Source organism: Actinia tenebrosa, unplaced genomic scaffold (genome assembly GCF_029948245.1).
Source record: "Actinia tenebrosa isolate PJP-AT-01 unplaced genomic scaffold, QUT_ActTen_1.0 PGA_scaffold5__44_contigs__length_20552954, whole genome shotgun sequence".
NCBI lineage: Eukaryota > Metazoa > Cnidaria > Anthozoa > Actiniaria > Actiniidae > Actinia > Actinia tenebrosa.
Window position 1 is genome coordinate 1,500,022 of NW_028292582.1, and position 60,948 is coordinate 1,560,969.

The following is a 60,948-nucleotide window of genomic DNA, read 5'->3' on the forward strand; positions in this document are numbered from 1 at the left end:
TCTTTCTCGGTTTTTGGGTATGTAGTGATATTTGATCAGTTTTTAGCTTGTTGGCATTTCATAAACTACAAACTGGTTTCCCCTAACTTTATATGAATTTTATTAGGCAAACAGATGATAAAGAAGTTATAGTAAGTATAATATGAATTAGTGTAGTTTTTAGTTTTTTACATTCATGGTACAATCATTCTAACCAGTTGGTCAATGATTTTGTACAATTTGGAGATGTCCTGTTGAATATATGGCGTCATGACATGACCATAAAGTTACTTGTAATACCCTTGGTTTGCAACCCATATACATGAAAAGAACTCTACAATTAATTTTTTCGCACCCTATGTTTCACAAGGGAACTTTCTTTTTTTTTCTTCTTTTTGTTTTCTTTTTTTTTTCTTTTTTTTTTTTTTTTTTTCATTAAAGATTAAAGTAGCTTTTATTAAAAATTGAGATTTTCAATAAATTCAAATTCAAGGTTGTGATAAGTACTGAAAATACTCCAAAGATGGAACAAATAAATGCATCAAGAAACCATCAGCGAGTACACGGAAATTATTCCAAAAAGAAAATGATACACACGTCTCACTTGATAACACACAAAAGTAAGCTAATAGATATCATTTTTTAAGTTGTTATTGAACAGCAGTGTTGTTTTATCAAGTTTAGGTAGTGCTAAAACTGTACTGAGCTTACACCACAATGTCACCCGTGCTTCCCCAGTAGTGAGGGACTTGTCAGGGATTAGCAGAGGAGAGGATCATTTCACTTTATTTTATTTCATGGGATTTTAGGTTATGCAAACTCAAGGGGAGGGTCAGAGAATTCTTCCTTCCATGGCTAGGGGGTTACATCATTTGCAATGCATCCACCCTGTCTCCCTTGCTAACAAGTCTCTGTTAATCAATGTTTTGTATAACGTCAAGTATATTCATTGGGAAGTGAATATAATTAAATTTGCTGATATTCAGTGTATGTTTTTGTTTGCAACTTCATAGGGACGAATCCTTCAAACTTACACCAGAACTTTGGAGCAATATGCCCAACTGCCATATGACATTGACGCTATGAAAATCTACAGGGTGCAGTATGACAAAGATAAGAAAATGGCTTCTACCCAAGATGTAAGGCAATGGTCGCATTACACAACATCAAGACGTTATGGTTTTTCTGGAAAACGCTTTTTGAGGGTCCTATCGTTGTGTAAATGAAGACTGTGGATACAAGCGCCAGTTTAATGAGGTGAATAGAGTTCAGTTTGATAAAAAGAGGAAATGAAATGAAATGTAGCACTTGTGGAGCAGTGGCTGAGTATATTCCATGTAAAACCAAGAAGATCTGGGAGTTTCCTGAAGGAGAAGTTAAGGTTACTGTATTCCATTACGGTTTCCATACTTGTGTTCCTGTTAAGCGTCACATAATGAAAACAATGTTTGATGAAACAGAGTATAAGCTGAAAAGTTTAAAGCCAGGAAGGATGTTCAACGACAACATCATTAAAGCTGTAGAAAAGGAGCATCTCTCGAAGATATAGAATAACTTGCAGACAGCTTGATAGATAAAAAAGTACTTTACAGAATAAAAGATGCAGCAGCAAAACAGGTTGAACCAGTTGGCCATAGTTATGATGCAGTAATGCAGTACAAGTCTAAGGTTGATAAAGTACTCGATGATCCATTCCTGATCTACAAAGTAGATTGTGAAAAGAAAATAGTTTTTAAAACCAGTAAAGAACAACTTTCATTGGCCTTGCAGATGGATAGAGAAGGAGATGGTCATCTGAAAGAAGAACCATGTCATGTTGATGGTCAGCACAATCGTGTAACCGGATATATAACAATATCCCTTGTAATGTGTGATCCAAATATAAGGGAAATGACCAAAATTGCCACCATGGAGTGCCCAACTGAGAGTAAGTCAAGCATCAGCATGTTTTGGACCTTCCTCAATGATGCACGGCAATACGTTGGCGACAATACTTATTCAAACCGCATCTCTACGTTTTCGATGAAAGTGGAGGATTTTGGTCCTCTTTAGAAAAAACACTTGGAGCAGATGAAGTCAACAGAGCCGTTAGTTGCGAGATCCATTGGGGCTTTACAGTCAACCGTAATGCAAAAAAATTGATGGGAGAAGATGTTCAAGAGGAGTATCGCTTTCTTTGCAATTCAGTTTCGAAGGCATCGACAATAAACATGTATGAAAAAGTAAAAGTCAAACTAGAAAATTTCATTGACAGACACCCGTTCTTAAAAAACTGGTGGGAATGGTGGAGCAACCGTAGATCTCATGTTTTCCGTGCATTTAAACCAGGCTTCAATGTACCAAAAACAAATATGGCAGAAGTTCATCATTCATGGTGGCATCATATTGGAGCTGAAAACCTAACTCTCATCCAAGCATGTAGGGAGGATGTTGCAGAAAGCATCAAAATCAAGAGAAGACTTGAGGGATATCGAAGTGGTTCATACAGAGGAGGACATGGGCCATCTACACAAGACCTACAAAGAAGAAGACATCATGAGATGAACATCTTTCTGTAAAGAGCTTGATGATTATGTAGTAAACGGCGAAGAACTCGAACCACGTAAACAAGAACGCTATGTTGATGAAAAGTCATCCCACCGTCATGATCCTTACACCAAAAGCAGTTCAAGAATAAGTGCATCTGTTACTTCTATTTCAGATAAACCATCAACGTCAAAGAAAGGGGAAGTTACACGAAGGCAGGATAAATCCAACCAAGAGAAGCGGGCAGCTCCACGAAGGAATTCTAGGAGCAATAAATTTCAATGTTTCCTACAAATTGCGAAATCTTGCATCTTGCAAGTTCATTCTCTGTCTCAGATATTAAAATACTTGATGATCAATGTCAAGAGGTACGTATCTTGCACACCACAGGTAACACTTACAATGTGACAATAACCGATATACCTAACTGTGATGATTGTAAGTATTGCACCTCGAGATATCTGTGGCCATGTTGTATGCGTAATGTTTTACGTATATAAAGTGCCAGAAAGTAGTGATGTGCTTCATCAGCGTGCACTTCTAAAATCTGAGCTAGAGGACATCTTTAGAAATTGCTCAGTTGATGCTACTGCATCTGCATCTGTGTCTGAATCTACGTCTACATCGTCTACAAAGTGCAAAGAACAGTCATGGAGTATCGGCCAAGTACATTCTAGAGGAATACCGCAAAGTTGTTCCAATCCAAAGTGCCCAAGAACATTCGAACGGGATGAAATCTCGGTACAGGTTACTGGACAGTGGACCCCACCGCACAAGAATGACAAGGCTAAAGAGTTTACAGTTAACAGGAAGTATCACTTCTGCTTGAAATGGGCTTGCATAAATGCAAAACTTAGTGATCTGTAAACACCATCTGAAATTACATTACAAAAGGAGGTTGCAGGAGTCCTCACAAGTAAAGACTATCAAACCATTTTCTGAGAGCAACTGCCAGTGAAGTGGTTGTCTTACAGTGATTGATTTGTGGGTGCATGCATAATGTTTGTTTAGTAATGCATAGTATAATAGTCAGATTAAAATTCATGAAAGAACTATTCATTTTTTTACTTTGGGTGTTATGTTGGTTCATGGCCGTTTCAGTTATTTATCATTCCCTTCCAGTCTTGAGCACTATTTCTCTATGTAAACCATGTCAAGGTTTTACTCGAAAACAGATATATTAGCGCACTTTCGATATTCTGGTTTAGTGATCACGCTCAAAGCAAATATTCAAGATGACGCTCCGGGAAAACAAAAGAATATATTTGGATAACCCATTGTTTTCCCGGAGCATCGTCTTGAATATTTGCTTTGTGCGTGATCACTCTACCAGATATCGAAAGTGCGCTATTAACATGATTAAGGTATCAAGGAATGGCATCTAGTAAATAGGGTAAAAAAATAGTAAAAAAAATCCTATTGTCAGGCTGAAACATCTCTTAGCTAGAGACTTTTAGATTTTACAGCATTTACCCAATTCGGCTGTACGCGTTGAGTTAAATTGCACATACAAAATGAAAGCCACTTCAGTTGACCATAACACAATTATAAGATAGTTTTCAGTATTTATACTGCTTATACTTAACTCAACTAAATTACTTGATTGTGATTGGACCAGAGGAATACAATTAGTCTCAAATTGGACTATGTAGAGTCCCAATTAATTTGCTCAATTTTGTTGAGTGTATTATAAACAAAAAATCGCACAATTTTCTCATACGATTCGGAATTTCCAAAGGGTTTAAGCTAACTTAAATAGATTATAAATACTCGCGATGTTTTGAAAGTTCTATAATCGAACTGGTCTAAAGGCTCGTCCAACTTTAAAAACTTTCCAAGTTATGAATTCCGAATTTTATTCGAGATTTGTGCGATTTCCTATACATAATAGACTTTTGTAATCGACTGTTCAGATATTATAGTTTTTACAGCTTTTATTTAATTAGGCTTTAAGAGAGGATGTCAGCAAAAATCGAATATACTGCCGGCAACAGTCGAAAAATCGAATTTGCTCATATTTTAGTATTAGGGGATTTCCATGGGATTTCTTGAACCAAAGATTGATTTTTGTAGCATTTTCCCAATTTGGGAAACTATAGAGTCGGCAGACGAGTTGATCCACCACTCACGTCATATGAGAAACAACATATCACACTACTATGTTATAAGAGCTGGATACACGGGATAGGCATCAGTTTGGCCATCCCGGAATTGCCACCACAGCAGCAAAAGTTCGAAAGAAATACTGGATCGTCAAAGGTCACAGCATTGGCTTTTGACTCTTTTGCTTTGTAGAAATATGGAAGCAAGAAAACAATTAATGGCAGATCTTCCATAGTGCAGACACCAACCGTTCACTCCACCCTTTCTTTACACAGCTTGGGACTTTTTTGGTTCCATAACAATAAAGGTCGGCAGGAATAAGACAGCCAAACATAACGGAGTACTATTAACTGCATGAAAACAAGGGCAGTCCAATGCGAGCTCGCCACAGATGCCAGTGCATCGTTAATACACAAAGCTTAATTTACCCGACAACGGATTCCAGATGATTAGGGCGGAACGAGAACTGCACATGATCATAGAAGGATAGGATGTAGTTCAGTTGAAGGAACAATGCGAAGAACGAGGGATAGAATGGCAGATCTCTTAAACTCTGCTGCCCAATCAAGGTTATTGCACGAAGGAACATAACAGCATAACATCTCCGCCCTAAATGCAAAGGAATTTTATTTTTATGGGAAAATGACAGCGGCAGGCTTGTTGCAAGGGTTGCCTTGGCCAAAATACTTCACAATGTATGCTGTGGAATACATTATAACATGGGACATAACTAGCCTAACTCCAAGTGTAGATTATATACCAAACAGTGAAGTGTAGAATTTTGTACAAAAACTCACACACACGCACACACACACACATTACAGATGAAAAAGAATTTAAGAACCAAGCTACCTTTAACAGTGATTACAGATTTGCTGCACGGTATTGCAAGTCCTTAGTTTACCTCGAGGATAAAGATGATTTGTATTAGTCAGTTGCACTCAACCATGTTCTCTTGTCATCCATTACTGAAGCCAACTAGTATGTCGAAGGCCTGACTGCTAAGTTTGTGGATGAAATGTTTAGCTCCAGAGTTCAGTCCTAAAGTCTGTAAAACAAAAGTATGCTGTCGAGCAAAAGATTGCTTTTAATTTTACTCAGTACCTTGAAGTTGTTGAGTAGGGAAATGTTAAAACCACTGTTAAAGACAAAGAGATAACTGTCAATCTGAATCATGTGTTATAGATTGTCACTGGTGCTGATGATATCCCTGCCATTGGGTTCTGTCCAAGGCCCACAATTAAGTTCTCACCAAATGCAGCTTCAAATAGGAAACTTAGTGCCAACACATGTGCTAATATCCTAACAATACCTGTTGCATGCATGCAAATATATTCAAAACCTTCTGAAGAATTTACTTTTTGTATAATGAATTATTTTGGATTTGGAGTGTTATAAACAAATCCGAAGGCTGCTATGGGCAGCTAAATCCACTGCAATAAGCATGAAGTGTTTTCCAGTTAGTTTTTCATAAAATACGAAAGGAAATATAAATGTAAATTTATGCGCTTTCAGAATGTTTTGTCTTTCTTTCATGCCATTTATACAATTCAATACGCCTTATTATTTGTTATATTGAGTAAAGCAATTATAATTGTTTTTTGTTTTCATTGTGTCGTGAATAAATATCAGGGATGTTGTGCTGCCAATCGTGAAAGTGATTTTTTTTTCTTTTTTCAAATTTAAAAACTAAATGCGTTGAAAACAACAGTTGAAGCCCTGCAGTCCACAGTAGCAGTTGATGGGATTACGAGGGCGCTCAATACCGTGCGACAACTGGCAAGCCGCCCTGCCCCTCTTATCGACCCCATCGCTCTAATAGCGTCTTTAGAACACTTGGTTTACGAGGCACGTGATTCAAACCATCAAGAGAGAGTGAACTTTGACGCAATATTCAAACAATGCCGCCCGCTAGTTCCGAACGCGCACCTACCGTCCATAGTGATTCGTCTTTTGAGAGAGCAACAGGAGAGATGTTCTTTGATGCGTGTTTTTGCACATGTAAATTTATAAATAATACGCGAGCGCATATCATTGGGGATTACATCCTTAACGTTAAATAAACTACTGTCCAGGGACGGTGCAATAAAGGGTATGAGATATCCGCATCGGAGAAGAATGTGTAGGAAAAAACGAAAACAGACAAACTCTCTCTCTCACACACACACACACACCACATACACTTACACACACTTACACACACTTACACACACTTACACACACTTACACACACTTACACACACTTACACACACTTACACACACTTACACACACTTACGCACACTTACGCACATAAATATATATACATATAGCCAATTGCATAAAGGTTGTAGTTTTGAGATACGCACATATACACATACATAATAAGATTCATGAAATATTTCATTAGATGCATGGTATTTATAGTCTAGAAGCTAAGTCTGAAAAAAGGCTTATTTTTCAAGTTGGCTGCACCCCATAGGTGGCCAAGGTTTCTTGGTATCATTTTAAAGCTTGAAGCCTGTAGATTACGAATCTGCTTGTCGCCACTTGAAAAAAGTGTCCAAACAGCTTGGCGACCTGGCCTAAAGTACATACTTTCTATTTCACAATATTTTCGTTATTCTTCATTTTCTTGACGTTTTTCACGTTTCACACACAAATTTTCGGTAAAAACTGCTTTGATGTGTTTATTATACGCTAAACTAATGCACACATATGAAAAAACGAAGAAATTTCCAGGAAATGTGGAATTATTAGCATTTTTGGGCCATTAATCACGATTTTACATTCATTGAGTGGCAAAAGTTTTTTTAAATAATTTTAAACGTCGCTAAACACGCATTTTTCTTATAAAGACCTTAGTTTGACCTTACCTGATTAGTTTTCAGAGAGTAATAACAAATATTTTTAAAATTAGCTATAGAAAAGACAAGTTCCGTACTATTCGTCAAATCGGAAGTTGATAGCTAAACTACTTCTGGTTTACGTTTTTCAAGATTTCTTGAATAAAATCGGAAAACAACTCCATGCACACTCTGGTAGTCTTTTATCTATAACAAATTAACACTCTTATAGATGTTTACTATTTGTGTGTACTCTTTTCAAGTAGTAAATAAGAATAGAACATATTTATGGAAGGAGAAGTACTAACTGTCTGTGTATAAAGAGGAGCTGAGATTGATAAATGTATGCTTGAAATCAATGTAAATCATTATATATATATCTAATAAATAATGCAAAATTAAAGAAACAATTGAAAAATAAAATCTCAAGTGCTGCAAATGTTGTTTTGATTGGTCTTCCTGCGTCTAAATGAGCCTGCAGTCCAGTAGTTCCTAATCCAATATGGCGTACTTCACGTGCTGAGATAAGTATATATACTTTAGCAGCTCATACAGTTTATCAGTGAGTTATTTAACACTAACACAAGGTCTATCTTATATAGAGTGATTTCAAAACTTGACTTTCAGTGAAACTCTTCGCATAATCTTGGTATATAAATCTTCGTATGAGCAGAACGACTTGAGTAAAAAATCTCCATCTAATTATCGTAAATGAAGGGCTAATAATTGGTAAGTATTCTCATGCAGGTGTACTGAGGCTTGTTTCAAGAATCAAGGAATCACAGAACACTAATAATAGCTTTTTTTCTAAGGTCGGCTTGGAAGAAAACTAGTATTGGAACAAGCAGCAGTAAGGGGGACTCGCGATCAGCCTCCATTGGCAAAAATCGCAAGTCGAAAAACATCAGCCCCCCCTGGTGTTTTAGAGGTCGGTAATCCGCCCTACAGGGGGTCTTGCGCGATCAGCCTCCATCGCGAAGAGCGCCTTACTGCTGCTCTATTTGGGGATCGTAAACGGAGGGAAAGATATCCTTTAGATATATACTATGGCATCCGTTAACAACATTCAAAACAGGACTGTGCGCAGTTTGGCAAATCAGGCAATGGATACAGATGCAGATTTTGTCTTTGCGACGTTTATGGAAGGAAAGATAGACAAGACGATGAATCGCGAAATGGCCGAAAAGATAATCGACAGAATGCCGGACGGCGATTACCGTTTGGAATTGACGTTCGTAAAATACTTAGACGGCGAATGGGTGATAGAAAAGGGCCGTAATCCAATCAGGGCGTCTGGTAAACGAAACCTATTTGTTTTGAATAAGCAAACGAAACCAGGTGCACTAGAGGGAATTGACATGCTCTTCTACGAAGTTGCTTACCCGGTTACCGTTGTCATTTACGGCGCGTACGAGATTAAGGAGCCGGATGTTAGAAAGTTGCAACCAATGAGACATCCGGGTAATTGCGTTGGAAACTTGGTAAGAGAGTTCTTCAAAGATTCCTCTCGTGGTGGTAAGCTTACACCCAAAAGGATGGGCGCCATAAGAAAATGGGAACGCGACACTAACAAAGTCGGAGGTTCCGTTGAAAACATCAAGAAGTTAGAAACCGCCTTAGAACGCCGCATACACGTGTTTCTTTTTTATAGCATCCTTGGGTTTTATTCCCGTAGCCCTGGCCGCCTCGTTGTTCAAAGCCGCGACGACCTGGGGGAGCCTCTGGGTCCATTCCCTGTTGCGTTTGGAGGGATCTTCCAGCTCTTTCCAATACTGGTATCCAAAGAGACGCTCGGCCAGGGTTTTATTGAATCTTTCAACAATGCTCTGACCCCTGTGGTACTCAGCTTCGGCTCTCCTAATCTTAGTGTCGTGGTCTTTCAGGGTTTTGGTAACCACGCCCATGAACTCCGTCCCCGCATCCACTTGCAGCAGCTTAGGCCATTTCAAAACGCGCTTATAAATCCTACCTAGGGCTTCTGCGACTTCTCCAGAATCCTTGCTGGTTATGGGTTCGGCGTCCTTGTATCTGCTTGCGATATCGACTACGGTCAAAGCGTACCTATAGGTCTTTTTTCTCACCTTGTCGTGCGGTAAGAAAAGCAAGTCCGCCTGATGAACTTCATTGGGGGTATTTACGGTGAAGCTGGGTCTGGGAATGTACTTAGGCACGGGAAGATAAACCTGCCAGATGGTTTGTTTTCTTAGCCAGTTCTTAGCCGTTTCTTCTGATACCCTGGCCGCGGTCGCGAGTTTCTTAATAGCCGACGCTCCTTTCCAATAACCTTCGGGCCCGTAGTAAATCCTTTTGAGTTTATCCTCCAGGCGACCCATTATATGAATTCCAAAACGAGATTGATCTTACGTCCGTTAAAATCCACCGTCTTTCCGTCCACCTTAATGGTGATGTTTATGCTTTCTACCAAATTAGACAAATCATAGCTCAAAGAAATGGGAGTGTATTCTACCAGATCGAATGGATTACCTTTGGGTAGAAACTTGGACATAAGAGAAGACTTTTCTCCATTGTTGTAACTATGGACCAAATCGCAATAGACTTCGTAAGAGGATGCAACTTTCCAACTTACGGGTATGGCTGTGTCGGTAATCGTCTTGCCCGAGGCACATAATAAAGATCCCAATGGGTCAGACTTTCCAAAAGTCATTGAATAATTTGACATATTATGTTTGAGGGTCATTTCGTGCGGCAATCCTGTGGTGAGCGTATAACCGTGTTTTGCTAATTCCTTAGCAAGGGTGATTGGTGTGTAATGTCCATCGGGCAGCAATACGCCTTGATAATTGCCGCCGCCTTTATGCTCAGTGATCAAGGCATTGACTAAATTATACCAAGAATTGTACAAAGAGCAACTAACCAGCCTAACCTTATGGGCTTTAATGGGGGGATTCAAATAAGTGGTAAAGTTATTCTTGTCGCTTTCCAAAAAGACGATCATTATATTCTAGGCGCCAAGCTTAGACTAAGTACGCCAAAGCCACGCCTCCTGCCAGCCCTGCGACTCCTACAAAGACCAATTCATTGTCTTTTTGTTTCTTAGAAGGCTGATAGTAATTCTTAAACTGAGGCTTTCTCATTCTAAAGTCGGGGTGCGCCTGCGCATAAAGTTTGAAGGCGTAGTCTGTGTTTTCGAAGTTCTTATCCGCCTGCATTTTGTCTTGGTAGTTCTTATCCAACCAATCCCTGTAAGCTTGTCTCTTTTCATTCCAAGCCGCCACGTCCCGCTGATATTTCTCCAGCGCTAAGTCATGTCTCTTCCTCTCGGCGGCTAAATCTCCGCTGCGATCACCTCTGACTAATCTATCCAAATACTGACCACCATAATTAGCCCCTGTAAATGCTAAGGCTGCAATAACTCCACCTGCGACTAAGCTAACCATTATATGTTAGGCAGGTACTTTTCCTTCTGTAGGTAATTCTTTGCCATGATAGCCCCTCCCACGGCAGCGGTCATTTTAGCAAAATTAGCGAAGCTCTTGCTTGGGTCTTCAGTAAAGTCTTCTTTGAGCACTTTCTTACCTACCCAACCAATACCCGCAACGATGGAAGTAATAATGGCTGCCTCTTCAACAGTTTTCAACAACGCGGTCGACATTATATTACAAAGCGAGAAGGTTATTATTCCATTTCAGGGATTTTGCTTTTTCTAACCTCCACAGGTGCGTGATATGTTGGGGCCTCCCACTTTACTTCTGGCTTCATATTCCGCCATTGTAAGTAAAAGCTGCCTGCTGCTATAGCAATTCCTAACGCGCCGATGACATAGCCGGGATTCCAAAAGGATTCGCTTTCGTCCTCCACCTTTTCTTCTTTCTTTGCTTTGTTCTTCCTGTTCATCTCCGCGAGCTTCTTTCCCGCGGCAACTCTGCCTGCAGATTTAGGCTTGGTAATCTTCTGCTCCTCCTGAGGTTGTTCTTCGGTGCCACTCATCTTATATCTAAGGACTTGAAGGACTTGATAATAACTTGACGGCGACTTGACAATGACTTAAGGATGACTTGATTAAGTACTTAAGGACGACTTGACAATGACTTGACTAAGTACTTAAGGATGACTTGACTAAGTACTTAAGGATGACTTGACTAAGTACTTAAGGATGACTTGACTAAGTACTTGACAATGACTTGACTAAGTACTTGAGGTGACTTGACTAAGTACTTGAGGTGACTTGACTAAGTACTTAAGACGACTTGACTAAGTACTTAAGACGACTTGACTAAGTACTTAAGGATGACTTGACTAAGTACTTGAGGTGACTTGATTATCAGTAAGTGCTGCCTGGAAGACCTTTTCGACTTCTCTGTCCTTCTTGAAGTCCTTCCAAGATGTTCCGAAGGAACCTAGTACCTCCTTCAAGTCGACGTGCTGAGCTACGTGCAAAGCCACAGAGGCGACTGCCATTAACTTACCGCACTTTAAAGACAACCACCCGCAGGTTATCTTAAGTTCTTGGGCGATAACATAGTCCTCGCTAATGTCCTTCCGTAGTTGCTCCACGTCGTCTATGGGCAGCGCAAGTCCAAGCAATTTAGTCGCAAGTCGGATAGCGGAGTCTGCTACGGCGTCCGTGGTCTTACTTGCAAGGGCGGCCTCGTACCTTTTATGGAACTTTTTGACTTCCTCTTCTGACAACTTATTAACTTGCTCATGGGTAAGTTCCTTGCCTATCATTTCTTTACACTTTCCCGAAGACACAAGGATGTTAAGTTGTTCCTTAAGGTTACTTTCATCTAACTGCGTGGGGACTTCATCTATCAACTGCTCAATGTCCATATATGTTAATGGAATACGGAAACCTCAAAGAGAAGATCATTTTGGAATGTTGGTGCGTCTTTAAATGCCGCATGTATTCGTGTAACTGTTCCTTGGATATCTCACCGCCGTAGTCGCTTAAGATGGTTTCCAGGTCACTACGGCTCGGAGTATAAAATACTACGAGAGAGCCTATGTTTTCCCTGAAGGGCTTAGAGACGCTGGTAAGCTGCTGGGAAAGCAACCAAACGCTGATATTGTCATGCCTCTGAAGGCGAGTTTAACGAGCTCGGAAGTGCGTCTTTTTACGTCGTCCCCGCAGGCAATGTCATCCAATATGAGTAAAGTCTGCGTATTCTTGGGGAATTGCTTATGCCAAAACTTCAAATGGCTGGATAACTCATTAGGGTCTAAGATATCCACAAAGAAGTCGTCATCTTTCACTCCTATGCCCGTCCAGGTGCGGTTATTCACATAGGTGGGACAAAGTAGCACTATGTAGTCGAAGCGGTATCTAAAGGGTCCTAATAGCTGCTCCACTACGAACTGCGTTTTGCCGCAGCCGGTTGGTCCTACTATCAGAGCATTGCAGGGAATATGGTTCGGATCCATTATATATACGATGGACCCAGTGGAAGCAGTAAGAAGGATTGCCGCCGACGCAAAAGATAAAAGAGACACCATAGAAATGCAAAGGGAGGAGATCGATCGGCTGCGGGAGCGCGTGCAGGAATTGTACGATGAAATGTGCGGCCTGAAGCGCGCGGAAAGGTTTGGTGCCTTGTTGACGATGGCAACGTGGGCGAAAGATTCCGTTAAGGACTTTATGCGGTATCCCTTATAAGGCTTAAATAACACTTAGGTATAATGAAGTGCAAGCAATGTGAAAGGGAGTTCAGCAGCAAGCAAAGATTGCAATATCACGTCGAAAGACGGGTATGCAGTAAGGAAGTAAACAACGTTACCGTTTGCGAGGACTGTGATGTGCAGTTTAGCAGCGCGCAGGCGTTGGAGTACCATCGTAATAAAAGGGTTTGTTTAAAGAATGTATGCGTGCGCTGCGGCGAGGACGTTACCGACGCCTGGCACCGACATAGATGCTACGGTAATTACGATCTGCTGGGCGTAGCATGTGAGGAGCACGGTGACGTTGCCGCCCGATGTTGTCCGCAGGAAACCCAAAGGAAGTTAACGCAAAGGAAGAAAGAAATAGATGAAACGTTTGCGGGGTTCGACCGCGTAGAAGGCGTGAGGTGGGAAGATAGAGAGTACTGGGAGGCCAACTGCGAGCGCTGCGGTTGTCAAAGGAGCGGTCAACATATTTGGCAGTGTTTGTATGAGGGTCAAGGCGGCTTTAAAGAGTACTTAGATCGCTTCGAAGCTTGGCATGCCAGTAACGAGGTGGCAAGGAAAGCCCGTAGAAGTTAGAAAGGGACCTAAAATAGTAAGATAGGGTTTGTGCAAAGAGTCTCAAATCCCATTCTTATTTTTCTTGTTGTTTGTTAAGTATCATCAACATTTAACAAAACAACAAGAAAAATAAGAACCCCTTTTAAAGGTATATGCTAGCCTACGCAGCAGCCTTCTTAGGAGGATTCCTAATCACCCTTTCAATATATGGACTGTATTACGTGCGAACTACCAGCCGACTGCATTACGCCCCCAAAACCGCGTAAAAAATACACCTGCCTTCATTGCGGCAAGGTATTCCTGGAAGGATCCCATTGGTGCTCCGCGGCAGACGTCCTTATGAATGCAGAGGACTCTCAGGCTCCCAATTAACCACGTCAAATACCCACCTGCCATCCTTTTTACCATGACTCATAACATGGGTAACGTCCTGCCCTTCGATGGCGTACCTTATCCTATCGGGCGCCCAAAGGGTGTATGTTCTTTTTTTATTCTTTAAGACCAAGCGCAGGCGGTCCAAGTCTTCAAAGACCACATAATTCTTTATCTCATAAATCTCCCCCACCTGCAAATCCCTCCAGTGCGTTTGTATAAACTTTAACTCGTTAAATTTATCCTTGTCCATATATTCTATGAAATATCTTTAAGTGTGTTGCCAAAGTCTCCGAGGTTTTAAAGACCTTACAACACCACCTGCAGGGAATTCGTAGGTGTTCAGCATACGCAGTGATCTCCCTGCAAATGACATCGTAGTCGCTGCTTATGAGCACCTTATAGCCGTTTTCTTCATACCTCCGTAAGAGTAGTTGCTGATCCTCAGATAACCTGCCATTGCCTTTCGGGGTCTTTAGCTCTATGCAGAATCCACAGTAATGTGTGTGCGCGTTCAAGATCATTAAGGCGGGTTGACCGCGTTGATATCCTTTCTGCCAGCACTTTATACGTTTGCCGTTTGAATCCTGCAGTTCACCTAGACCGGGTGCTATGAGCATTTGGGGGTAAAACTTGCGGACGTAGTCCACCACCTTTTTATGCAGGTCAAACTCATTTTCTATTTTGAATACCAACTTGTTTGGACCGTCGAAGCGCTTGTCTATTGCATATTTACCCGTTTTTCTTAGCGTAGGAAGAACGTCACCTAACACCCATTTCCTGAACTCCTTAGCTACGGACTTTTCAGATCCGAATATTAACTCATAAAGACCCATTTCAGTGATGTAAACGGAATGTGGTTGCGCATTAAGGGTGTCAGTCAGATTGACACCCTTTATAGACCTCAAAGTTACCTTGTTTTCCTCTGAGACGTGATCAGACGCCGCTTTTCTGGAATTTACGTAACCCAAGGCATCAGCCACGGACTTCGCTTTAAAGTACAAAGTTTCGCCTTGCACTATGCATTGCAGTCTCGTACCGTTGTTTTCAAATATTTGCAGCATTGTATATCTAAGAAATATTTAACCTTAATATGCAACACTTTTAAGTTGGTTCATTTCCACGCTCAGTTGCGCGTCAGACACCACGAAGATGTAGCAGTTTATCTTGTCAGCGTCGCCCGCGGAGGCATTCTTGGTGCGCTTGATCTCCAATGTTATGCCATCCTGCGTATTTACTAGACGTAAACCCTGGCCATGTAGGTCTTCGTCGTTAATGGTGCGCATGTCAATCCATAACGCATACTTATCCTTGAAGAATTCCTCAGGGCTAATTTGGTCGCCAAACTTACGCATTGCCTCCCTGTACACGTCTGCGGGCTTTATTCCCTGCGAGTAGACCTTGTTTGGAACCCCGTTAATATTCACGCCGACGTTAGTAATGTTGGGGTTGTGAAAGGCTTCGGAGTCGCGCTTACCGGCCTCGTAGGGTTTGGCAAACACCAACATTAACCCCGTGAGACTTCTTCGGGGGAGGTTAATGCTTTGGTTGATAACCTCATCCGTCTTATCCAGGAAGCTGAACGTCTTATACATCACTACGTGGTCGTATAAGAATGCCTTCCCGGAGCTGTATTCCATGCCAGCGCTACGGGCCAGCTCTTCGCTGTACACCGTTTCGTACTGTAATTCTAAGTTGGTAATAGAGTATGGGGTTGTCGTGGTAAGTGCACTGCTTAGCCCACCAATGATGTTATTAGCATCTGCTAAAGTTACTTCAAACTGCAGTTCGGATAACTGTCTTGGGTAATAGACACCGTGATTCGTGATTACTTCAAAGTCCAGTGGTATGACATACTTACTACCATAGGCGGTCTTTATTCGCTTTGCGTCTGCCACTGCGGTTTCTCCGCTGCCGTCAGTAGGTTGCGTTTTCGTAGGTGTGCGGACCTTACGCAGGATAACACTACCAATTCCTTGTTCTATCCTTTGCGCGCGGTCAAAGGCCGTCAACCATAAGTCTTTGTACGTGGTGTACAGGTCGTACCTATTTAAGTCCAGCAAGGATTCCCCGGCGAACTTTACGCGCATCTTAGAAACGATGTTGCGACCCACGTTGTTAACGATAATCCTTTCATCTGTGGGGTCAGACTGCACCGCTAAGTCGAACCTTAAAGCCAGGGTGCCAGGAACCAATACTAGGTTATCCGTTAGGCGGGGAACGCCCACATACAGCGTTTCTCCAGGCTTTGCGCTAGAAGGGGTAAAGGTGACCCGATGAAAGGTGCGTTCTGCTTTCAGCCCGCCAACCTGCTTAGGTAATACGTTTGGGTTTAACTTTGAGCTTATCATATATAATGGAAGTAGAAGGAACGGATTTTGATCCCCTTACCGAAGAAGGTCAAGTCGACATTAATGACGAAGAATACGAGTCTTTACTTCCTAATGACAACGTAGACGGACGAGGTCTCTTTGAGAAATTGCTGAGCAAGTATGGCGTCAGGGCCCGCGATGCTATGCGTTCTTTGAGAGATAAATTCAAGTCTAAGAACCCCCACACGCCCATTCCAGAATACTTACAAATGGAATCCCTTGGCGTGCGGTCGGACTTAATGGCGGACCTCATCGAGGACCTAAGGGAGCGATACCCAAACATAAACCTGGCTCTCTTAGACTTCCAAATAGGAGACAAAGGGCAAGTTCAAGTTAGAGAATCGGGTAGGGAAAAATGGCACAACCTGTATCAAAGGAAGAATTCCCACCTGCTTAACAACCAACTTCCAAAAGGAGTCACAAATGCGCTGGGAACGCCCAACTTGACCATGCAGCGAGGCTCGGCTAGGGAGGAAACGCAACTGGATTTCGGTAGGGCCCTTGAGGCGGCAGCTATTGCAGGCGGCCATGGAACATACGAAGAATTAAGGGCGCAAGTAGGAACGCTAAGTGAGTCACTCCAAACCAAGACAGAGGAAGTTGCTACGCTGAACTCTCAAAAACGGGAATTGGAGGCCAAGATAAATAAAATACGGACCTTACCAGCACGCCTTGCCGAGCAAGCCTCTTCTGCATATGATTTAGCGGAAGCGCATCGAGAATTGGCCGAGATTACTAGCCGAACGGAGGCAGTTAATAACGACTTAGAACGAATCACCAGGGAGCGCGAGGACCTCTTAAGGGCAAGTGAGGATTTGGCGGCTCTTAAGGTGTCTTTCCAGAATCTAGAGCTGGAAAACGACGTCCTCGAAGGAAGATTTAAGGAAATGGAAGACGAATTCATTAAACAAAATGAACTAACTACTAAAAGCCATGCAGACGAAATCGTAGACTTTAGGAATAGACTTTCTAAGGCGTTGGACGAAAAAAGCGACGCAAGGAATCAGCTAAGGGCTGCTTTGAATGAAGCGGCGGGAAAAGACACGGAACTACAGCGCTTAGGACAAGAATTAATGGAGTCTGTTGACAGAGAAAGGCAAGTAATGCTGGACAAGGCAGTGGCGGAGGAACAAATACGACAACTTCAACAGGCCGTCGAAGACTTGGAGTACGAAATAGATCGACAGCGAGTAATAATCGAAGATCAAACTCGCCCTGAAGAAGAAAGGGAGGCAGCCCAAAAGGAAGTAGAAACCCTTCAGGAAAGACTGGCGGAATTACAAACGCAAATAGAAGGTAAGGAAAAGGAGCTGGGGCTTACCACCAAGGAAAAGATAAAAAGAGCTCTGGTGAAGTATGGTATTCCGCTGGCATTTGCGGTCGCTATTTCGAGCGTAGTAGGAGTCATCCTTAGCACGCTTAAGGCTACGGGCGCTGGCGTAAAGAAATTAGGCAATGGACTAACGGACTTGGGAAAAAAGATGGCAGCCGGTCTTCCTGGGCTGCTGGGTTCTGTCGTTTCCTTGGCACTTAGGACCGGCGGCGAACTGTTGAAGTTTGTGGGGAATAACATTTGGATCCTCGTAGTAGCTATTGGAGTGGTACTCCTGAAGAAGATGAAGGCTTAATCTTGTCCTTGTGTATTACTGGTGGCTTATCGTCGTCGGGTGTCCGAGGCGTCCTCGACTGGGGATAAGTAAAGATAGTATTCGCACCGCCTTGATAATGCGGTAACAAGGGTATGGCGGTCATGGTAGAAATGGGTTTATGATTCCACGTATTGTTGGGGTCGGAAATACCACCCATGTAATTTATCCTCACATTACCGTCGTGGGATAAGAATTGCAGCTTAGCATATTGACAGTTAACTATCATATGAAAAGTAACCGGTGTTAAGTCTTCAGCACTTAGCGTAGGAGGCTCCGCAGAGAAGTGCGTCGGAGCTCTGGTGTTAACTTTTTTTCTGCAGGGTAATAATGGTTGATTGTTTTCATCAACTAATCTAAACCCCACATTTGCGCCATTGCCGGTGTTAATGCTAACAGTGCATATTATTAATCCTAAACCGTTAACTTTTACCCACATTCCAATGTCAACCCACTCATCCTTTTCTCCGTATGACCTTTCATCTAAATCGTGAACTTCAGCAAACATAGTTTGCTTCTATATATTTAGAGACTAACCACCGTAAGAGTGCTGATGGTGGCGTGATTATATTTTTTATTTCTTTGATCATGTATGCTATTTACGCAAACGCTGCCGGTGTCGTCTACGCGTATTTGCAGCTTTACCTTCCCGTGGCAATCGGCAACCATGTGGAAAGTACAAACTGATAAATTCTCGCTGCTGCTGGGGTTAGGTTCTATGGAAAAGTGTGTGGGCTCTCTGTTGTTTGTCTTTGCGCGCATTGGTTGTAGAATGCCGTTTGTGTCAAGAAACCTAAATCCTACGTTGGCATGACTTGACGAACCAAGGCAAATGCTGCAGAGGATTAACTTCTTCCCTGAGTAGTTCAAATTCACGGACATGTCCTCAACGTCCACCCAAGAGCTCTGGTCATATTTTTTCTCGCCTGTGTAAGTCGTATAAACACAATCTGTGCCGCTTACATAAGGGTTCATCATATAATTAAGCCATTATGTCAATAGCATCAAAACTGGTTAACATTATGTTACCCTTTCTCTTATAAAAGTTAATATGGTCATATATAGTATGAAATACTATTGTGTATACGTAATCTTTCGAATATGGGGTAAACGTATAATTATTACCATGAAACCCCGCCCCATTTGAGTTAGTCTGCGTCCAACCACCTGGAATCATGCTAACCACATACGTATATGTCCAATCTTTTCGGTTTCCATCTAATACGAACTCCAACGCAAAGATCTGAAAATCTTTTGGGTGCTTCACAACACCGTCTACAGTTACGGTTCCTCTGTAAGTGTGATCACCATCAGACACATCAACACCAGTAAGATCAAATCTGTATCTTCTTGCCTTGGGCCCTGCGAGACCTCGTAATCCTGTGTCTCCTTTGGACCCCCGCGCTCCGGTGTCTCCCTTATCACCTTTAGGACCCTGCAGTCCGGTGTCACCCTTATCCCCTTTAAAACCCCGTTCTCCCTTATCACCTTTGTCTCCTTTAGGAGCTCTTTTATCTGTGTGTGGGTTGCTTACATCCATATATAATAACCCAGACCAACTGCTGTGACCACCAAACCCACTTTTAAGACTTCGTGGTCATATTCTTCCTCTTTTTTAGGTGTTCTTCTTACCATCGTATTCTTAGGTGTAATCTTTGGTGGCTTTTCTACGTGCTCCTTCTTTGGCTTCTCCACGAAATGGGGAATGTTCCTAAGAGTGTCAGAGTTCACGTCATTCACCCCAAACTTCATATCCTTAGTAGCTCGTTGAAGTTTGTTGTTGTATCCTACTACAGAACCAGTATTTATAGATAAATTACTAGGCATTAACCAACAACCCGGGGCTACTGCATAGTCCAACCTCGCCTTAGAATTTTGTATAGCTAGTTGGTAACGCTGTACGCCCTTGCTAATGTCGCCCTCCAAGATTGAACTTTCGAATAAGATCAAGGCTTCGGCTCGCGTCTCTTCTGCGGCGCCAGTATTTCCGATTATGCTAGATCGGGTGTTTACTTGGGCTCCAAGGATAGAATACACGTAAGCTTCTATGCTGCGGTTCAAACGGGCAAGGCCGGCTTTGGTTAGTCCTTTACCTTCTGGGGGTATGAAATTAAGATATTGCTTTGTTTGCTCGTCGTTGGTAATTTTGATAATCAGCGGGTTAGCCCCTGCATACTTACCGCCCTCGTCTTTGAACAAAGGTCCGTCTCTGACTTCCTTAGTGGTCTTGGTATTTGGTTCAAAGAAGGTGCTACTGTCGTGAGTTTCCTTATGATACCCAGTGTTCCATCGTAGATTCAACGCATGAACTTCCCTGTTGCTTAGCTCGTGCCCACCAATCCCCCAATAAGCCCAAATATGCCCCAAGCCATTGTTAGCACCGACAGTGCATCTAAAATCCTTCCCTACAACACCAAACTCCTTACAAAGCCTGTTATAGGCTGGAACATCGTATTTATTATCTCTTGGATAAAACGTGGCATCTCCCGGCAGCGCAATAACACCCATTTCATGTAGTATTCTTCTAACCGTGAAGTGGAAGTGAAACATGAATATTGAATTCTTCATCAAGTTTGCACTTACACCGCAGCCGCTAGTGGCACACCAAACCGCAAAGTTCAACTGCTGCGGCCAATAACGCATGTTAGGACCACTTAACCATTCATGAGATTCCTTAGCGGTGGTATGAACAATGGGCACGTTTTTGAAGATATCTCGCACCTTTAACGGAAAGGAATGGTTGTTAGAGATCCGCATGTTCAATGTCAAATCCAAGCTTGGGTGTTTATCAAATGACACCGCGGGTATCGGATAAGTACCGGTACCAAGCAATAATTCCTTTGACCAACTGGGTTCAACATGCGTTGGCGAATGCTTCAGTTGATTGTCTATTTGCCCCACCAGCGTAGGCTTCAAGTCCGCATTGCTGTACATTCTGGAGCCGTTATAGTAAATACCGTCGGGCCTTCTTTCGAACTTACTAGGGTCTGCATGTGGAAACATCTTCCTAAAGGCCCTCCAGTTCCAATAATCCCTGTTGTCATGATGCGGCTGCGCCGCTATGTTATTTCCAAAAGCGTCGTACATTAGTATATAATGGATGTTATACCATCAGCACCTCCACTTTATCCTGATTTACCTAAGGAGGGACCTAACGAATTAAACGCTGAAAACTTCCGCTTGAATAAGGCAAATCTAATCCTCGCTTACTTAGAGGGTCAAACGAAACACTATGAGGAGGTCAGGAAAAAGTATGCCAGAGCCCGAAGCATACTACATAAAATCGCAATAACTTCAGGCTCCATGTCCGTGGCGTTAACAGGCACCGGCGTTGCTACCTCACTCACCGGGCCTGGAATAGTCGTTGGCGTTCCTTTGGCAAGCGTTGGAGCCGTTTGCGGCATCATTTCCGCTGTTACGACAGGCATTATAAAGCAATTGTCCGGTAAGATATCCAAGCACGACACACATATAGCCCTGGCAAGAGCAAAGGCTAACACCATCGCCGACTTAGTCTCCCAAGCTCTGCGGGACCGCCGCATAGACGACACGGAGTTTTCTTTGATCCTCGCGGAGGAAAAGAAATACGGCGAATTAAAGTCGGGCAATAAAAAAACCATCGTGAAAGATCTGTCCGAGGAATCCCGCAAAAAGATCTACCAGCAAGCGAAGGAAGATCTACAAAGAAAACTCGCTCAGTAGACATCACATGGGGATTTCGACTGCACATTTCATCTTCTCGGAATCCATTCTAACAGCGGGTGCTGGGGGTCTATTTGCTGGAATATTTCGTAAATTACGTCGGGGTAATAAGGAATATCCTTATCCAGCCGACAGAATAACCACTCGGCCCTTTGCATATCTGGGACATGAGGAATACGCCTACCGGTAATGTCAGACAAAAGATAGGGAATAGCTTTGTAATATTTCCCTAGCTTTAATTTTTTCAATGTCTTTCGTAGACTTTGCGGCGAGGGCTCTTCTAAATGGTCTATGATTTTCTGCCTTACTTCGTTGTTTAAATATACCGGATGTAAACCTTGAATATGACTCATCCAGTCTCGGAAGTATTTTATTCTTTTATATGGCGTTTTCTTACGACCTCCATTGGCGTAATACTGCTCTCTGGTAGCACTTGGTACGGCATTACGAATATTCTTACCACACTCGTAACACTGTGCTGACGTGTCGTCTTCTATCTGCATTTTTTTACCACAACACCAAAAGGGTTCTGGCTTAGGTATGACAACTTCAGGCCTTAGACAAATTATGCAAATGTCGTTAACAAACTTCTTACATTCATGCATCGTATATCTAAAGGATATCTTTCCCTCCGTTTACGATCCCCAAATAGAGCAGCAGTAAGGCGCTCTTCGCGATGGAGGCTGATCGCGCAAGACCCCCTGTAGGGCGGATTACCGACCTCTAAAACACCAGGGGGGGCTGATGTTTTTCGACTTGCGATTTTTGCCAATGGAGGCTGATCGCGAGTCCCCCTTACTGCTGCTGAACATCATTTAGGAACAGCATTTTTCAAATCAAAGATGTAAACACGTGTTGAGATATCTGCAAATCCTGTAAGTATATAAACTCTAGTTTAGGAACTCATTTATTTCATCAACGTTTCATTTAACACTAACACAAGGTTTATGTTATAATATAGATTGACTTCAAGTTAATTAGTAATAGGTATTCTCAGGTGTACTGAAGCTCACTAATTCTATACAATCTTTGATATTTTTTCTCACATTTTCTTATTGAAAGTATATTTGTATAGAATTATTTAAAATTAGTGAAAAGTGTTCAATAAATTGAGTTGATGATCAAGAAATCACAAAACACACTATAACTAAATCTCTCTGTTTAAGGTTGGTTTTAAACAATACTGGAACATCTAATCAGGAAAGCTTCGTCACATGGCATTTTCTCTTGCTCCTAGCTCTTCAGATTCAGTGACCAGTTGCCTTTGCCATAAAGCGGGGTTCAAGTCGCAAGGTCCTCTAACTGACTTCACTTCTCTCAGTTGGAAAACTTTTAAAAATGCCTGTGACATCCGATAAGATGAAATTTCAAAATCTATGGAGGGGAAATGGAAGACAGGTCCATTTGGAGGCTACCATCGACTCTGTTAAAAGAGCTATACGTCCAAAAGTCACCTTGAACGAGTAACCGCTAAACGAAGGAAACTTGAAAAGGATATTCCCTTCATATAGACCATAATAACCAAAGAAGACATACCTCAAACAAGATCTTCTCGGCAATCTACTGACATCAAGAGCTGTTGGATATGCCAGAAAGAAAAGACGGATGCAAAAGAACAACGAAGAAAAGTTGACAAATTGTGAGACTCAACAAGCTGGAGAAACGCTTCTTCGAGCAGCAAAGGTCCGATCTGACCAAAGACTCGTTGTAGCGTTAACTGATCAAGATGCTGTCGCTATAGAATTATGCTATTATAAGTGATGTTATCGTGGCTATACCAACCTCAAGCAATCGGATGTCAAAGAAACTGACCAGGAAGGAGAATTTGAATGTCAGTACGATGCAGCTTTCAAGCAATTGAAATCCGATATCATTGAACCTAAACTCTTTGAACAGTTTGAAGTTTTACGTATGAGTGAACTTAGGGGAAGGTATATTGAAAAACTCCAGCTGCAGGGAATAACTAACCGCTTCTATCGATCAGAAAAGCTTAAAGCAAGAATTCAAAAAGCGTTTCCTGGTAGAGTGAGTTTCTGGCACCCTCGATATCGTTCTAAGAGTGAACTTGTATATTGTAACGACGTACTAAAAGGTCAGATTGTGGAGTCTGCTGTTGATGTTGATAACGAACAAGATATGATAATTATATGTATTATGTTGCAAAGAATATTCGAGCCAGCCTTTTAGGCCATGACGCAAACCATGCCATGGCCACCATATGCCATTGACGTAAGCGGTAATCGCATATCGTTGCCAGATTCTGTTTGCAACTTCCTGACCTGGATTCTAACTGATGACAATTGCCAACCACAATGTGATATAGATGAAGTTGAACTGAAGCACAATTCTGTTCAGCGATTAGTCCAGTCTTTCTGTAGCTGATGATAAAGATTTGTGACACGAAGCTGCTTCTACATGCCAAGCATGCTGCCGACAGTGGAGAAAACTCCGTCATAATCAAGTCGTAAGATACAGATGTGGCAATCCTTGCTTGTCATTTCAGTAACCAAATCCCTGCACGCCTTCTACTTATGAAAAAAGTGAAGACCAGAGTGGTGTATCTCGATGTCTCTGCCATATCAGAAGAAGCTGGCCCTTTGCTTTGCAATGCTCTACCTGGTTTACACGCATTTACCGTCTGTGACTCCGTTATCTCTTTCTCAGGCAAAGGAAAGAAGGCGCCACTGAAGCAATGCAGAATCAATGAAGCAGACTGTCAAACCATGTAAATGCTTAGGAGATCGTTTGAAGACGATGATGCTCTTTTTTCTCACTGTGAAAGATTTGTTTGACACATGTATGGTTACCAAGAACTTTCCAGAATTAATAGTTGTCGTTACCAAATGTTTGCAAGCAAACAATCACAGTCACATTGTCTACCAACTTGTCAAGATGCGTTGAAGCACCATACCATGCGGGCAAACTACCAAGCCGCTGTTTGGCGACGGGCATTAGTTGCAAATCCCAATGTCCCATCACCTGAAAACCACGGATGGATCATTCAAGAAGAAAGCCACTCCCTCCTGCACCAGCAGCACTTCTTGATTTGATAATGTGTGGATGCACTGGAAAATGTTCAACTGGCCACTGTACTTGTCAGAGAAATGGCATAACGTGCACAGATGCATGCATGTGTGCTGATCAATCAGATCAATGTGAGAATCTCCACAATGCATCGGAAGATCCTGATGAGGATGATAAAGAAGACAACAGCGGCCAAAATGATGATGATGATGACGACTAACGTTTGTCAATAACGATGATTTAAAATCAACCATCGTTGAAACAAAATTTATATACCAATAAAATAGTTGATTTCTCATTAGTCCATGTAGGTAAAACACAGAATGATTTGAACATGTCACCTTAAAAAAGATTAAATGTTCATAAGCTAAGTAGGTTACTGCCAATATACTCCTAAAAATTCTAAACATTCTAAATTTCAAAAACAATAATTTCTGCAAAATACTTTGGGTTTTTCTATTATTTATGAATGCTACAGTATCTCGTACTAATTAGCCAGATGCTTTTAGGATTTATCTCAATCACTTTAAACATGCTTTATTATTTCAATATCTTAGGGAATTGGGACAAAAGAAAGTTTTACTCATCAGCATAAAGAAAATCAGTGTCCTCAAAATCTTCCTCAATACCAGATTGTGGGAAATGGGCACGAATACACATCACTGCACATGAAGGTAAAGCCACTCTGATTTCTTTACCTAAAACGCCCCAGCACCATCGAACCAACTGCCTATATCCAATGTGTCGATTTCTCCTATGTTCAGGACCTTGGTAAGCCTTATTGCCATAATACTGTCAATACTGAAACCATGCAGCTTACAGTACCAATCGAATTAAACAGACTGCCTTGAAAACAGGATTATTGGTAATACAAGAAATTGGCTCCCTAAGATTTTCCTCTTCGAAAACTTGCTGTTTTTTGCTTATTATTTGAAGTACTTCATGACAACAAATACTCTCAACATCTCGATCCATTAAGTCTACAATAATACCTTTAATTGAATGACCTGAAATAATAAAATATAAATAAAGTCACTCTATGAGATGATTGTAAGTTGCAATACCAGATAGTTTGTTCTTCTTTTGAAAATTAGGAAAACATATAGTCAACATATATGCTTGGAAGTAAAAAGACTTCCAAAACTGTTTAGGTTCAGTTATGATATAGTTTGGTAGAATTCCTGGCCAACGACATCGATTTTAAATAAAAATTGTACAACACTGAATTCCAGCCTTCCAGATTAGAATGACACATTTTTGGCTGAACAGTTATCTTGACTATAGCAGATTCTATAACATTAAAGAGGATTCATATGAAGATTGCATCTCAAAACTTCAAGATTTAATTCTTCATCGAACTGGAAGACGTAAACCTGGAAGACCTCGCCCAATTATCGCAAAATTCCCCACAGACCAGAAAGATATAAATTTTTACAAAAAAAGCGAAACCTGAAGGACAATGTGTACGTATCTGAAGGTTTGATTTAAAAAGATCTGGTAAAAAAGACACAGTACAAAGATATTATGAGAGGGGCTTTCCAGTAAGGTCGCAAACCAAGATTTCATAATGGCCTCCTGTATTGTATTGATGGACAACTTCATATTCAACATTGAGTTAAGTATAATACTTCTTGTTAATATAGTTAAATTATATATTTCTCATATTTTCAATTTAATAATTGGATTGAACTGCAATTCATAGAGACTTCAACGCTATTTTATCTTTTGCTTATTATAATTTTCATGACCTGAATCATGGATAAGTATGCAAATGACTCCGATGTAAACATAAAATCATTTAATGATCATGGGTTTGTTTACAATAGAAGAGCTACATGAACTCTCTTCTATTGTAAAACCTCAATATGCTCTATCGCATTTGGACGCAAGAAGTCTAAACAAGCATTTCAACGATTTTCGTGATATACTTCTCTCAATCCCTTTCAAATTTGATTTTGTCGGTTACTGAGAGACATGGATAAACTCTCAATCTGATCTGGAAAAGTTTAAACTACCTAATTACACTTTGATTGGCAAACATAGGGTAATCTCTCCAGGCAGAGGAGTCGCATCGTTCATTAAATCTAACTACTGTATTAACATAAGAAATGACTTAAAGCTTGATGAAACTTTATGGATTGAAACGCAAGATTTGATAATAAGTATCATATATCAACCTCCAAATTTTTCAAATCCATTTTTCATGGAAAATTTTACATAAAATTCATCTTTCAAAAAAGAAATGTTTTATCTTGGGTGACATCAATATAAACACCTTAAAGAAAAACAAGTTTTCTAAGAATCAATCAAACTCATTCATTCCGAAGGCTTTATTCCGTTAATTAGCGAAGCAACTCGTATAACAGAGCATTCTCAAAGCTGTATTGACCATATACACACAAATTTCGAATCGTCTACTACAAGTGGCAGCATTGTTGCCGAAATTGCCGATCACCTTGCAGTCTTTGCTATTTCATACGAGCCTAAACACAGTCCATATCCTGATAAAATTGAATTTCGTGACTTTAAAAAATTAATAAACAGCTTATTGATTACATCGAACAACTTCAAAATGATCAATCATGCAGAGGCAAAAAAATCAATGAGGTTGGAAAAAAACAGGCCAATAGAAAGATCAAGGAACTTAAAAACAGAATTCAATGTGCACTTTGGTTCTGTGAGACATATGGTCTCAACCTTAACTCAGTGAATTTGGTTGATTCAGCTGGCAAAAATCATACATTGAAGTATGATGACCTTGACATTGAGGATAAACAGAAACTAGAACAAGTACTTTACCTCCTGGATACATTTTTCATTGCAGATGAATTTTATCATGAGCTAACAATGATTCAAGATGGTTTACCAAAGTCTTATCTAATAAAACAACTTGGACAAGACATGAACAAAGTTGTACACATAGAGAGAACACCTGGTAGATGCCCTGGTGCACAATTGAATTTAAGTGTTATGCTGAAAAACAGGCTTGAATCAATGTTAGAAGAAGATCCAGATTGTTTTCCTGATGAATTAGTACAAATTAAGTTTAGTGGAGATGGGTCTAAAATGACAAAATCAACCACATTTATCCTTGTGACTTTTTCCATTCTTCAACAAGGGGAGAAAGTAATGTCCTCAAAGGGTAACAATGTAGTTGGAGTGGTCAATGGAGAAGAGAGCTATGATACTATTTCAGAGTCATTTTCAAATCTATTTCAGGAAATAAATAACTTAATATCACAAGCTAAAATTGAAGTAAAAGGAAATGAATACAAACTAGAAGTATTCCTAGGTGGAGATTACAAATTTTTATTATTGGTTATGGGTTTAAATGCTGCCAATTCTATCTACTCTTGTTTGTGGTGTAAAGTCAGTGCTATAGACAGGTGGGACACATCAAAGGATCAAGACTTTTATAAGGGTGAATCATATCAAAGATCACTAGAAGATATTAAATCATGCTGTAAAAAAGCAGCCTCTGCAAACTATGGATGCATTCGACCTCCCTTAATTAACATTGATATAGACCACATTATACCAGATGAGTTACATCTCCTCTTAAGAATCACAGATAAACTGTTAAAAAATTTAGTATTTGAGGTCTGCGAAAGAGATGCACTCGAGGAATTCTCAAGAACTGGGAACATTCCTACTGATACCTCCTTTGAACAAATGTTAGTAAAAGCAATCAATGAATGTGGAGTTTCATTCTCAATATGGAGGGGGGAAAATGCTGATAATGCAGTGACTGAAATCAGAGATTTTACTAGTTTGTTAGGAAATGACAAAAAAAAACTTTTAAAGGAACTTCCCTCTAAACTGGATGGCATTCTCAATCCTGAAACTTGTGACACAGTAAAAAAAATCTGGACTTCCTTTGAGAAACTTTACAACATCATTTCAGAATTTACTCCAAAATCAGGTGATGCAGACAAAATTTTTTCTCAAGGTTGTGAGTGGATCAATCTCTTCTGTTCCCTCAGGGGTAAACGAACTGGCTATGAAAGACCAAGAGTGACACCATACATGCACATGATTCCCTACCATATCCCCACTTTCATTACTAAATATAACTCAGTAAAACAATTTACAGGTCAGGGGGTTGAGAAGAAGAATGACACAGCAAAAAAAATATTTTTTCATAAGTCTAACAAATGGGATGGAACAAGAGACATTCTTTTGTTAGAAGAACGCCAGCATACACTCAGAAAACATGAAAGAGTCAAACAGAATTACAGAAAAACAAATCTAGAGTACTGGGGCTCAGAAATCAGAGAGAAGCGTGCTGAAAAAAGACAACCCAGATATGGAAAGTACTAGCTGCCCAATCCCAGCTCCTACCCAACAGCAAAGTGAGGACAATTATAATAAACAATCTGTTTCTCAACTTAAAAAGCTTTTAAAGAGGAAATGCCATGACAACAATATCCGCATGAAAGGTATTGACAAATTGAAGAAAGCAAGGTTAATTGAAGAGCTGGAAAAATTGGACAGTTGAGTTCACCCTCATGATACATAAACAACAATTCAGTGCTAAATCAAAGTTCAGACATATCACATTTAATTTGTAAAACACCTATCTATTTAATACATGTACCTGGAACCCTTGCAAATTTTACACTGACCTTCTCAATATACAAAGGAGAACACTCTTGCACATTTCCATTCTTATCACAGTAGTGTGTTTTGGGTGTTTTGCCCAGAAAATATCTCATTTTCACAGGAAAATGGACCTTTGATCCATCACCATGAATATCATACATACTGTACCATTCCTGGGGAAATTTGCATTTTTTTAAATCATCTAAATCATATAGAAGCCATTTTCCATAGACTAAGTCTTTCCTTTTAGCATTAAATAGACATTTGAAGACATCGTGACGGAAATTAAGGGTTACAGTTTGCACAACAGCTTTTCCTTTTAGTGCTGAGATAAGAGAGCTTCTTAACACATCTAAATGTTCTTGGATAAGTTCTTGTGATGGTTTAGGGTTGTTAAAATAATCCAGCAGTGGTTTAGAAATATGGTCCTCCGGCTCCCATGTGTTTTCAAAAGAGCTGTAGCTTTTCCACTTCACCAGAAACATAAACTCCTGTAAAGGGAATTGATTTGTTTTAAAAAAAAACCAAAACAATAAGACCATATGGTATATAAGTTTACGATCTACAAAACATACAAACATCTTACCTGTCCATTTCTCCTTCTCGCAATAAGTCTCTCTGCCTCATAAACACCGATATTATTTTGAGAGTATCTTCGCTTTTTTTTTCTTGGAACTTCCAGGTCAATACTACTCAAATGATGCAGAGCTTTATACGAAAATGTCGGCAAACAGCGTTTAGCTCTGCAAGACGCCATGTTGTGCAATGGGGCAAACCGCTGTTCAATGTGCGCGGGCTCGAAAAGTCCCCGATTTCTGGCGATGACAAAAATTCGACTTTCAAGGACAAAGTTAAAGTGCAGCTAATTCAGCCTGGACCACTAGATTAGATAAAAAACGAGCATGACATGCAAACAACATCTAAACAAGCAACCAGAAACTCTTCTATCAATTTTCATCGTTATTTATTTTAAAAGGTAAGCTAGGAATGACATTAAGTTTGCATAAATTCAAGGAGTATTCCAGGAGTTTTGGCGTTTTCCCCTATTTTCAAGGGCTTTTTAATCGCCCTTAAAAACGCGTTTTCAATTCTAGGACTTTTCAAGGATTTCAAGGAGTAGCACGAATCCTGATATTAACAAACTCAAATATGATGGCAAAGAGTTTAACCAAACGAACTCAATATCTAACAGCCTAAATAATTATTTTTGGTAAAGTTGCATCTACACTTTGTTAAGAGTTCACCCTCACTCGACGAAATAATGGATTTGGTCATCATATGTCCGCTTGGCAAATGTTGGGCAAATATGGTGCTCTATATTTGCCCATACATTTGCCTATGCAGGGAAAGGTCGGGGTAAATTTCTAATAAATTTGCCATTGCTTTGCCATACATCTGAACACATGGGTAAATATGTTATATATTTGCCCTTAGTTTAGACGCATTTACCCAGTGGGGATATATGATAACCGTTTTTGCCCTATATTTGCCCTATCGTCAAATGAAGGGCACATATGAAATCAACTTTGCACTAGGCTTTGCCCCATATTTACCTGGGGAGCAAATACAATACCCCAAACTGAGTATATCCGATGTGAGGTTTCCGTTTCAATTTATTGCAATCAAAACTTTTCAAAACAAATCAATAATTTTTCAACTGAATTATGATGGATGTTGGCTTGTTTTTACGACTTACGAGGGGGGAGTGCATGCAGGTCCATCTCAGTCATATGTGTCAATTTTTTCTCCTAACGCATGACATCAATGTTGCGACCACATTAATTCAATCATTGCTTTGCTTTGATGTCATGAAAGTGAGGTTATATGCGTTGATACACACAGGAAAAAACGCGGACGATGTATTTTTAATATGCGTAAGTCGTACATGCGTTTTTTCCAGTGACAATAAGAAAACTCATTAACCCATTAACCTCAGCTGCATTTCAAACCGCTAACATCTGTAATATTATTTGAAGCATCAATTTTGTTTAGTCTAAACATATGAATTCATCTTTTTTATTGGCAATATATGCAATTTCATTCATAATTATTTTAATTCATCTAATTTTAAACTCATCAAAGAATTCATTCAATTTTCATTTTGACTATCTAGTTACTGATGCACAGTTCAAATAGTTTATTTTTGATAGCTTTGAATATTTTTCCTGGATGATACTTTACTGTCATCTCCATCATCCGTACAATTTACGTAGTAAAGGACAAACAATTAATACTCTTTCTTTGTCAATAACATCGTAAGCAGCAACAAACTGGCTGTGTATCCTTTGTATGGGAATGAATGTAGAGGGCCCTTCCATTTCAAACAAGTTTCTGCACCAAATTTCATGTGGTCTGCCAATCCTGTGTCTTTCTGGATGTCGCTGATACCATCGAACCTTTGCCATACACAATGATTCCTGCTTGCCATCAATTATAATGGTTTGTTTAAGAAAGAAATCGACAACACCGGGGCGCAAGTCAAATGAATCGGTCTCAATACTGCCACTATATTGGCCACACCAACTTGCAAGAATGAAGGAAGAACGTTCCAGTCTAGAGTCAGAGGACCCTAGCTTTGTCCCCGAATATCCAATGGTACTAATTCTCTCAAACGTATCGGTAACACATTCAATGACCGAGTGTTGAGGTAAAATTGTTTCATAAGCTTTAAAGAGATATTCTGTATAGTCATCATCAAGAACATCAATGGATCGAGGTGAAAAACATGAGTATGCATTCATATTGCTCCACTCTAAGCAACGTAGTACTTGACCAACTGAAAGATTAAGTGTTGATGGTATTGATGGGATGCTTTCGCCAAGTGTTCCTACTTGTTGTGCCTCCTGAAGAAGTTGAAATACTGGTTGGAAAGTTTCTCGAAATCTCTCTGGTAAAGGGATATCTCTTAGTTCATGCTTTTGGAGAAATTTTCTCATGATTTGTATTTCAACAGATCTATTGTTAGTTCGAAACGCTCCTAAAATCCCATTGAAACGTTCGAAGCTGAAAAGCCAAAATGAATATACAGGCCCGTAATCTAAAATACATTGTTTGAGGTGCAGGTGTAGATGCATGTTTGGCGTAACACGTTCCTTTCCATATCGTTTTTCAAACGATTTACAAAATTCCACTAGGTAATCATGTCCTTCTTGTAGCTCTTCAGTTGTAATAAGTGGAGAGCAAAGGTGAAAGCAGGACAATACGAATAACCTCCACAGCTCCAAATCATCTGTTGGAACGATATTCCAAATGCAGAATACAGAATACAAGAGAGTCCATGTTTTCCACTGATCAGCAGTAAATCCTCCAAACGATGTTGATATCTTTTTCGGGAGACGCCCAATAAATGATGGTGCTTTGACGTCATCTACCTTTTCCTGGATTTTATTCAAATTTTCTTTAGAAATAATTGGCGTTTCAGCATTTAGCCATACATTTTTCATTAAATGTTTTGCTGTCCCTAAAAACAAATTGTGCATAGGATCAACAACATGGTAACGAGTACAATCGAAGTAAGGCAACTGTAAGAGTTCAGAATATCTTGTTCCAGTGGAAGTTTCAATTTGGTTTCGTTCATCAGCGGTTGTTGCATTGAGTATTTTCTGAGCCTCTCTTCGGTGCTCTTCATTTGTCCTTGGTGTATCGTCATCTTCGAAACCTGAAAAATCCATGCTACTAAAATCTCCGGGAAAAAATCTTGTGCACTTTGAGCACCCTCGGTGAGCAGTACATCCTAAGAAACCGCAAACTTTTCTTAGTGCAGGAATGTCACAAGCAATACAAAGGAGGGCAGCTCGAAAACATCTTGCTGTTCTACTCCCATGAGGCCGAACTTGGATGCCTTCGTGCCACAATAAGTTCAATTCGGCTACAAGTGGTTGTAAGTACGTATTGATATTCAATTTGGACTCGTGTGGACCAGGTATTACCCCAACTATTATTACGTTTTCCTCTTTGTACCTTTCTTTTCTCGGAAGATTTAGGAGGACCATATATATGACTCCAACGCTATAGACACTGTGCTTAAAAGGCTGAAACCAGTCAACATTCAGCATAAAAGCATAATTATTAGGCTGGGCAAGGAAAGGAGTGCCGTTAAAATATTGCCAATCTTTCCACACTTGGCCATCGTAAATATCAACTAAAATATCGTCCGGTACATTCCGATTTCTCCAAATCTCACATTTTTGTACAAAGTCTGGTCGCTTAATAAAGTGAGTTAGAGTGTCTCTGATGCTTTTATAACAATAAACTTTATGTGGGTACAATTTCGTCTGTCCATTTTTCAAACGAATTTCCTTAAGCAATTCCGCTCCACAAGGTGTGCGGCGAAACAATTGACGGTGATTCGGAAAAGCAATGTGAGAACATGGTTTAGCAATGACACGCCCGAATCTTGTTGTTATGCAGTCTTGAAAACGGTATAGGGTGTCGCATTTCGGACAAACAACATACTTTGAATGCTTATCTTTAAAAGAAAGATAATTTTTCAAGAGTTTGAAGGAGCTCGGGAAAACCAATACTGCGGTTGGGAAAATGATTGGCGAAAGCTCACACAAAACCTGAAAAATCGCTTTAAAAAAGGCGAGGAGAATATCAATGCCTCGGTCTGGTACAGAAAAGTATGCAGACCAAAAGCACACAAACAAGGCAATCCAGTTAATAAGGGTCACTCGGGAACTTGCTTCGACGGCAACGCTTATTTCTGCACTAGATTGTTCAAAATCTCTTTCTACGTCTTCGATATCAATATCCCAAGTTTCAACCAATCTCCTTCTTTCATTTCCTCTTATCTCTTCATGGTCAGATTCACTGTCCAACTTGTCATCCAAAAACACTTGATCTTCTTCCTCAAAGTTATTTATTCCGTCTCCTTTAAACATAAGCAAATACGATGTATTTTATTCATTCGGCATTGTATAACTGCAACATAGTATAAGATAAAGTCTGAAATCATTATAATACTAGAAAAAAAAAATGTCAGTAAAAAAAACCTCATGGGCTAAGGGACCGGTCATTATTTAAGTTGGGGGGGGGGGGGGGGGAGAAAAATTGGGGGGGGGGGGGGCCTGAAATTTTTGCTAGTGAAAGTCTTGAAATTTAAAAATGACTTTTAGGGAAAATTTTTAAATTTTTTACTACAATCCATGGGGGGTTTTCGATAAACTTGGATGCCTTCAAAGGGGGGGCCTTGAAATTTTTTTGCGTCACTGACAATTTCTCCTCCACCCCCCCCCCCCCTACCTACAACTTAAATAATGACCGGTCCCTAAATGTATAATTTTGACCCAAATTTTGCTCTGAAAATAAATGATTTCCATTGAAAATAAAATATAAATTTCTAAGTCAGCAAAACAACAATTTATAATTCGTGAAAGAAAAATGATAAATCGAAAATAAAAAACCCAAGAGACATATTAAATAAATTACTTATAATTGTATTTCTCTAACTTGACAAACATGTTTTGCCGGATACCATGCTATCTCAGGATGACCACAGTCATGAATTGATTTGGAGACGAAAATGTACAGCAATATCCATTTGAACATAGTAAATTCTTTTTGGCGTTTTAAATGAGTTATCTCTAGCTATGATTTTATAAACTCTTTGAATGAACCTTTCTGAATGAACACTGAGGTTTTAATGGCAACCATAAGCCGATTACTTAATAATGCACCCTTCTTAAAAGTAACGGTGAAAACGAGGCTAAGATAGAAATAGAAAAGAATCATTTGTACCTCTAACTTAATCTCGCTTCAATAACACTAATGCTTGGTAGTAAATCCAATAGGGGAGCTAGATCATGTGCAAATCAGCCGCTTGTTAAAGATTCAGTCTTTTATCTATGCAGTTTGACTTTATCATTTAAAGATTATATAATCTAATCATCAAATAAACGTATAACATCAATACCTTTTTGTGAAGTAGCTGGTAAGAATTCGTCACTTGATGGTTGGTTTGTATTTGGCACATCAGAGGAGTCTTGATCAGTTTGGTCCAAAACGTTTATCTCGCTGTAGTCATTAGAAGAAGTGTCGTTCTGGCCGTCAATCTCGTGAGTGAAAATACTATCATTTGAGTCTTCGTCGTCATTCCGCTGTAATTGCCATTGATTTGTTAAAGGATCATAAAATTCTTCTTTGTGACGGCAAAATACTCTGTAATGTAAATCTTCGTTACAATGAAAGCAATGATAACGCTTTGACATCGCAGAAGACATTTTGTTTTCCAGAACTATATAATTAAAAAGACGTTGTGTATCATTGGGATAATTACTCAAAATCCAAGCATTTTGAATGGCTAACAGCCATATTCCAGCGTAATAAAGTTCCACGTCCATCAACCACATGCCATTGGACAAAAGCACGCCGGATCTTTATTACCGCGCCCTTTTCCTTAGAGCTGTCACTGTTGGCGGCAGATAATGGTACGATGGTTTTAGAGCTAGAAGCTAATCAAGTTTATTGCAATGATATTTCGTGAATCTAGGCTTTAGAAAAAATTTCATAACTTTATAAAATGGAGCAAATAGCTTTAAGATAATAGATATATTACTTAACATGAATCCTGGATACAACTTCAGCATTTTTATAAGACAGTTATTCCTTTTTTTATTATTAGACTTCATTATATGAACGTATATGTCATCACAAGTCACGTGATACGCCGTGATAGATAGGGGGTAGATTTGTTCGGTGGATGTGCTTATTCGTTCATTCGCCTTTTGGTCACAAACAGGTAACAAACTCTGTCGGTCATCTAGTTTCTCGCACATTCTATATCTTTGCTTATAAATTGCGTTCATTCGTCGCGATCAAAAAATGGGAAGAACATCTACACCTTTACCAGGACGCCCAATGCCAATCCATTCTGTTACTGCAACTACCAGTACAAGCAGTACGAGTAGACATACTGAAAATGGCGCCAATTCTCAAAGGCTTAATATACTTATTCCCTCTGTCCCTGGTGGTAACGAGGATGTGCTAAGAGAACACAGAAATCGCCTATTGCAAGCAACAAGCGAGAATGAGAACGTTGACCCCGACAGCGAAAAAGAAGAAATTTCTTCAAATTTCGAAACGATTGTAAAACAGTTTAAAGAACTGCAAGAACAAAACCGCCAAATACTAGCCGCCTTAAAAGAAAGCCAGCAGAACAAGGACAACAGCAAGACCAAGATTACTGTCTCAAAGGCTGTTGCAGTAAGTAAAGTGGCAATATTTAAAAAAGCAAGCTATTTTTATTGATAATTTTACTGGGAATTCTTGGCGCGAAGAGTAGTTGGTATAATTATGCAGCGGTATAATTTATGCAATGCTAAAATTGGCGGGAAACCCGCCATGGCAGTGGTTAATGCTACCAAACTTTACTATTGATTTCCAATAACAAGACACTGAATGATAATGATAATTTCCTTTTTTGTAAAGGAATTGATTTGATTTCGATTTTTTTCCCAATATTATACAATCACAGCCATAAAAATAATGAAAACATTATTACTATGTCTAAGAATAACTTAAGGTACATCTTATGATTTTAATGAATTATATTATGTTATTACAGTCTGAAGTACGCTTGGTAGCAAAGAAATTACGGGACAGGGAAGAAAACCCTCTTATATGGGATTTTACTAAAGCGTAAGTATAAAAATTTAATAAAAATGATCTTGTCTGAATCATCCATAGTTTCTTTCCATATTAAGTTTCCACTTACCACTCAAATATGGCATTTCCTAATTAGTTTCAGAGATGACGTCAACGAACAGATTAATAACGCAATAAGGGATAGAGTTCTGAATGTTCATAAGGATGTCTCTGCCGTCGAGTTAGAAGGTATTTATGTATTTTATATTACGAAGTGCGAAAGGCCTTATGCACCTATCAAAGTTAACCCGGGGGGGAGGGGTGAGGACAAAGGGTGGTGGTGGTCGGGGGGGGGGGGGAGGGGGTAACGAAATCCTTTTAGAAATATTCAAATGCCGAAGGGAGGGGAAGCAGTTTGAAATAAAATAACACGGGAAAAAAAAAACAAAACAAAACAAAACAAAACAAAACAAAGCAAAAACAAATGGATGCTAAAGGAGTAATTGTCGGCCAAATGCCAAAATTTCTAACAAATTTTGTCTCAAGTTTTAATATATGGGTACTTGATATAATTTCAGCTGCCCTTAAAAGTCACTTTCTGACGAGAAGAAAGAGAAACAAAAGAGAGCGTTCAGGGGCCCTTGGAAGGTATCAAAAGATGCAGCGGAAAACACAAAGAAAACAAAATGTAAGTAAACTGAATTTGCAACGATTATGACTTTGTTTAATAAGAAACTTTGACTGACGGTGTTTTTTTTTTTCTTTTTTCTTTTAGCTCCTAAAATCCAGATCCAAGGCAGCGGACTTGTCAACCTCGCTATCACCAGGGGACAAAGAGAAAGTCAAGGCAATTATGAAACTGGAGTATATGTCATCAGAGGAGTCGATGTCAGAGGCGGATGACCAGGCTGATGACGATACAGCGGACAGTGGCTCTGATAACGAAGGGGGCCCTACTAAGCAGAGTAAAGTTTTAATAAAACACCCTCTGCCATGGAGAAGCCCCCTAGCTAATCAGTTCATGGAAAGCATGGACCGAAAGGCAAAAAGGAGGCTGTCAGAGCGCAGTCTCACCATGCTTTTGAAGCGGAAAATCGGGGAGCCGTCAAGACGCCCAAGGCCATCTGGAGGTCCCGAATGGGCATTGAGAGCCTAAAGGTTTTTATCAAATCAAGGGCACTGGGACACCGAACGTGGTTGGGGTTTCTACGAGTTTTATGAATTAAATCTTGTGTCACTGTTCCTCCGTTCCTTTGGCCTGATTTCTAGGGTTTTCGTTCTTCTTTCGATTACTTGAACGTTATACTCGTTTACTTGAAGAAATCCAAAGGTCAAACGGTATAGCAGCGGCTATCTAAGCCTATTGACCTTTGGATTTCTTAAAGTAAACAAGTATAATGTTCAAATAATCGAAAGAAGAAGGAAAACCCTAGAAATCAGGCCAAAGGAACGGAGGAACAGTGACACAAGATTTAATTAATAAAACTCGTAGAAACCCAACCACGTTCGGTGTCCTTAATTAAGTTTTTGCAGTTATAAATGAAGTGTACTACTACAGAATATCTAAAAAGAATCGTACATAAGCCACAGATCGATTGACAACTAAATATATTATGATCTCCTTTCACAAATTCTGTCACAAGATGAAACAAACACCTATAATTAATTTACAGAACTAGCATTTTCAATTAGTTGTAGTTAACAAATTGTTCATAGTTAATCAGTCGTCAAGAAAAGGAAATTCACAATAAAAATGTTTCAGTATGATTTATGTCTTTTTTCCTGCTTCTTAGTATAGGTTAGCTATGTTTAAAGTATGAGGTGGTTGTCACGACATATATCGTTTCTATTTTTTTTGGCCTGCCATAAGTGACAATAGCTGAAGACTGATAATATAGTTAAATTTAGCAAATATGATGAGCATAATTCAACTGAGCAAATATGGCTAAGACGCGCTGGTACATCTAAGGCATTAAGGGGGCATTAATCACATATACGGTCAGAGCATATCGCATGGTATATGTAAGGCATAAATCACATATACGGCCTGGAAAAATACAGGGTATATGTAAGGCATTAATCACATATACGACCTGGGCAAAGACAGGGTATACGTAAGGCATTAATCACATATACGGCCTGGGCAAACACAGGGTATATGTAAGGCATAAATCACATATACGACCTTGGAAAATACAGGGTATATGTAAGGCATAAATCACATATACGGCCTGGGAAAACACAGGGTATATGTAAGGCATAAATCACATATACGGCCTGGGCAAAGACAGGGTATATGTAAGGCATAAATCACATATACGGCCTGGGAAAATACAGGGTATATGTAAGGCATTAATCACATATACGGCCTGGGCAAAGACAGGGTAAATGTAAGGCATTAATCACATATACGGCCTGGGAAAATACAGGGTATATGTAAGGCATGAATCACATATACGGGCTGGGCAAATACGTGCACATATCAAATGAGCATTCACATTTACTACCGGGTAAATGTATGGATGATATGATATCTGCTATATATTTGCCGTTTGGGATTTTACTGGGCCATACGGACTTTGCCATCTGTGCCCATGGGATAAATGTGTAGGTACATATCATATACAGTCATTGGGCAAATATTGTCTACTATTAGTCAAATATGATATTTGCCCATATATTTGTCTATATGTTTGCCTACATGACAAATCCATTTTTTCGTCGAGTGCCTCTACACGCCATTATTCCTCATATTTAACTAAATTATCAAGTAAATTACTTCCTTTGAGGAAGTAAACGAGATCGAGGTTTTGTTATAAACTACAGCATGTGCAAAATGCTGCAGCGAGACTTGTTAGTTTCTCTCGTAAGCATGAACACATTACTCCCGTTCTTTTTTACTTTACACTGGTTGCCAGTGGAACAACGTATTGAATTCAAAATTCTTTTATTGACATATAAAGCTTTAAACAACAGTGCTCCTTCTTATTTTTCTGACATTATAAAATCTTATGTCCCTATTCGTTCTTTGAGATCTTCATCATTAAACCTGTTATGTAAACCATCTTACAATCTCAATCTTTATGGAAAAAGAGCTTTCTCTTTTGCTGCTCCTGATTTGTGGAATTCCTTGCCAGTTAAAATCAGGTCCAGCACATCTATCTCTACTTTCAAAATAGATTTGAAGACCTGGCTTTTCAAGAACGCATATGATTAATCTAATTGACTTTTATTATTTTATATTAAAATTTTTACTTGAGTTTTAATAAATGATTTTTATTGAATTTGATGCAATGTAAATGTTTTTAATGATATTAAATTGTTAATTTTTGTTATATTGCAAATTGTTTATTCTATGTATTTAATTGAATCATTGCCATGATGTTTATAATATTATAACAATTTTAAAAAATTTTAACAACAAAGTTAAATGTTCTTATTTAAAAAACTGTAAAGCGTTATTGAACAAGCGGATACTAACGCTATAGAAATTTTAAATTATTATTATTATTGTTATTTCTAGAAAGCCTTGACACAAAAAAAATCAATTGGTGCTGAAAAAATTCATCCCCTCTTATTATCCAAAGCTTCAACAGAAATTTACCGGCCACTTACCTATATTATAAATTAATCATTAAAACAGAAAATATTTCCTGACTCATTAAAAACGGCGAAGGTGATCCCAATTTTTAAACAAGGCAGTAAACAGTTATGTAATAATTATCGTCCAATATCAGTCCTTTCAGTTCTCTGTAAATTGAATGAAAAATGTGTGTATCAACAACTTCTATTTTATATGTCGACCGAAAATATTTTAGCTCCAAATCAATATGGCTTCAGACCTGGTCTTACAACCATAGACTGTTTACTTGATGTTATTGATGAAATAACAAGCAGTTTAGACCAAAAAAAATTTGCAGTGGCATTATTCCTAGATTTCTGTAAGGCGTTCATCACAGTTCATCATATCATAATGTTAGACAAGATTTCTTACTATGGAATAAAGGATATTGAAAATGCCTGGTTTAGGTCTTACCTAAAACATAGGAATCAAAAAGTTCATCTATGTGAGAACATAACTCCATATTATGCAAAGCTAAAATTGTTAAAACTTCCTAATATTGTAAAACTACATACCTGTTTGATAATCTATGATCATCTTTATGAGTTTAAACAATCAACTTTTTTCAATTATAATTTTCAATTTCTTTAGTCTCTGAGCAACACAACTATGGAACCAGAAGTGCAACCTCTGAGCTCCTACTAAATCCATCCTATAGATTAAACATCAGAAAATTCTGCCCCACTGTCAACGGCATTCATTTCTGGAACGATATTAGAAAAGCTACAACTAGAAATAAATGTAAATCTTTTCTGATTAAACATTACCTTAATCAATATTAATTCTGTTGTATTATAATGTATATTTTCTAAATTCTTCTAGCACCTACATCATTCACTCCTAGATTATAACCTAGATTTTGTTTCCTATTCCACTCTATTCATTTGCTTTTACCCAAATCATCGACATAGGGTCTCCACAGTGACATACTTTCGTTTGATGAAACGATATGACTACAGGAATAGGAATGCGACAATCGTGAACGTCCTATGTAGTACCCATTTTCAAGATACCCAACCTAGAGCAAAAACACTTGAACTGTGAAATAGGATCAAAATAGTTACTAACAAATAGTCGCTATTTAGATACTAATAGTCGTTATCACTGAGCCAGAACAGTTTATGACACAACAAGGAATACACAAGAGACCAACACAAATATGTTTTTATCCAGTTTTATTTCAAGCAAATTTATTAGAGTAATTAGGACTCACACAAAGGAATACACAAGAGACCATCAATTGTAAATGTTTTTATCCAGTTTCATAATGAACATATTCATTAGCGCTTTCATTTTAAGAACTTAGTGCATTATTCTCCAACTTTTTCTATAAAATTTCATTACCGTCAAGATACGTATTTCTAAAAAAGAGTCCAATATCGCAATCATTGGATTATCTTCAAAGGCTCCAGGGGATAAGTTGATATTCCACAACTTCATTCACTAAATCAGCATTAAAATTCCCTTCGATGGGTATTGCTTGCATAAATCCCTCGTTAAAACCACAAAGGCCTATTACAGAGTATTTTGGCACTGCTGGACTTTTTCTTCTATACAATGGTAGTCGATGGTAGTATTAAAAGCAGTCTCATCAAAAAAGTACATTATTGCAGGGTCGATATACATTCGCAAACGTATAAATTCTTGACGGCGTTGTAAGACATACGGGGAGAACCTTTCCCGTGCTACTGTTGTTGCCACAGGCGGGTCCTCTGTGTCAAGTGCGACGCCGCGCGGTATGTCCAGCGGTGGCGCGTATAAGCATACGTTGGGACTACGTTGTTCGCCCAGATAGAACGATTACTGTCTTGTTATCTAACAGTAAAGAGTAGTTTTTTTGGGTTAAATTGATGTAAATGCGATCTATAAGCTATTAAAACGGTTTGAATTAGAACAAGAGTAACTTTGAATCGAAACTCCATCCCCAAGTGGCGATGGCAGCCACAATAACAAGACAATTTGGAGCTGAACACGCGACGAGTTCAGTGAAGTCCTTTGGTCAAGGTTGACTGGTTCAAGGATAAATAACAGCAAGTTTATAGGATATTTGTGTCCAAAGTTGAGCACTAGCAGATACAAGGTAAATTTCGAAGTAATAGTCGTGATCTCGAGTTGTTCAAGTGAACATGGAAAGTGAAAATGGAGTTGTTCAAGTAAACATGGAAAGCGAAAATGGAGATAATGGATCCGTCAAAGGGAACCTACAGAAAAGGGCCTAGAATATCAGCTGGAAATTAAGGTAAAGAATTTCTTTGCAAAGAAAGCAGAGTTATGTAAGGAAATGAAATCTATCCTTAAGTTGAGAGGACAGTGCGAAGATATATCAAAGTGGAAACAGGAGCTAAGTAGAGCCCATATTATCCAGTTAGATCTTGCTGATATACATGGCACAATTGCTCAGCTGAGTGGTGATGAGGGATTACAAGGCCTTAAGGATGTTTGGAGCCAGATTTCAAGTGAATGGAACAAGTTTCAGGAAGTTGTCGAATCAGAGATCAGGTATGTTGAACAATTACACTTAGAACAAACAAAATCAGTATGTGGGTCTAAAGTTTCCAAGACTTCAAGAAAGTCGAAGCCCTCCACAGGAAGTAACCGAACCGGCCTTTCACATACACGTAATGCTAAGTATGAGTTACAAAAGAAAGAGGCTTCCTTAAAGGTTGATCTTGCCTTCTTGCAAGATGAGCAGAGACTTGATCGTGAAATACTTAGGCAAGAACAGGAAGCAAGGGACCTGAAGCTACAGAAAGAACTAGCTCAAAATAATGCCCAACTAAAAGTGTGTTTGGAAAGTGAAAGGCTGGGATCTGAGTGGAATGATCAGAAAAGCATTCTTTCTGCGCTCCCAAAGGAAAGCCATGCTGACTCTATAGAGAGAGAGATATTTTGATTCATTTCTCTTCGAGCAATCCCATGATGAGCCAGTGAAATCAGTTGACAAACAACATCCCTCAATTCCTCCTCACCACGTTGCTGTATCTAGTTCAGCTGAGAATGTAATAACTGTTTACTGCACCACAAAGCCACACACTACTGCTACTTTCAGTGCCCCCCTCATCAGTCCAGCTCAGTATGCTTTCTTAAACAGTCAAGATATAGTGCAAGGCAAACACAGTTTCAATCCAAGCACAAACGACAAAGATGCTGCTCAGTTAATAGCAGACCTGCCCTACACAAACTCTAACCTCCCTTGTTCCCAGTATACTGCTGCTGTGACTTCAAGCCACCTTTATTCCACTCCAGTGAGTGCCAGTCAGCACATTAGGATGTCCAATAAGATATCTCCTATCAGCTCTAGTGCCCTTACCCTTAACAACAAGCAGCACCATCCACCCGCACACGAAGATGATTCTACAGACAAGATCCATCACACATCTGGTCAAACAAACCAAAGAGCTCCTGTGTCTGAAACTAAGACTGTAGTAACTACCCTTCCTGTGGTGCACGAACACCTCACAAGCATGAGAGACAATGTTGAGCTACAAAGAATACATCAAGAACCGCAAGACTCAACCACTAGCCCCGCTGAGTGGCAGAGAGTAGCCGTTTCCCTAGAAAGGTGTATGAGTAAGTTAGTAGAGACTAATGACAGACTCAGTAGTGTATTGTGCATGGAATTATCCGGATTTTTCAGCAAAAATTGTAATTTATTCAGCAAAAAGTTTTGAGGCTTATGATTGGTCCTTTTGTCGTGACGTCATCCGTAAGTGGCCCGGATTGATCCTTTGGTTTTTGTGGAAATGACGTCACAGGGTAATTAAAACTGTAATTTATTCAGCAAAAATTTTTGAGGTTTATTATTGGTCCTTTTGTCATGACGTCTTCCGGAAGTGGCGCGGATTGGTCCTTTGGGTTTTCGGACTTGACGTCAAAATGTAGCAATGTACATATGCAATGAGGTTATGAAAAAGTGGCGGGATTTCTATGTACATAAAAATGAGATTTTGGACAAAGTGGCGCGAAATATTGATTAAAAACAGAATGACTCGGCAATTTTGAGTCATTGAGTAGATGGAGTCACGACTAGCATAAAAAGTGAGAACCTTGAAGTCCGTGATCTATATTCAGTCATCAACTTTGCTTTCGAAATTAATCTTATTTTCGAGTTATGGAAGATTTTGGCGCCATCAGCTCCTTATGCGAATGGGAGGCTTTTGTCGAAGGCAACCACCTTCCTGAAGCTTCTATTGCTCCTGCACTGGATCGCCTTATACAGCTAACAGTTGACGATTTCGAGGTAAGAAAGTTATGGCTTTGAAATGGGTTCCTTTTAGCCCTCAAAATCTAACCAACTTTTATTCTTTTGAAGGTCTCAGCACTGCAATCAAATAAAGAGAAAGAGGATCCGAAGAAAATGGAGAAAAATAATATAGCAACTCAAGTTGGCGGACGATTTGATCCAAAGGAGACACAGACTCACAAATGTAATACATGTGGCAAGACATTTAAAGGCAAGGGAGCGCTAAAACAGCACAAAGAAATCCACGACGAAGCTACGAAAACGCACAGTTGTGTCCATTGTAATAAAAAGTTTAGAAGACGATCCAATCTGAGAGTCCATGTGAAGAATCTTCACACTCTGAAGGCGCAAGAAAAAGAATATCGCTGTGGCGTCTGCAACGCTGTATTCAGAAATAAAGCACCTTTCAATGCCCATGTGAATGGACATCATCACAACAAGAGAAAACGAAAACTACCGACTGCTAGTAGTGCTACTTCGACAGGTATTGTTTAGCATTTTTCGTATTAACAATAATATTCTATTCATCTTCTTTTTAGCAAAACTGTAATTAGTTTGACTCCGAGTTATGCAGAAATGAAAAGCTGTCACATTTGAACAATTAAGGGATTAGTTTGTGTAATTTAACACATCATTACGTATTCCTTTCTATTGTTAAAACTGATCATTGTGCATACAGAGAAAACAATGTTTTAAGACCTCTATATCGGCTCTTTATTTGATATATCACCGGTTTCATTAATATGTTTTTGTCTTGTCTTACTAAATCCATCGTTCCATTTGTCTCTAGATCCTCAACGAAAGAAATCCAAGCCTAACTCAAATCGAGAGGTGTCAAGACCATTTCCCTTGATCGAAGATCCTGTTTCTATAGCTAGCCTGCCTCAAGACGAACACATCGATTCTCCTGAATACAGACAAAACTGGAGCCGCATACGTACTCGATTCTCGAGGAGCAAAGGCCTATCCAACTGGTATAATTTCCGCCTCACCTCACTTGATCCTGACAATTTCAATTTCAATTTCATCTGAGAAATGTTTTCTTTGATCAAACGACTGTGTTCAAGCTAGCTGTCTCATTTGGATTCATCTTGAGAAACATCAATACGAATCAGCTAGTTTACTATTACGCCTCGAAGAACAACAACAATGTTTTTGAAAGTCCATACGTTGTGGCTAACGAAAACGACTTACACCCTATCATCAACGCTCTTCAAAATCTCGACGTCAAGGAATGGGCACGACAGCAAAGGTCCAACAGCAAGTTCGTGGTTGACACAGTAACGAATATCTCGTTTTTTGTGACAAAAGTCCGTGCTCATCCCATTGGTCGTGGAAAATATCTCCCCCATTTCATCGTGGAAAATCGTGGTGTAGTTCCTTTAGAGGCAGACTACAGCACAGGCAAGCCTTATGAAGATAATTTATGCTTCTTCCGTGCTCTGGCAGTTCATAATGGCTGTCATCCAAAGAATCTTGAGAGGGATACTAAACACTATTTTGAAAGGTAAATAAGATGATAGCAAACCGTACTATGAAGTTTGTTTCCTTTTTACTCATAATTTTATTTATCGGACATCCACGACTGTTTGCTGCCATGCTGATATATGTACCAGTGTTTACACTTTATGTATATGCTTCAAAATAAACATAAATGTCGATTCAGTGCCTTGTGTGTACAATGAACACATGTATGTTTATTTTGTGTATGTAATGTTGCTAACACGTTTTTGTTTTTTTTGTATATGTTATAGGTACCGAAGTACACTAGAAAACTGCGAAGACTTCCAAGGTGTAACATTAGATGATCTCCCTGAACTTGAGAACTTGTTTGAAGTTAACATCTTTGTGTATTCCCTTCAAGTCGGCACCTCCCACGATGACAATGAGGATGACAGCGTTGGCAGCACAAAGGAATCAGAGATCATGGCTCGTTTGCTTGTTCGCTGCCATAGTCACTACGCAAGCACAATGTCCCTCAATCTCCACGAACATCACTTTTCGTACATCAAAGATTTGAAACAGTACTCCAAGTCTTTTTGCTGCTCTCGCTGCGGTAAATACTGGAAAAATGGTTTTATGCTGAATCGCCATGAGCGCACATGTGATGGCAAAGTAAAGTATGTCTTCCCCGGTGGAGCTTTCAAATCCCCCGCAACCTTGTTTGATGAGCTGGAGGATGTTGGCATACACGTTCCCGAGGATATGCGTTACTTTCCTTACAGAGCTGCATTTGATCTAGAGTGTTTCTTTAAAAAACCTGATCAAGATATAAAAGACACAGATAAACTAAAATGGGAGTCTAAACACGAACTTTTGAGTGCTTCAGTGTTTTCTAACGTCCCGGGGTACGACCGTCCTCATTGTATGGTTACTGAAGGAGATACACAGGCCTTGGTGAAAAACCTCTTAGACTATCTGAGTGAGATAAGTCTGGCTAGTTATAATTTACTACTCGCTCAGTTTGAATCTGTGTTTGCAAGTCTAGATGAAATGGATGATGGAATGGAAAGGGAAGATCTGAATTCACGAGACCGGAATGATGAAGATGAAAGCGATAATAAGAACGCTGTGTACGAAAAATTAAAAGAGCGTTTGGATGATTACCTCAAGGAACTTCCCGTATTGGGGTTTAACTCTGGTAACTATGACTTGAACGCTATTAAAAAACACATATTTCCTTATCTCGTAAAAAACAACCCAATACGGTTTACGGTCAAGAAGAACAACAATTTCATGTGTTTAAAGACGGAGGATTTAAAGCTACTAGACATAAAAAACTATCTAGCACCTGGTTTCAGCTATTCGCAATTCCTGAAAGCTTACGATTGCCAAGAGGAGAGAGGATTTTTTCCCTATGAGTGGGTTGATTCGCTGGACAAATTAGATTATCCTTCTCTCCCATCACACGACGCCTTCTACTCTTCCCTAACGAACAATAGCATATCACAAAAAGAATACGAATATTGTCAGCAAGTGTGGCTGGACAATGAAATGCAAACATTCCGAGACTTTTTAATTTGGTATAATAATTTGGATGTTCGACCGTTTTTGGAAGCTGTCGATAAGATGTGTTCATTTTGGGAGGAGCGTGGGATTGATATGTTTAAAGATGGACTTAGCGTTCCCGGATTGACAATGAAGTACTTGTTCTCAACTCTTCCCCGTCAAACATACTTCACGTTGTTTGGAGAGAAAGATTCTGACCTGTTTTACTTGATGCGAGACAACAACGTTGGAGGCCCATCCATAATATTCCATCGCTATCATGAGAAAGATAAAACTCTCATTAGAGACGTAGAGATGTCAAAACGACAACAAAAAGCAAAGCCTTGCAAGAATGTAGCGGGTTATGATGCCAACGCCCTTTATTTGTGGGCTATTATGCAAGGCATGCCGACTGGCTGTTACACCAGACGCCGTGCTTCTGAAAACTTTAAGCCTGAGTTCTCCCGCAAAATGGCTGTTGAGTGGTTGGAGTGGGAATCACACCGTAGAGGTATACCAATTCGCCACCAAATGAATGACAAAGAAAAAAGGATTGGTCAGAAGTCAATTCCCGTAGACGGATTCCATGGTCCATCAAGAACAATATTTCAATTTCAAGGTAAGTTTTAAAACAAAAATAAACTTTCATAATAGCATACGGTGCACTTATACAGTAAAATACGTTCGAAGAGACACTCTTAATGAAGTGTTGTGTTGATCCAACCTGCACTCACTCACACATTCTTTGTTTTCTCTTACGTATAGCTGTGCATTAAACACTTTTCTATGCTGTTTTTTTGTTGTTGTTGGCAGGTTGTTATTGGCATGGTCATGAATGTTCGCTAACAGAAGGAAAGAGTGTGAATGAAAACAATGGAAAGCTGATGAAGGAGTTGCTAGAAGAAACCTCCAAAACCACTTCGTACCTGGAAAATCTCGGCTACACTGTCATCCAAAAATGGGAATGCGAGTGGAGACACGAAAAAAAAGAAAACCGCGAAATTAAGCAGTTTATTCGCTAACCATCTCCATCGACCCCTGGACAATACATGGCGCATGACCGAGCGACAAGTCCTCCAAGCTGTTGTTGATGAGAAGCTTTTTGGATGTGTCGAATGTGACATTCACTTTCCTGAACACCTGTCAGAACACTTCTCGGAGATGTGTCCTATTTTCAAGAATGTTCAGATATGCCGCAGCGATATCGGTGACTTCATGGGACAATTCGCCGAGGAAAGAAACATTATGAACCAGCCGCGTAGCAGCCTGATAGGAAGCATGTATGGCGAGAAGATTTTACTTGCCACGCCTCTACTAAAGTGGTACTTAAACCATGGTTTAGTTGTTACCAAGGTATATCAGGTCATTGAGTACACTCCTGAAGCCTGTTTTAAACCATTTGGGGATGCTGTATCCGACGCAAGACGTGCCGGGGACGTAGACCAGAGCAAAGCTATTATTGCCGAGACAATGAAATTGGTACGTCTATTTTGATGGGTGGGGCATGTGGATGAGAGTAAAGTTACGCAGGCAACTGAGTAGTAGTAATTGGCGAAGTAGTCAGTTCTCAAGTTATTTTGTCTTTTTTTTTTTGTTCACAGGTAGGGAACTCCAGTTATGGGAAGACAATAACTAATAAAGAAAAACATCGCGACATCCACTTCTGTGGTGAAGATGAAGCATCCTTGCTAGTCAATTCCATATACTTTAGAGACCTAGATCAGATCGATAATGAAACTTATGAAGTACAGTCGTGTAAAAAGAAGATTAAGTTTGACCTCCCGATTCAAATAGGATTTTTCGTTTATCAGTACGCTAAGCTCAGAATGTTGCAGTTTTATTACGACTGTCTCGATAAGTATTTAGACAGGTGTAACTATCAGTATTGCGAAATGGACACTGACAGCGCTTACATTGCTTTAGCGGGGGAAAGTGTGGAGCAACTTGTGAAGCCAGAGATGAGTAAGGAATTTGAACTAGACAAAGTAAATTGGTTCCCACGCACTGATTCACCCGAACATAAGGCCTATGATAAACGCACTCCAGGTTTATTCAAAGTCGAGTGGGAGGGCGATGGTATTATCGGTCTTTGCAGCAAAACCTATTACTGCTTTGGTTCAAAAGATAAATTCTCTTGCAAAGGCATAAGCAAGAGAAGCAACGAGATTGACAAAGAGAAGTACCTCGGTGTGTTACTAACTAAGGAAAGTAGTTCAGGTATAAACAAAGGTTTTAGAGTTGTGAACAATAGTATTTATACATATAATCAAATAAGGGATGGATTCTCGTATTTTTATCCTAAACGGAAAGTGTTAGAAGATGGCATCACAACTATCCCCTTAGATATTTAACCATTATCTAATAGCTGCGAAAAAGTATGTAATCACATGTCATATTATTGTTTAATTAGTGATCAACGCACTGTTTACTTTAATAAAATTCATTAAGTTGTTAAAACACATGTGCGTTTTTGTCCCTTTTGTCCCGTTTATCCCTTTTGTCCCCTGAATTTCGATAAAAGTCCTCGTTTCCGAATTCTATTTTAATTTCTACAACACATCTGTGATAATATGAGTCATCGCGTTTGTAAAGATTGTCCAGTACCACATTGTGGGTCCAAATACCTCGATAAACTTTCTAATTATTTAGCCCAAGTTCACGATTTGTCACCCAAACAAAGAAAACCTTATTTACAAGAAGCAAAACTTGAAAAATTTAAAGTTGTTCGAGAATATGGTAAAACGAAATGCGACTGGCTCACCCCATCTGAAGAAAAGGTATATAAACCATTCGATAGACGGTAATTGGTTCATTTGAGGTTGAGATGGACACAAGATTAAAACACCCTTTTGGAGCCATTGTCGCTGGACCCACCTGCTGTGGAAAAACGCAGTTCGTTAAACGACTCTTAGAAAATGCTGATGTTATGTTTGATGGGGTTCCTCAGAATATTTTATGGTGCTATGGTATGCCCCAACCCGCATATGAAGAAATGATGGTTACCGTGCCAAACATTTCGTTCGTAGAAGGACTACCTCATGATTTGGAAGAGAGCATTGATCCGTCTGTCCGAAATCTTGTCATAATTGACGACTTGATGAATGAAGTGAGCAATGACAAACGCTTAACGAATATCTTTACCAAAGGTTGTCATCATAAGAACCTTTCATGCATTTTTATTTTGCAAAATATTTTCCATCAAGGCAAAGAGTTGAGGAACGTCAGTCTCAACGCGCATTATATGGTTCTCTTCAAGTCTCCAAGAGACAGTAGTCAAATCAATCACTTGGCTAAGCAAATGTTCCCTGGTCATGTCAAGTACATGCAAGAAGCCTTCAACGACGCTACGACAAGGCCACACGGATACCTACTTTGTGATCTGAAGCCACAGACACTGGAAGACTTTCGTCTACGAACAAACATCTTTCCCCATGAAACACAATATGCGTACCTGAAAAAACTATAAATTATTTTGCTTGTACTGCAAGAATTTAGTTGATCATGAGTCGGCGAGTGAGAAACAACTTCCATCATCTAAAGGTGTTGTCTTCAAGCAAACCCCATCAAGCTAAAGCCTTGCTCAAAGTTGCTGACGACGATCTCATCAAGAGTGTTTGTGAATGTGTGTATAATATCCTCAAGTCCACTGTACCCGTTACACCACGTCAGAAGAAGCAACTTCATAGATATAAAAGGCCTTTGTTGTCGTTGGTGGATAAACGAGTCCATTTGTCACAAAAGAGAAAGGTGTTGGTTCAGAAAGGAGGAAATTTTCTATCTCTTCTCTTACCTCCCGTGCTAAGTGTGCTAGAACATTTTTTAAAATGAATTACCCCAAGAAGATGGTTCTGGTCCCTGAACAAACTTTGGAAAGGCTCAAACAGCGAGAAAAGATCCAAACCGCACCATTGACGTCAAGACTGAGTAGACTTGATCATGATATGGAGGATGTATTGAAAAGCACAGAGTTATCGGACGAGGAAAAAGTCAAACACTACAGTCAGTCACTTCAAAACTACCTCACTTATTACAACCAGAGAAGAGATGAACCCATGAAAATTAAATTTGAAGCTAGTCCAGAGCATCAGAAGGAACCACAAGAGGGGGAGGAGAAATTACCACCACCACCAGCAACGAGATCGGAAGTACAGCAAAAAATTGAGCGGGACATTATCAGTGCCTTACCCAAGTCTCTTAAAAACCGCGGCAAGCTGCTCATTGAAAAAATAAGAGAAAACTCAGAAATCATGAAATGGGATAGTCGTGGGCAGCTGGTGTTTGAAGACCGACCTCTTCCAGGCTCCCATGTAGTTGATTTAATAGGTGATTTTATGAGAGAACGCAAAGGTGTGGATCCAATAGGATGGCAAGTCTTTGCAAGGGGTCTTGCTAAGATGAACGCTCTTGAAGATTTGGTCAGAAATGAACGAAGAAAGGGAGCACTGAGAGAATTCAAATCTCGAATGGGTGATCAAGAAGATCCAAGTGCGCTGTTGCCTAGCCCTCCACCTGTGAATCTTCCGCGAGGCCGAACTCCAAAGCGTAGTCCACTGCATAGAATAATGGATTTCCTGCACCGCAAATGTGAAGCAAATTTAAAGTAAATACCACATTTGTTCCAATTTGCTTATATTTGCTTCAGTACAAATCTGTGATTTGCCATCGGTTTTGCGCATGAAGCAAAGCCGGTAAATGCCGTCTTTGATTTAGATTTGGCGAACAGAGTAAAATGTTAGTGCTGTTGTATATTTGCGTTAAAATTGCATGCGTGCAAACCTGTTAGTAAACTCAATATTTACTACAAAATTGACTATCTGCAAATGTGAATAATCTTTAATATTTGAAAACGAAGCAAATGTGTAGAAAACTGGTTATTTGATTGTTTTTTTGCTTCAAGAGCAAATGTGAGTAAAGTTAAGTATAAAGAAATTGTTTTGCTTTGTTGGTAAACGACCAAATTTGCTCGCGTTTGTTAGTTAAACAAATCTATGTCAACTGCCATATATTTTCAAGGCTGCCTATGCATCGCAAAACTCGTATTTGAACACCTTTGCTTCAGGAGCAAATGTGAGTAAAGTTAAGTATAAAGAAATTGCTTTGCTTTGTTGGTAAACGACCAAATTTGCTCGCGTTTGTTAGTTAAACAAATCTATGTCAACCGCCATATATTTTCAAGGCTGCCTATGCATCGCAAAACTCGTATTTGAACATTTTTGCTTCAGGAGCAAATGTGAGTAAAGTTAAGTATACAGAAATTGCTTTGCTTTGTTGGTAAACGACCAAATTTGCTCGCGTTTGTTAGTTAAACAAATCTATGTCAACCGCCATATATTTTCAAGGCTGCCTATGCATCGCAAAACTCGTATTTGAATACCTTTGCTTCAGGAGCAAATGTGAGTAAAGTTAAGTATACAGAAATTGCTTTGCTTTGTTGGTAAACGACCAAATTTGCTCGCGTTTGTTAGTTAAACAAATCTATGTCAACCGCCATATATTTTCAAGGCTGCCTATGCATCGCAAAACTCGTATTTGAACATTTTTGCTTCAGGAGCAAATGTGAGTAAAATCATGTTTCTTTTCGAGATAAATAACGAAATTTGCTCGCATTTCCAGTGAGCATATGTGTACCACCTATACTCGCTATATGCATGATGTTTTCAATATTTATATTGTAAATTAATGTATTAACCAAACTGCATTGATACTCAGGTTACATCAAGAAAAAAATTTATTGCTCTTTGACAATAATGACAGAAATAGTATTATTACAATTACATTTTGACATTTGTTTTGTCTTGTCTCCCTGAACTGCAACAAATTGATACTTCATTTTGACGGACGTTTTTGGGGTTGTCAACAAGTCAACTCGTAAAGTGCTTTCAATAGACGTAATCGGCTAACGTGCTGCTATGTACGTTACCACCCAATTCAAATCTTCTGGGAATAGAATAGTTTGTCTCTACGAATTCAACTCTAAAACCAAAATATAACTACCAATGAAACATTCCCAGAATTGAATTGGGTGGCAACGTACGTAGCAACACGTTAGCCGATTAGGTCTATTGAAAATAATCGGCCGCATATTAAATCACAATGATCGTACTAACATGAAGTATCGCTATGGAGGCTAATTTGTGAATGCCGTCCTTATTTAAGGACGTGCATAATTAGAAATACCGATAGGAAAATAAAATGCATCAATTAATGTATTCAATGAGTACAAAGCTATTTCGGCCAAATGCTGTAGATAATATATTAATCAATGGTCTGGCCACATTAGCTTTTTACGCATTCACTCAATCAATTAGCCTATTTAAGAGAAAAGGCTGGGGCATCAATGGGAGCCAATCTCTTAGAAGGAGGTCCCACCCTTCTCTCTAAACTCATGTTAAGACTTTTTTGAGATTTCCTCCTCTTTGACTTTTTGTCCAAAACTTTCATCAGTTTAGTGACCTCCTCGCTTCTCCATGGGAGAGGTTTCAAAAGAAAGAAGTCCCTTTTCTTTCTTTTGTTCCCCTCTTCTTCCGAATCGGACTCTTCCGATGGATCCTCGGCATCTAACTCGTCTTCGGATGCCGACTCTTCCGAGGACATAAAATCCACTGTCATGAGTGGACGTTGCAGTATTTTTTTTGTCATCCTCAGCTATGGACGTAGACTGGTTGAGCGCTTTGATACGATTGGCCTTTTTCTGAGAAGAGAAGAGAAGGATCGACAAATAACATTGTCAAACGTGGTATCATAATGTAATGGATTGCGCATACGACATGATTAGACCACAGTACTTTGGAATTTGAACCTATAAAATGGCCTCGCGTATCGATTTCCAAGGCTAATATTCAATCGTCGGATAACAAAGGAGCGGTAATGAATAGTCACAGCGTCATATGAGACAAGATACACACTGAGGGAAATTATATTCACTCTAGCTCTTCTGTTATTCGATGATTGAATATTAACCCTGGAAAATCAGTAAATATTTATTTTGCTTATTAATTGTCTCATGTATACCAGATGTCCTATTTATTAGCCCGGGTGCTAAAAATTATCAGAAGTAATAAGAAATCGCCTATTGTTATTAAAATTTCTTTGTTTCTTATTGTGAGCGAGTTTCATTAAAGGCCAAGAAACCTTTTAAGATACCTTTCCTACTGGTCAAACGGGGACAAATTGAAAACCGAGACCATTGTTTTACTATATTATATGAGAAAAAGGTTCAACTCTCAAGCTGTTCACGAAAAAGTTTGATGTGCTTTTTTACTTACCAAGTTCAGTCGCGAACGCTTTCTTTGCTCTTTCAGCACTTGCGAGTCTTTCTTTTGTTCTTTGTTTTGTCTTTGCCGCTTTTTTGTTTTGAAATGCACTCTCATTGCTCCTGTTAATCAAAATTGGAATTGTGTAAGCTATAAAGTCTTGGATCACTTATCATTAATTTAAAAACTTACTCATAATTAGCGCGGTAGAAGTCTTTGAATCAGTGCTTCGAACTCCTGCCAAGATCGCGGCATTTATTTCCCTATCTTGATCAGTAAATCTGTAATAAATACCAGCGATTGATTGTTTAGGTATAGGTAGGGTAATTCCAATGACAATAACTGAAACAGTATGAATATAATAAAGACTTACTTTTTTGACAAGTCCCATTTTTTATCGCTTTTGTCATAAACTGCTCTTACATTGCTCTGCGATAAAAACAGACGAAAAGTCAATACCAGTAAAAGTAAAATTTCGTAGCCTTTGACATTGATATTTAACCAGTAAAAATCTCGCTTCATGGTGTAAAGCACGAGAGCTCAAGGTGCAATCGTTCAAGTCTAAAGAAGATACATATATACATTGGGTTGAAACCTTTTAGCTATTACGTGTTTACTACCAATAAGAGATCACTAGCAATTTGTTAATCACAGCGCGGGATTTGTAACAGACCACAAGTAATGCATGGTAAAATAAATTTACAGCATCAACCGTAACTAACTTTGCGCGCCAAAACTAATGCGAAACAGAAAATTCAAAGCTTGTTGATTGACTTACCGATAGTTCCTTGGGAAGTCGTTTTGATTGCCTTAGTTTCTCTGCTGTTTCATTCAGCGCTAACTGAACTTTTTCTTCTATACTTTTGTTGAAGGCGTCTTGCCTTTTAAAAAACTCGTTTAACTGATTAGCGATGTCCGCTTGGCTATCTCCGGGATCTTCATGATCCGTGGTATTTCTTGGTGGAAGGAGGCTCAGGAAGCTTGACCTACGATGATTTTCGGTAGCAGTTGTGCGCGGAGTTTCGAACAACTGTGAACCACCACTTGGCAAAACTCGGCTTGTCTCATTAAGAACTGGGGTACTAGCTTCCAGAGGTTCTTGAATTAAACTTGTGTCAGTTGAAGAATTACCCGCATGCTCAGCTGGATCGGTGATCTGCGGCCTTGTCTTTCCCTGACTCGTGCTGGCTCTCTTATCTTGATCACGACGACGACTTGGCTTGTTAGGAGGCAGTCTGGCCATTTTTTACCACGATCGTTCAGTTTGAAACAAGGAATACACGTGTTCTGGACAAAAGATATTTGAAAGTGGCTACCACACACTCAAGTTTACCGCGCCTTATGACTGTTCGAGTATTACATTTCAGTGATCTTAGTTCTGGCATGCGGTTGGTTAGATTTGCGCTGTTTGGATAAGCTGTAACGCTATTGGCTTAAAGTAAATACAGCACGTGGTTCTTACATGATATGAATTTCAAAGGTCATAATTATTAATTGAAATATGATCGGTATTTCCTGTTTGCATAGAGTCCATTCAGTGAAACTGTTGAATAGTTGACCTCACCTAAATTAGATAAGTTAGTTAATATTTTAGTTGACGTCAACTAAATACTCATCTAAGTTATAAGATACATTTATCTAACTATTCAACAGTTTGACTGAATGCACTCTACACTCCCAAACGCTCCCTTTTAAAATCAACTCCCTTTTAAAGTCAACTGATAAACGTGACCAGACACGTGACAATAATTTAACTGGAATACCGGTATGGGATTCCTGTGTTCCGGTACAGTTCCCGCCAGACAACCATGAAACAAATCCGAGAAACATGCCGTCAAATTCAAAGCGAAAATACTGTGAACACTGCAAAGAGTTTGTTTCCTTGAGGACATTCAGACAACATGTAGATTTATATTTCAACAAAAAGGAGAATAAGTGGGAAATATGCGGTGAATCTTCCGAAGAAGAACATACCGATAGTGATACAAGCTTGAGTATAAATGGGGACAACAGTATAGATTTTGAAGCGACTTCGAGTTGTGAAGATCGAAATCCTCAAGGTATTTTAAGTTTTAACTGTAAAAAAAAGTTGTTTAAGTTTTTTCATGGGTTTTATTTTATTTCTCCTATTACAATAAATAAAAGTTTGTTATGAAACTATGCTTAATAAAAATATATTTGCTTTGGTAGGTGTCAACATTGCAGAATTAGAAACGGAAGATCGAAACTTTGTTGGTCTTTCTGAGGGAGAGAGTGATGATGAATTTATATATCACGAAAGGAGACCAGAGCTACAGGAAGTATGGGACCTGAACGACATAGACGTTGACTGTGATTTCAGGGTCAGTAAAAACCTGTATTCAGTGGTTGTTAATGTTTTGGGTACATTGGATAAAGTAAAAGGTCTTGTTCATTGGCTGCTACTATTCGTATGTTTATGGTCTTCATTTCGTAGTCTCTCAGATAATGCAATTGATATTCTATTGAGTTTCTTGAAAACTTTCTTTGAAGCACTGGGATCAACGGTGCCCATGGTTCCCATGGTAACAGGCTTGGCTATGCTGATTCCAAAGTCATTGCATTTGCTCAAGAACAAATTGGGACTAAATCAAGATAAATTCATAAAGTTTGTAGTTTGTCCAAAATGTGAGAATCTGTATAATTTTGATGATTGTTACACTCTACAATTTGGAAAGCATGTCACAAAGAAATGCACATTTGTTGAATTTCCACACCATCACCAGCAATTCCGTCGAACACAATGCAATGAATCACTTTTGAGAGAGGTACATTTGAAAGGTGGAAAAACTAGATTATATCCCTACAAAGTGTACTGTTACAATAGCATAGTGTCTACTCTGGAACAGTTTTTACAACGACCAAATTTCATGACAAAGTTAGAGAGCTGGCGTGATAGAAATTTACCAAAATCATTTCTTGCTGATGTATTTGATGGTAGACTATGGAAAGAATGGCAGTATGTAGATGGAAAACCTTTTTTAGCTGCAGCAAAAAATTATGCTTTTATGCTTAATGTTGACTGGTTCCAGCCATTTAAGCATTCAATATATAGTGTTGGAGCCATCTACATGGTTTTAATGTATCTTCCAAGAGCAGAAAGGTTCAAACCTGAAAATGTTTTCTTGGTTGGAATCATCCCTGGACCAAAAGAGCCAAAAAGAAATATAAATACATATCTACAGCCTCTAGTTGCAGAGCTTAATCAGCTATGGACAGGTGTCAAACTGAAAGTTGCTGGGTCAGAGGTGTTAGTTCGTAGTGTTTTGCTATGCATTGGTTGCGACATCCCTGCTACCAGAAAAGTTTGTGGATTCACAGGACATGGCTCAAATCTTGGTTGTTCTAAATGTAAGAAATTTTTCCCAGGAAACGTTGCAACAAGAATTGATTTTTCTGGATTTGCTCCTTGTGAACCCAGAACAAACAAAGAACATAGACAGCAAGCACAAGATACTCAGCAACAGACTTCTGCAGCTGATCGAACTGCCAAGGAATCACAATATGGTACCCGATTCAGCGAGCTGATGTTTTTACCTTATTTTGACTGTGTGCGTTTTCATATAGTGGACCCAATGCATAACTTGTTTACTGGAACTGCTAAACACGTGATGAAAAATATTTGGATTGACTCCGAAAAGCAAACCCCCCTAATCAATAAAAACCACCTAGGTAAAATACAAGACAAGATTGCTTAAGTCAAAGCTCCATCAAGTATTGGTAGGATGCCGAAGAAAATTGAAAACAGCTATGGGGGATTTACAGCTGATCAGTGGAAGAATTTTACACTCATCTACTCAGTGTTTGCTCTTTGGGATATTTTGCCAAAACCTGATTTGCAAATATGGCAAGACTTTGTAATGGCATGCTTTTTATTTTGTACTCCAGTTATAACAGAAAACAAAGCAATGCTTGCTCACACATACATATTAAAATTCTGCAAGGCAGTTGAAAACATGTACGGTACTGCAAAGATCACCCCTAATATGCATCTTCATACACATATTTTGGACTGCATTTTGGATTATGGTCCAGTATACTCTTTCTGGCTCTTCAGCTTTGAAAGGTATAATGGTATCCTGGGGGAGTATGGTACCAATCAGAAATCAGTAGAAATTCAACTGATGAGGAGGTTTACTTCTGATCAATTCTTAAGGGATATTCCATTCCCCAGTGCATTTCAAGAGAACTTTAAACCAATTTTTGAAAGACTATTGAGAAAACAAGCTGGAACTCTAATGGAAAATGCATGTGACACATCAACAGCAGAAAGTGAAGATGTAGGTGCTATAGCCACGAGTCTTCTTTCCATTGGACCACTCAAAAAAGAAGTTTGGGCCTGTGATGGTAACTTATTTAACTGTACGATGGCCTATTCTAGAGATTGCCTGGACCCTGAATTTTTACCCTTTTTAAAGGAGGTTTATAACAATTTGTTTGATGAAGTTGATGAATCATCTGTGACAAGCCAGTTTGAAAGATACTCTTCATGTTCATTTAATGCTGAGAAGTTAGGATCAAGTGACTCAATTGGCCAAAGATCATCATTTATATTGGCAAGATGGTGTAAGCTTGGTGGCAAAATTGACAGAAGTGGTGTTCACTTAAGGCCAGGAATAATCAGATACTTTCTCAAGCAAAATGTCAAAATAGGAGGACAGTATGTATCTTGTGTTTTTGCTGTAGTCCACTGGTTTCAGGAACACCCTGCGAAAAGGGATCTTGGGCCACCTGTTGAAGTTTGGTGCAGAGATTTGTTTGAGATGGATGGTCCAGCAAATTTCATTCCTGTCCAAAGAATCCATCAAAAGTTTGTGCCTGCAGTTGAAACTTTGAAGGGTGAAAAGGTCATGGTTGTCTGTCCTTTGGCTCAGAAAATCCAAGTGTAGTAGGTAATTGATTCGTTAGTCGTTCACGTTTTACTTTATCTAAGAACTAAGAACTTAGTCATCTTTAACTATTTAGCATATTATTATATTATAATATAATACATATATATTTGAAATAGCTGTATATTTTCTTTGTACATACTGCACTCAATAAGGCCTAGTGAGTACAAAAACAAAATTACAAAATTGACTGTGGTATGGGATATTCCATGGATGGTATACCACTTGAAGCCATAGAAAATAATACAATAAACACATGGGATATTCCATGGTATACCACTTGAAACCAAGTAATTAATTCAACAATATTTTAATGGCAAGAAAATCCTATGTTAAGCTTACTCTTTTATTTTCTTCATTTTCTTTATTTTTTGTTTGTTTTTTCTTTTGTTTTTGGTGTTAGAGAAATTTTTGAGACAGCTGTTTTACATAAAAACAGTGCATAAAGGTCCCCTTGAATGTTTACTGAACTATTAAAGTTGAATGTTTGCTATTTTGTTGTTATCGTTGAATGGGTCTCCTGTGGTAATAGCGATGCGCATTGCTTTGTGGGATTCTGTTTTTCGAAGACATGCATCCATGTGCTATGGACCTCTAGTTTAAAGAAATAAGGTTTATTGGTCGCACTTAAGTTCTTCATTAAGCTGAGTATGTGTATTTTAATAATAGTAATAATATTACTATTTCTAATGCCCACATGATCCTCAATTTAAAACTATTGCCGTTTAAAAAAAATTGATCGCGAAATTTTTGTGAGTGCGTTGTGTACTAAGCTAAAATCATATAAGCTTACCACGCCAATCTCGTTCGATGCCCATTTCTTTTAAAAGGAATTAACGATGGGAAAGCACAATAAAACAAGTCGAATGGCTTATATCAAGAGGTCAAAGCAGAAAAAGAAGGCAAAGAAAAGTAAAACCTGTGGACAAGGGAAAGGCAATCACTGGCATGTGTCCAATGAAGTTCATTTAGATGTTGAAAATACCAGTACTGCATCAACTCCTGCTATTATTACTACTGA

General features: G+C 39.3%; 3 protein-coding genes and 2 pseudogenes across 3 annotated transcripts; 3 read left to right on the plus strand and 2 right to left on the minus strand.

Moving 5' to 3' along the window:
- The first annotated feature begins 26,535 nt into the window (after positions 1-26,535).
- LOC148906276 (uncharacterized) lies at positions 26,536-27,438 on the plus strand (annotated as a pseudogene).
- A 1,870-nt stretch (positions 27,439-29,308) lies between these two features.
- LOC116292654 (uncharacterized) lies at positions 29,309-30,129 on the minus strand. Its single transcript, XM_031700005.2, has 2 exons — positions 29,917-30,129; positions 29,309-29,821 (listed from the first exon to the last, which is right to left on the minus strand). The coding sequence occupies exons 1-2, from the start codon at positions 30,085-30,087 to the stop codon at positions 29,309-29,311; spliced, it is 684 nt and encodes a 227-aa protein (XP_031555865.2). The 5' UTR covers positions 30,088-30,129.
- A 1,357-nt stretch (positions 30,130-31,486) lies between these two features.
- LOC148906277 (uncharacterized) lies at positions 31,487-35,680 on the minus strand. Its single transcript, XM_089038380.1, has 2 exons — positions 35,245-35,680; positions 31,487-34,203 (listed from the first exon to the last, which is right to left on the minus strand). The coding sequence occupies exons 1-2, from the start codon at positions 35,678-35,680 to the stop codon at positions 31,523-31,525; spliced, it is 3,117 nt and encodes a 1,038-aa protein (XP_088894506.1). The 3' UTR covers positions 31,487-31,522.
- Positions 35,681-35,897: 217 nt separating this feature from the next.
- LOC148906278 (uncharacterized) lies at positions 35,898-41,387 on the plus strand. Its single transcript, XM_089037727.1, has 5 exons — positions 35,898-36,533; positions 36,895-36,968; positions 37,072-37,235; positions 41,128-41,277; positions 41,359-41,387. The coding sequence occupies exons 1-5, from the start codon at positions 36,153-36,155 to the stop codon at positions 41,385-41,387; spliced, it is 798 nt and encodes a 265-aa protein (XP_088893853.1). The 5' UTR covers positions 35,898-36,152.
- A 15,393-nt stretch (positions 41,388-56,780) lies between these two features.
- LOC148906279 (uncharacterized) lies at positions 56,781-60,317 on the plus strand (annotated as a pseudogene).
- The last annotated feature ends 631 nt before the right edge of the window (positions 60,318-60,948 follow it).

What these genes read in the sequence shown, in the direction of transcription:
- LOC148906277 (XM_089038380.1), bottom strand. Translation starts at nt 35,680, where the DNA reads ATGTGGTTGATGGACGTGGAACTTTATTACGCTGGAATATGGCTGTTA. An exon ending in ACCAGCTACTTCACAAAAAG is followed by an intron (nt 34,204 to 35,244) that starts GTATTGATGTTA and finishes TTATGTTTAAAG; the next exon opens with GAGACGGAATAAATAACTTT.
- LOC116292654 (XM_031700005.2), bottom strand. Translation starts at nt 30,087, where the DNA reads ATGGCGTCTTGCAGAGCTAAACGCTGTTTGCCGACATTTTCGTATAAA. An exon ending in CGAGAAGGAGAAATGGACAG is followed by an intron (nt 29,822 to 29,916) that starts GTAAGATGTTTG and finishes TTCCCTTTACAG; the next exon opens with GAGTTTATGTTTCTGGTGAA.
- LOC148906278 (XM_089037727.1), top strand. Translation starts at nt 36,153, where the DNA reads ATGGGAAGAACATCTACACCTTTACCAGGACGCCCAATGCCAATCCAT. An exon ending in CTGTCTCAAAGGCTGTTGCA is followed by an intron (nt 36,534 to 36,894) that starts GTAAGTAAAGTG and finishes ATGTTATTACAG; the next exon opens with TCTGAAGTACGCTTGGTAGC. An exon ending in AGTTAACCCGGGGGGGAGGG is followed by an intron (nt 37,236 to 41,127) that starts GTGAGGACAAAG and finishes CAATTTCTTTAG; the next exon opens with TCTCTGAGCAACACAACTAT.